Consider the following 72089-nt stretch of genomic DNA (forward strand, 5'->3'; position numbering starts at 1 on the left):
CAGGGTGTTGGTCTCCTGCCTGGCTGCATGTTCTTCGGAACGTAGCTGCCCCAACATGTGGGCTAACTGGTCGGTTTCTGACGTTGATGTGAGGCTTTGTGTTCTGTAACGCTCACCTGGTATCCACGGGGACGTCACTCAGCCTGTTCTGACCTCTTACGACCTCGAACCCTTCCCTGGAGTCTACTCGACTGGAAACTGGGCCTTGTTGTCTTGGAAAGTGTGCTCTACGTTCTGCTTTCAGCGCAGGGGCGCGTTGATTGATGCGGGCTCGTTGCTGTCTAGTTACTTCACTTGCAAGAGTCCGACAGGTAAGTATAATGAGTCTTTTGAACAGTTCTCTAACTTCGTTCCTTTCCTTCCTTAGATGATGGCCGGCGTCCGGGGATGGCGACGTGCTGCTGAGATGAGTAGCGCTGAAGGTTAGTGAGAGTGCGATGCGCGATGCGACCCTTTCGTATTTGTATTGAACTGAGTTCTTTTTCTGTGTCTTTTAGGTGCCGCAACGTTTTCAGCGTGGATGCCGGTTATGAAGAAGAAATGCGGTGAGTAAGCGCGGTACGCGGCGCCTCTAGATGTTTCCACGCTAACCTGGAGTGTCTTTTCCCTCTTGCAGATGGATGAGAAGTTCCGGAGAGAGAGTTCCCCCAGAGCGGCTGGGATTCAGGTAAGCGATTGAAGCTCGTACAGTCTTTAAAAATAAGCAAAGATTTGCTGAATGCTTACTAATGACTTTTTTCTGTTCTTTTCCCTTTTCCTTAGGAAGCGGCGTGCCGGGATGGGAATGACACCGCCGAAGATGCCCGCACAACAGAAGAAGCGATGAATGATCGGCAGAAGCGCCGCAAGGTAAGGCTGTTCCTAACAGTGTTCTTGTTCTTGCAGGAGCTAAGCGCAGAAGAAAGATGCAGGCCTACTGGAGACCGATCCGAACACGGTGAGTGTCACGCTGCAGGTGCAGAAAACACAAAGCATGTTTCTCAGCCTGGGCGTGGCTTAAATAGTCTCTGGGTATCCCAGGTGTCTCTGGGCTGAACCACACCCAAAAGACTAGACTGCACATGCAGTTCTGGGAACCGAAATATGTGGGGGAATCCATCTTGTCCCCATCAATGCACTACAAGTCCAATCCCGAATGTTATCCTATGGGAGGGAGTGAGTCTGGTGCCACAAGCACCAAGTCTGACTCCAAGTGGGTCTTTGGAGGGATGGAGAGGCCCTTGAGGGCCATGTAGGTGATCGTGGCCTGGCTCCAGCCTGACATCTTGGAGGGCTGGGGACATGAGGGGCAGGAATCATGACACTGGTATGAGTTATGTATTTGTAACTTTTCTTGTAATATTGCATTTGTGATGGGTCTCTATTATGGGTGTAGTGTTGTGTCAGTGGAAGGGAGGGAGATGTGTCATAATCTGTGCTCGGGCCGGATTATGGTTATGTGTGTTATGATGGTCTGGTGATGTCACTGACATTCTATGTGGAGTGTTGGTGTGGTGATGTCACTGACATTCTATGTGGAGTGTTGATGGATGTTTGGAGTGCTGGGTTCTACTGGTGTCAGTTGGACCTAATGTGCTGGGCTGGATGGATGTCCCAGTGCTTTCTCTACTTATGAACAAGAGAAATAAACCTACATGTAAACTACTTACCTTCTGGTGTTCCTGATTGGGGAAGGAGGCTTAGTTTACTACAGAATGCTTTTTGGTGTAACTAAAATGTAGACTGCTTTTGTAAATATATGCACCACTAAATAGAATCTGTGGCTCATGCCGACACAGATCAATGTGATATAGCTTAATGAGACATCATGTAAAGTTTGCATGTCTCGGTCAGTGTAGTTATATCGATAAGTTTGCAAAACAGAAATTAGCACAGAGAATCTATCGTATTCTTGGAAAATAGTCCAAAGTCTTAAACCCTTGCAGTACCTTATATTTTGAATGAACACAAGGTCCTATGTGCAATTTGACAGGGAAAGTTTGTTTTTAACATTGTACATTTTACAGGTGAAGATTACATAACCATCCCAAATGTGCTGAGCTGAAGGAAACCTGACTAGGAATAGATTGTAAGCAGTGCACACACATACATGTCCATTTAAAGCTGCACACAAAGGTGTATTTGAAGCAACACACACACACACACACACACTTTGAATGCTATCTACACATGTTCTCTGGAAGCTACACATATCTATTTTGAGAGGATCACACAGATGTGTGTTCAGAGTAGAGTGAAAAATTCCTGCACATAGCTACACCATTCACACCCTCACACTAATATAGGGGAACTAAGTGAAAGGAATATATGTTTTAAATATTTTTTGTTCTAGTTATTTGTTACCCGATACCATGCTTGTAGTCCTGTGGTGTGGGGTATTACCATCTAATGTCAGTTAATTCCTGCACCTAGTGTCCAGATAAGGAGTTAAACTGGAGTCCAGAGACATTGTGAACTTTATTGACTTGCTGTAAGAGACCTACATGGAAGGTTCTGAGGGCAACCCTTTTAAGTTGAACTATTTTTGAAACTGGCTGAACTACACCTATTGGTAAGGCTACCTGAAACCATCTGTGATATATATTTCCTTTTGAGCTACCATTTTTCTTTAAGAAACCTCCCTATCACATTTGACCTAAGAGTGGGGGCAAGCATAAAATGAATTTTGGTTTTGGACTTATGGACATCGACAGCCCTTAGAAGCATCAGTTGAGGGAACAACCGCCTTAGAGTTAGGGCCAAGTAGGCATTACACAAACCCCACAAACTTTGACAATAAAGGTTTTCAAACTGTTACTTTTGAGTCCTTGTCTCTCTTGATGCCATGCCTGTCTCACAACAGTGGCATGTGCAGACTGTAAGGATTGCATGGTATCAAGAATAGACAGGGGGCGTCGCCAGCATGCGAGCCGTAAAGACGTGAGTCCCGGAGATCACCAGCAGCCGCCGACACTATCCTTAGAAAATATCCTGCTTGACGGAACGAAACCCATAAAAAATACACCTACAGGGGGGTGATCAGCTGAGGAACAATTGTGGAAAGTTACGGTTCATGAAACGAGCCCCTGCCGGAGCTGTTCCGTGTCGATCGCCGCAACTGCCTGGCGCAAAAATCCTCATCAAGATGGCCGCCTCCGCGCACACCAACTGAACGGAGGGACTGCCGGCGCCGGAGCACTGGTGCGTGTTGGGGTATTGCCCAACATCGAATAACCGCCACACAAGCAGGCGGTGCGGCAACCCGGCGGCCTCGACCGGAGCCACGATAGCGGATCTCCTGGAATTCGGCGAGGACTGCTGCCCGGACTGATCCTGCCAAGCGCGAAGGGAGAGGACCCACGGGCGGAAGCGACCTGGAGCAGAGGGAGGGCTCCACACCCGCTGTCACCAACGTGAGGGGCGGATTGTCCAGCCAACACCCGGACCCCTGAGTATCCGCTCCTCCGCGCATGAACCGGAGGGCATTGCCTTGGTGCTTTCCCCGGGCTGGAGCCCTTCTCCGCAGAGCGGAGAACTAACGGCCCGCCCCCCCTGCACTCGAGATAGCGGGCGCGCGAGGCAGAGCTGGAAGGCTTGCGGGGTGCCGAGGTTAATCAACTGCCGCATTCAGAGGAGCCAAACCTACCCACCACGCTGCATCAACCTGCTGGTTTACACCAACCATAGCTCACAACGGAGCCAAGTGAACAATATCCAGTGGCAGATCCACAAGCAAGGAGACCACAATATTGACGGACATAGCAGCTAAAACCCGAACCTTGCGTGGAATACCGGCTGGTCTTTCTCCATAACGGTGGCAACGGTGGGGAAGATCCAGACAACGGCACACCGGTAAGGAGAGGGGAGGAGGGGAAACGAGAAAGGCATCAGACAACTGTAGTCCCCTGCCTGCTCCCCCGAGCCTATCCTGTGCACTCTCAGGCGCCACCCAGCCACCAGGCAACCCCACGAACAATACGTGCAGCCACATCTCTCACGGGGGCACTGCTGTGAGCGACCCCCTCCCCAAAAACAACACTCCTTCAGTAAACAGCAGGAGCAGGGACGAACGCAGAAGCGCGCTGGGGTACGCGAAGATCCATACTCACCGCGCTTGACCGTGGGGAGGGGTAACTAAGTGACATCTGGAGCATTGTGGGCCGAAGAATACCTCTATGAACACAACCCGGAGCAGGCGCATACGGGGACCCCTGTGAGGGTGCAGAGGCAAGGGAAAACAAGGTAACAGCCATAAGGTAAATTCGGCTCGTGCAGCCAATCAAAGTATCTACAAAGGTGGGATCCCATATACTACTCCGCCACCCCCCACATTACAGAATGGGGAAAGATAAACCACGGAAATCAAGTGTACAAAGTAGAATGGACCAATATGCCTTCGCCGCCACGTCCCAACCAACGGATCAAACACCGCAGCTAGACCCACCGGAAGAGGGAGATGCCCTCTCACTGAAGGATGTAATCGCAGCTATAGCAAACTCCCGCACCTCCATGAAACAAAGATGGACAGCATGGCGGCGGACGTGTCCTTCCTCCGCCATGATCTGCAAAAACTCACGTCTCGGATGGGGGAAGCGGAGCAACGCATCTCAGGTACGGAGGACACCATTAGTAATATCAACCAGCAACTGTCACAAGCACTACGTCGGTTGAAGACCCTGGAAACTAGAGTGGATGAGGGAGAGGGTAGGTCTCGCCGCAACAACGTAGTATTCTTGGAATCCGGGAGGGGACGGAGGGCCCGAGCATGGAACTGTTCCTGGAACAGTGGCTAGCGGACATCTACGATCCACACTCTTTCTCGAAATTCTTTTCTGTGGAATGTGCCCACAGGATACCCTCGGGTAGGCCTATTCCCGGAAGACCACCCAGAACTGTAATCGCTAAACTCCTTAATTACCGCGACAGAGATGCGCTGCTACAGATGGCTCGTGCGAAAGGAACAGTGACCTATAACGGCTCCCGAATAACCTTTTTTCCCGATTATACGAAGGAGGTGCAACGTGCGAGACAATCATTTGAACCGCTGAAGCGACAGCTCTGCCTCATGAATGTAAAATTTGGCCTGCTATTTCCAGCTCAACTTAAGATTTATCATAATGGGACGACCACACATTTCACCGACCCTCAGGAGGCCTAGCAATGGGCAGAATCCCATATCGAGGGTGACTGGTCAATGCGGCCAAGAAGGCAGGAGGGCAGACCCCGACCCCGCCCGGACCGTTTCCCCCGTGAAAGACCTCCGGTAGGCATACAACCGGCAGCTCCGGAACAAGTAGATGTGCCCGTCGAGCAACAACCAGGATGATGTGAACAATCATTATTAAAAGGACAGAGGCCACCACCTTCTAAGATATAATTAATACCAGAACATGGGAAATGAAATAAACACACTGCATTGAAATACCTCATCTTGCATCTCATACGCGGTGTGTGAAGTACTCAAAAAGCTCTGGTGCGCTTTCTAGGTGCTGCGTGGCAGAAAGACAACCAGGACCTCTGCGGCCCCACACCTTTCGTTATTCTTCCCGAGCATTGGAGGGCCCAACACGCCGCATAGGCGCCTGTGCCAACACCTGAGAGGCACTCTCATCCAGAAACACATATTTACTAACGTAAAGAAAACAACGTAACATTGGCGGCCGCCCAAGGCCACCTCCCAAGAACTGAGACTAATTGCGCACAGGCAGTTTGGAAACTAAACAACTAAACAAGACAACTAAGACTAAGTATAGCAGTAGTAAAAGAGATTGGGGTAATGGTTATTGTTTAAGGTGTTACCTGTCCGGTTGACAAGGTGTTTGGTTGTTGGACTGGGCGACAGATGCTTCAAGTTGGGTGGAGTATAGGGTGGGGGTGGGGGATTCAAAGTTGTTATGTTAAAAACCACACAAAGTTCAAAAGACCCATACCAGAAACTCCCTCTCATATGTCCCGAATGGAAAGAAAGAGCAAGCGAGTCTTCACATTGAAGCACCATCCACAAGATCTGGTTCAATCTCTTCCCGGATTGATGGATCACGATACACTCTTAGATGTACAACATGCTGACACCACACACACACGAGTATCATGGCACAAAGCAACAGCGTAGATAGAAACAGAACCATCCGAGTGATGACATGGAACGTCAACGGGCTCGGAAATAGTATTAAAAGGCGTCTAGTCCTACAGGCACTGAACCGCCACTCACCAGATGTGGCCTTCTTAACAGAGACGCATCTGGCCGGCACAAAATGCACACTATTCAAACGTTCAAACTACCGACAAGCCTTCCATGCCGGGTTCACCATGGGATCACGCGGGGTGATGATCCTGGTACACAAAAGACTGCCCTACAGACCTAACGAGGTCACCCAGAACCAGGGAGGCAGATATGTACATACGAAGGGAACGCTGTGGGAACGCACTATTTCTATGATCGCAGTATATGCGCCGCCCAACCTACTAACACCTCTGACTACCGACATCACGCCTCTGATTGTTGACAATACTGAAGGCCTTACGTTGATTGGGGGAGATTTTAACGAAGTTATGGACACAAAACTAGACAGGACACACATAAGATCCAGGAACCCAAATACACGCACTAAACTTGCCACATTTACCAATGCACTGGAACTACACGATGCATGGAGGTGTCTTCATCCAGACACGAGAGAATACTCGTACCACTCCGGCGCACATGCGTCCCTATCCAGGCTGGATTATTTATTTTTACCAGCATGTAACATAAATGAGGCGTGTGAAGCGCACCTGCTCCCCAGGGGTATCTCGGATCACTCCCCACTTATGCTAATGATTAATACCAACAGGCCACTCCCTCCACCCAGTTGGAGATTGAATAGCTACTACCTGGGGTTCCCCGAAATGTTGGAACATATACAAAAGGTTACTGAAACATACTTTGAAATAAACACGGACTCTGTAGATAACCCGACAACGTTGTGGGAGGCACTAAAAGCAGTATTAAGTGGTGAAATCATAGCCTGGACCGCAGCCCATAGAAAAGAACGCCTTGTAGCGATACGCGAGGCCGAGACGAATGTACAGAACGCAGAATCCGCCCATCTATCTCGAGACCTACCCGAAACACACCGAGCACTACAGATGGCACACAGTCAACTGCAGCACTTAGCCCTAGATAATGCGAAACAAGCGCACGCTACTATGCGAGCCAAAATATACGAAACAGGGGATAAGGCGGGGAAAATACTAGCATGGTTAGAACGTAGAGACATAGGTCTTACTCAAGTTAGGAAATTAACGACGGGAAATACAAACCCCATAGTTACCAACAAGGACATAGCGGAGGAATTTGCCAGCTATTACGCCGAGCTGTACAGTGCACCACCCGCACCGCCACCGACAGACATATTAGAGGAAATTACTCTCCCTACCTTGGATGAGTAACAAACAGCCCTATTAGAACAAGAGATCACAGAGGAGGAAATAACCTGGGCGATGTCAGAACTCCAGCCAGGTAAAACCCCAGGTCCAAATGGCTTTCCTGTTGAAATATGGAAAAAAATTGGAGCAAACATCATCTCCCCACAATTATTGCGCTTATTTCAACACTCGCGCTCGCAGGGCCACCTCCCCCCAGACCTCAGGAAAGCTACAATAATAGTTTTACCAAAAGCAGGCAAGCCCCCTGACAAGTGTAGCTCCTACAGACCCATCTCCCTTATAAACTGTGAATCTAAAATACTTGCAAACGTGTTAGCTAACCGGCTACAACGAATCATACACACGCTTGTACACCCAGATCAGTGTGGGTTTATGCCACAAAGGTCCACCAGGCAGAATATATACAGATTACACACAGCACTAGAGAAAACCCCCACATTACCCTCTGGCCCTACTGTCCATAGACTTTGAAAAGGCATTCGACTCCGTGCACTGGGAGGCGGTTTGTGAAATTCTGCAACGTATGGGCATAGGCCCTTCCTTCATGAGCTGGTTCAAACTACTATACCATCTCCCGGAGGCGGCAACGAGAGTGAACAGGTACACCTCTGAACCCTTTCGGCTAGGTAGGGGCACGAGGCAGGGCTGCCCCCTATCAGCCTTGATTTTTGCAATAGCAATTGAACCGTTAGCAATTTTATTAAGATCTACACAAACATGGAATGGCTTCAAGTGGCCAGAAGGGTGGGAAGAAAAGGTGTCCCTATACGCGGATGACCTGTTAATTTATCTAGCAAATCCGCGAGTCTCCTGTCCCATTGTGTCGCGCCTATTAGAGAGATATGGTGCGTTCAGTGGACTTCGCGTCAACTGGGCAAAATCCATACTATTCCCGGTCAAACACATAGATATGGCAATACCAAAGGTGTGCCCCTATCGAATTGAAAGGGAACAATTTAGATATCTCGGCATACAAGTTACACACAAACTGACGGAATATGTGGAAAAAACTTACACCCAGTGATGACGAGGTTCAAGGAGGATGTCCGCCACTTACACTGCTGGGACGCGCAGCGCTTTTTAAAATGATGGCTCTTCCCCGCTTTCTCTATGTGCTACAGAATGCACCACTCCCGATAACACCCAACGAGTTCCACAAGATAGACCAAACTCTCAGGAAGCTGCTATGGAAAGGGGGGCACCCGAGGATGGCACTTACCACACTACAGAGATCCATATGGGAGGGAGGGATATGGCTCCCTCGATTACAGACCTATTATTGGGCCAGTCAAATGGCAGTGGTGAATGATAAACTACACGGCGACACCACTCTGCCGCATAACAGGTTAGAAGACACTGCTGCGCAGGAAAGACCCATCATGAACCTTCTCTACGGGAAAAAAGACCGACACACTGTCCCGTCCATGTCATTGCATATAACCCTGGTCTGGACAAGTACACATAAGTACCTAAGCTGGGATAAAAAATTAACCTTAGCACAACCACTCTGGAATAATAAAGACCTTCCAGAGGTGAACAAACTCCCTAAATGGCACTTATGGGCCCAACTGGGTATTACGAAAATTGGGGATGTGGTTAATGAGAATGAGATAGTAGCATTTGAGGAACTAGCTGCCACCTTTGAACTTCCACCTACTGAACACTATCATTATATCCAACTGAAACACTCGTTGCAGACGCACCTTCCTGAATTAAGCGATATACCTGAGTACTCCCCGCTAGAGCGTAATGTATTTCCAGAACTGCTAACACAAAAAGTCACATCGACTATGTATAGTGCTATCAACTCCTTCGCTACGAAAGAGATGTCGAGCCTACAAGCCAAGTGGGAGAGGGAGGTAGGAGACATACTCCCAGAGGAATGGGTGACTGCATTGATGTACCCCAGAGAAACAGCCATCTCTACCAGGCTCAAACTAATTCAATTGAAGATGTTACATAGGGTTTACTACCCAAGGGTGGCACTATTTAAGTGGGGAAAGGCTACGAACCCATACTGTTTGAGATGTAAAAGAGAGGAAGGCTCCTATTATCATATTCTGTGGGAATGCGCCATCATTCAACAATACTGGCAACGGAGTTGTGACGAGTTGTCAAGGGTAATGGGGAAGAGGATACTCGCAAATCCAAAACAATTACTGCTGGGGACGGAGGGGGATATTGACCTCACGAGGTACGAAAAAGTGCTTTTATCTACCACCACGGCGATTCTCAAGAAAAATATAGTGCAACTCTGGGGCTCCGAAAGAACACCGAGCTTTGAACAATGGATCACGGATGTGGATATCTGCATAGCCATGGAAAAGAGAGTCTATACTGCCAGGGGGTGCCCAGAGAAAGCGCAGAAAATATGGCAAAGGTGGGAAGACGCACATTAAAAGGTGACTTTCAACATTGTACCGTTATGCTACGCAGTGATTTGCAAATGTATTGGTAAGCGTAAGGTGTAAGAGTTAGAATGATGCGATAAATTAGTAACTCATTGCTAAAAGGACCAGAGAGGGGAGTTACTGGTGGGTGGGCATGGGAAGTTTTGTTTACCCCAATGTACGGGGTTGTACGTTTTATGTTTTCAAAAACCCAATAAAATGTGTTATTAAAAAAAAAAAAAAGAATAGACAGACACAGGTTTGGTCACAGTCCAAGGGTGTTTATCAAACTGTATTGATAGGATGGAAAAATGCCTAATCTAAGCCTAAATCTAAGATGTGAGCAAGCTACGACTATCAAATCAAAATAAGGCAGTCCTAGTGGCAAATAAAAAGGCCTATACCAAGAAAAACCTATTGCTAATCATTACGCTAAATATAAAAGAGTGTGGGATAGGGCTCATAAGAAATAAAGAAGTGTTCACAAATAAAATGTCAGGATGCAGTAGTTCTGGTCTCCTTTCTCCACAATTTGAGCATGGCATAAGGCGGGACTCTGGAGCACAGCACACACTCGAGGTGACAGTTCCGATCTCAGCTATCAGAACCGTTGATGGCCAAGTTTCTTACCCAGAAAAAGTCTCTTTCCTTCGAGGGACTGGTGTATTCAAAATAACAACAAAAGTTCCTCTCACCATGTATGTTGGGTGATGACTTTTTACCTCGGGATCCCCCCTCTTCAGGGCTCAAATCCCAAATAGTTCTTAGCGATATCAGGACCTTCAGAGGTTAGCTTTTCTGTTTCCGATGGCATGATAGATTCAAAATCAACAAACAAAAAAAGTTCCTTTTGCATTGCAGTTGCGGTGCTGATTCTACACCTGCTGGGTCTCCCTCTTCCGGGCCTCAGACCCCTCTCAAATATCCGCCTTCCTCAACAGGTTCACTTTGACTCGTATTCAAAAACAATTTCTCGGTTGCATTCACGTGTTGTTGGGGTGTGAGTTTCTCAACTCTGGATCCTCCTCTCCCGGGCGCAGATCATTCTCAACTGTTTGCCTACCTCGGTCGGGTTCACTAAGGCTTTCAACACACTTTTCTCTGCTTATATCCTCAAATCTTAATGTCTTTTCAAACAGTTCAATGTGGACCACCCTCTGTCGGATTCACTCTTATCAATACACTGTTCCTTTGGGACTTTAGTCTTCGCCGCTTTCCAGCGGCATCCCTCTTTCGGGTTCACACTTGCCAATTTCAGTTCCTTTCTGCTTGCTTATGATGTGGGATTCACTTTCCTTCTTCACGATCATCTACCGGTTAAAGACTTTTGACTGTAAAGAGGATTTTACTAGACCCCTGTATTACCACTTTGGCCCACTTCTTGCCTTTCCAAAGGCCTTCTTGTAATAGTAGTTTCAACAATCGGGTAACCGCCCAGAGTTTCTCGAGTGAGCACCCACATGGTGCCTGGCTCATGTGCAGCTGGCTTTCCCATTTTACATGAACAGTTCTTTGTACAAAGGTGTCGAGGAATGTGAAATTAAAGCAGATACAACCGTATATTACGCATAGGGCGTATATGCCACCCAGAGGATATCTAGGTTTAAAAATGCAGGACGGCAAGCATGCCCTAAATGTGATGAAGAGAATGCGGGTATGGTGCATATGTTTTGGTCATGCCCAGTTATTGAGCGCTTCTGGAGTGAAGTGGCACAAAAACTAGCAGAGAAGGGGGTTAAGATTGTGGTGGATACAGTGTGGGCCTGTTTGTTGGGGGGGTTCCCTACATCACAGAAACTCAAGCATGTGAGCAAACTAAAGGACCTGACATATGTGCTCGCAAAGAGGAGAATTGCTATGGGGTGGAAGACACGCCACAGACCACGAATAGAGGTGTGGTGGAAAGATTTGCAGAAATGGGCAGAGGCAGAAACCAAGGTATGGCAAGAAGCGAGCAGTGCTGGGGAGGAGGAGGAGACAGAGACCCTGATGGCCTGGAAATTATTAATAGCAGAGTTGTTTGGGTCAATACAAGACCCAGCGGAACCCATGGAAAGGGAGACCCTACCACAAGATGCACGAACAGAATGTGAGAAGTAATAGGCTCGGAACGGGAGGTGGGATAAGGGAAACAGTGATCACAATTAAGCAATGTATAATTGGAATGTTATCATATGCACTGCATGTTTGGTTTGTATTGTTTGTTTGAATAAACTAATAAAAAAATGTTTTTAAAAAAAAACAGTTCTTTGTCAATTCTGAAATCAGCTGTTGCTACTTTTGTTCAACACAGTTCGGTTTCTTTATCAGTCCCCCCCTCGACTCACCGGCTGTGCTGAACCGCTTGGCTTTCTTCATATCGGGAGTCAAGGCCGGTACCACGGTAGCAGGCGTCTACCTCTGTTCTGCTTATCAGCGTAGGCATATTCCGTGTACTGTTGACATTTGCAGCAACACACTTAGGCGATTTTTCATGGTATTACAATTCCTTCCATGGAGGTCTCAAAGGCCTTGGTCGGAAAGGGCAAGGATGCTTCTCTCCTTGTCACCCTCTCGGTTCGCACCATGCTTCTCCTCCTCTTGAACTGCCATGCCTGGATAGCTGTCTTGTCCTGCGGTCTGCCTTGCTCATCTGGTGCTCTCGTGCTCCACCTTTTACCCATGTGGGGAAGGGAAAGGGCCATCGGGTGTGTGTGATTCTGGTCAATTAGCTGACTTTGCCTGGCCCTTATGTTGGGACACATCAGGTAAACGGCTTTGGTGTTTATCTGTCATCTTTCATGATGTTCGAAAGTGTTAGAGTTGTAAAAGGGGGGGTAGAGTATTTGAATATCCTACAGGGTAGGATGGGGAACAGGTGTTATAAGAAGGGCGATACCGCGTCTCACCCAGTGGTGTCCAACTTCCTCTCCCCGAGGGCCCCCCCATCCAGGTGATCCTCCCTCACTGGTCCAACCTTAGGAACTCGATCCAATAGAGATGGCCACGTCCTGGCCACCTGGATAACAGACCCCCAGGGATTTGTACGTGAGACACCTTCAGGTTTCTCACAAGACTCATTTGCCCGCATGCAGTGCTATGCATGGTGACTGACTCAATCGTCCTGCCTCTGTAATGCGATCTGCATGATTTGTAATAAAGTATACAGTCGCTCCTTGCATCATGAACATGTCTGTGTGACGTACATGATGGTTGTTGCTCATACAGGTTATCTGGTGCAAACGTGCCTACTTGCAGCTTCTCTCATATGCATGGTGACTGGATATGCAGGGGTGGTGGGTGCAAGTGGCATTGTGGGTAGATGGGCACATTCCATGGGGTTCATGCAGTGATCCTGTTCCAATCTATTGGTTAATGTGTCATGGTGCCCACCTTCCTCACCAACCCATACCAGTACCATTTCAACTGTTCCCAAGAGTTTCTCTTATACTTCCAGTATGGGACGTACCAGGAAGAGGAAGAGCAAGGTGCGATGAATCCGATGGTATCATCACTACTTTCCCGGCAGTGGCCTCCTCCAATGTGGCCAGGGGATGGCAGTTGCTACATGATCTTGACCCTTTGGGTGGTTTTATGAGGGAGGATCACATGGGGGAGACAAACTTTGGGAGAGGGTGGTGGTATCATCTGATGAGACATGGTATTCCCCCATCCCTTTCTGAAAAGACATCTCCAACTCTCCCTGCCCTAATAGCCTATCAAATTGCATCTCCGCTTCCACTCATGAAGGATTGTATGAATCTGTCATTGCATTCCAAAGGCCAACTTTTAGTACCCAACTGGCCTTGTAAAATTGTGAAAGACACTTTTCCCAATCCTACATACTCTTCGTCCAAACCTAGTTTGCCTTTGCAAACACTCATACACTATTTTAAAAAAAGGACTACTATTCCCACAATCCCCACAACATTGGGACAAAGAAGAGGAGTTAAGTAACGCAGAGCACAGGAATCCACGAGCACAGGCAGTGTTCTAATGACATTGAGTGCACATCTGAGCCCGGGACCTTTAAATCACTGAAGCAAGAACCTCAGAGAAGCTGCGGTCAGGAGCAAGTTGCTCCCCTCCTTGCCAGAAGAAGTCTGTGAAGCCAACAGGCTCGGAGTCCTGAGGGAGAAGGCTGCTGGAGGCAGGTGACACATGGTAGGAACACCAGAAGCATGCAGAGCGCTCCTGGGCATTCACCGGCATTGGAAACAGCACTTGGCTGGCCAGAATCCCATGTGAAGCAGACAAGCGCAGTGGAAGCCTCAAGAAGCCGGAATACAGTGGAAGAATGGTTGTGACACAGAAGGCAGCAGGACACCGTCACTGGCAGACCATAGAAACAACAGCAATCGCCATCAAGAACCAGTGAGTCCACGAAGGGACAGAAGGAGCACCAGCTCATGTCGGTGGTTAAGCCAAACTGAAATAAATGTAACTAATAAAACCATGAGAGAAAATGAATGGTTTTTAAAACCGCAGAGAGTAAGATGGAAAGGACAGTTTCCAAAAGGGAGAGACTTTCAAGTTTGTACATGTATGTTACAAGTATACAAATGAGAGACTGAAGAGCCAATATATGAGAAACCAAGTATTGTAGCCAAGAAGGCTACAAGACAGACCCGTCACACCCGAATAGCCCTGGCAGGAGAATATATACCAGGCAGATATACATTTGTGTATTCAAGAGAAGCCCTGACAGGAGAGTACACCAGTCAGTTCCAAGTACATGGTTACAGAAATACCTGTTAGAAGAGTAGTCCAGACAATTAAAAGTGTGTATTTTCAAGAAGCCCTGGCAGGAGAGTGTACCAGGCAATGATAAGAGTGTGAATCCAGAAGGCCTGTCAGGAGAGTATACCAGACAAATATGTAAAGGAGGTCCTGGTAGGGGACCACACTAGGCAAGTAGAAAGTAAATAAAGTACAAGAAATAGCCAGTAGGCTGTGTTGGTCAAAGAGACTGCCGAACCAAAAATCCTGGCAGGAGAATAAACCAGGTATTCTAACCACACTTAAAAGAAAGACAACCAGCTTAAAGATAACTTTTGTTGCTGACCCAAGGGAACGTAGAGTCCTCCGGCTTAGTTGATTTAAAAGACGGAGGAATCGAAAAACCTAACAGAAGAACATATTAGATGTAGTAACTGCATGAAAGTAAAAGGCCAAACAGGGCTGTAAATTGCCTATGGTGGTAGGTGGAGTACAGTGAAAGGAAGTCTTGAGAAGGCTACATCAGGACTCCTTAAAGACTGCAGTACACAAGAAAAGTAGAACACAAGTCAGGAAAGGAAGGGGAACCAAGTACCCTCTGGAATAAAACCTTCTAAAGATCTTCTATTGTTGAAAATAGAAACTCCTTTAAAACTAAGACATTTGAGAAATTGCATGCAGAGGACTTTTTGTTTATGGCCCAAAAAGGGGAACAACAAGAACTGCTATTTATTTTTTTTAAACTTGATTTTATTGGCATTCATAACAAGAAACAATTTCAATATAACAGTAACACTGTGTGCCGTACAGTTGCCCCAAGTGTCCGGATCTCTTCCCTCTTCCCCCTACCCCTCTTGTCCACCCTCTAACCCCCCCCCTTATCCCCATCAACCTTCATTCAAAGGTGTGCATATCGTCTGGAGTTGTCGCCGCTGGGAAGTACTCATATTGTCTGTATATTTCCCTTGTCCGCTCCTCTCTGGGGACTTCCCTCAACCTCCACTTTCACTCTTCCCCCTTCCATTTCATACATCCACTGGCTTAGTCTATTGGTTGTCCTCCTGCAGCCCCCATGTAAGCAGCAGGGCAGACCATTCGGTGAGGAAACCCTCCATTTTATCGTTCACCACTGCAGCTTGTTTTTCCATTACCATCATGCTTTGCACTTTTCCCTCCCACACTGCTTTTGTGGGGAGCGTTTCTTTTTTCCAACATTGGGCAATGACCGGTCTCCCCTCCCTCAACATGGCTTTCCACATCTTTGGAAGTCTATTTTCTTCCCTATCTTTTTGCGGGGGCCCCAGCAGCAGCAGTGGGTCAAGGTCTAGCCTTATCTCTGTCACCTCTTCCATCCAACTGAACACCTTTTTCCAAAACATTTGAACCTTGGGGCAATGCCACCACATGTGGGCCAGTCTCCCCTGGCTTCCGCACCCCCTAGGGCACAGGGGTGATGTTACAAGAAACATCTTTGATCGTCTAACCAGATCCCTGTGACATCCCAATAACACTTTAAAGTTTTGTTCTATTGTGAAGGTGAACAATCCTCCCTGAAAGACCACCTTGTATATGCGGGTCCAAACTTCCTCCAAAATCTCTTCCCCTACTAACTCCACCCAGTATCTCTGGAATGTTTGCCTCCCCTTCAGGGCTGTTTCGTTCATTGCTTTATATAGTTTGGATAGTATACTTTTCCTTGTCACAGCTTGGTCTAGGACTTTTTCCACTGGCGTTAGTCCTCTAGCCCCCCCGTGCCCCATCTTGGATCTGTCAGGACACCCTTAATGCGAAGATATTCAAATATAGAGATTGTGTCCCCCTCCCAGTATATCTCACATCTTGTTCCATGTACAGAAGTTCCCCTCCTCAAATAACTGTCCCACTCTCTCAAGCCCTGCGTCTGACCATTTCTGTGAATTTGTGAATCCCTTGCGCCCCAAATCAAACGGTGGCCACCATATGGAAGACAAGGGGGAAGGCCATGAGGTATAATTCCGTGCCACTCCCGCGTCTCGCCAGATGGACCAAAAAACTCCTAGTGTGGAGTGTGACCGCAGGCGGTCCAGTATTAGTCTGGTGGGGGACCAGAAGTAGTCTATGACCTTCAAATGGTGTGCTATAAGGTTCATCAGGTAGTCCAGTAGGTCCTAAGATCCTTCCTCATGTGTTCAAGCATCCCCCTGACTTGTGCTGCACTATAGTACATGCACATTTCCGGGAACTTAAACCCTCCCCTAAGCCTCGGGAGCGTCAAAATGGCCATCTTCACCCTTGGCGTCTTATTTCCCCATATAAATCTATGCAGCTTCCCTATAACACCTATGAAAAACATCTCCGGGAGCTGGCTCGGGATGGATGTAAACAAGTATAACAATCTAGGGAGGATATTCATTTTTATGGAGGTCATCCGTCCATACCAGGTCAGTATCAGTGGGTGCCACCTCTTTAGATCAGCCGTGAGTTGGGCACGGAAGGGGATATAGTTTGCTGCCACCTTCTCACTTAAATTCCTCGTAACCCATATGCCCAGGTATCAAACGCTCCTCTTATTCACCTTCATACCCTAGTAACTGTTTTCCATGCCTAGGAGGGGGATCTGTGGCAATAGCAGTAAGATTGCGGATTTCCCCACATTAATCTTGAGACTCGAGAGGCTGCCATACTCCTCAATTTGGGCCATTAGCGCTGGGAGAGACATGGACCTCTGTTAGGTAGGCCAGTATGTTGTCGGCGAACAGGGAGATTTTGCATTGAAGCTCTCCCGCCACTACACCTTTGATCTTTTCATTCACCTGATCGCAATCGCCAGTGGTTCCATAACGAAGGCACACAAGAGTGGGGAGAGGGGAAACCCTTGTCTGGTTCCTCTCGAGAGTTCAAAAGCTTTCGTTAGTCCCCCAATTATCCTCACTTTTGCCTTGGGCCTATTGAATAGCGATGAAACCCATTTCAGGAAATGTGCTCCTAACCCCATCCTCTGCAATACCTTCATCAAAAAGGCCACTCGACCCTGTCAAAGGACTTTTCCGAATCCAGCGTCACTAAACATGCATCCAGACCTTCTACTTGGGCCTCATGCATCACGTTGATAATATTCCTATTGTTGTCTGAGCCTTGATTCCCCTGATAAATCCCACCTGATCCCCATGCACTAGCAGTGGCATACCTCTCTCCAGTCTCGTTCCTAGGACCTTCGCCAAAATCTTCACGTTCCTGTTAAGGAGGGAAATAGGCCTATAGGACAAGCATCTGGTAGGATCCTTCCCCTCCTTCAGGATAGCGACAATAATTGGTGCCATCATCGTGTGGGGGAGGGGTTCCCCCTCTAAACATGCATTAAACACCTTCACCAAGCGTGGAGGTAACAGGGGTCTGAATGATTTATAGAACTTTATTGTAAACCCATCTTCTCCCGGGGCGGTCCCAGTCTTCATGCCCGCAATGGCTCGCAAGACTTATTCAACAGTTTTGGGATTCTCCAGTGCTTCTGAGATATCCTCTGGAAGCCCCGTGTCTGGTAGCCTATCCAGAAATGTATCAATTTGGGACTCATCCCCACCCCACTCCGACGAGTAGAGGGTCCTATAATACTCTACAAATTCACTCCCTATGCTCTGGGCGTCTCTTAAGATCCTACCACCCTCTGCCCTAATCAACCCGATGGACCTCCTCTTTTTCTCCTCCCTCAATCTCCAGGCGAGAATCTTATCTGCTCGGTCCCCCTTCTCATGATACTTTTGTTTCAGGAAGAGTAGTTTCTTCTCTGTCTCCTGCAACAATATAGCGTTTAATTGCGTCTTGTAACGTCAGAGCTCTGTCGCCTTGGCGGGTGACATATATTGCCCCTGGGCCACTCCCGGTTGTATCTCATCTATTTTCCTGCAGAGTTTGACTTCCCTATTCTACCGCTCCCTTTTTTTCTCAGCGCCTATCCCCATCAGGATATCGCGTATGGTTGCTTTAAAGCCATCCCACACAGACTGAATCCCCACCTTACCTGTATCATTAAAGAGAAAGTATTCTTTTACTTCCCTGAGTAGGTCCTGTTGCACAGCTTTATCCATCAGCAGGAAATCATTACATTTCCAGTTCTCTCTGTAACTCTTGATGCCTCCCCTTTCAAGCCGAATTACCACGATGTTGTGATCCGACCACGGGATAGGCACTACCCGGGATCGTAATACTTGAAGTTTTAGGGTCACATCCATTAGAATAAAGTCTATGCGGGAGAATGAATCGTGGACAGCAGAGTAGAAAGTGAATGGCATGTCCCCTTCTGGGATCAGGTGGGAGTCATATAAGCCTAGGACCTTGTTCACCCCTTTAAACCGCTCTGAGTCAGTCAGGATAACCCTCCTCATTGGTTGCTCTTCCATCCTCTTACGATCTCTCTGTGGGTCTAAAACCATGTTAAAATCCCGACCCACCACCAATTAGCCTTCAACAAATTGTATCAGTTTGTGTCTGACGTTTTCCCAGAATTCGCATTGATGTACATTCGGGGCGGATACTGAGCCAATTGTTAACTTAACCCCTTGTAATTGCTAAGGGGGAACGGATCTGTTGCCACCCCTAAAGGTCCCAAACAAAGCCTCAACATCATGGGGGCTGCAGCTAGAAAGTAAGACAGTGACCACAGATAGGGCAACGGGAGCAGAACCACAGTGGTGCTGAAAGGATGTCCAAGCTACTGAGAACAAAGGGGAAACAACAGACAATGGAAGACTATACAAAAACACCCCAATTATCCGAAGGGGCCAGGAACAAAGACAGAACACCGCAGGTGGAAGCAACCTTGCAGCGGGATGACCGACAAATACTGGATGCGATTGCAGACCTGAAAATTGCCTGGGAAACCAAATTAGAAGCGGCCATAACCGAAATCAGAGCCACATTGGACCTTAAAATAGGGGTAGTCCAAGAGGAAGTCAACTTACTACGGCAAAATGCAAGGAAAATAGCAGAACGCACTGGTGAGCTGGAGAAGACAATGACGACAAACACAGCGGCCTGTGCGTCACATGACTCGGAGATCCATACATTGCGCCAACAAGTGGGAAACTTGGAAAATAGAGCAGAGGAAGCGGAAGGACGAGCCCGAAGGAATAACATTGCATAGTGGGGCTACCCGAAGGAGAAGAAGGCCCCACCCCACGGAATATATTGAAATCATGTTCCTGCAAGAAATAGAGGGCGGGCGCTCTCCCAGGGATTTGCGGTCGAGAGGGCGCACAGAGCACTGACAAGGAAACCACCACCTGGAGCACCCCCCGAGACCGATAATAGCCAAAATCTTGAACTACCGGGACAGGGAGAAGATCCTGGAGTTCTTCCGCAAAGGAGGTATGATACGCAGGGCATCTGCCCCCATAAAAGCATACCTGGACTACACCCTCATGGTACAGAGGAAGAGAATGAATTACAGCACGGCGAAAAAGAGACTCAGAGTGCAAGGCCTCAAGTACATGCTGATGTACCCAGCGAGGTTGAAAGTATTCCACAAAAACAGAGCTTTATTTTTTTACACCCCTGAGGATGCGATGGAATGATTAGATACGCAGAATTGCCCTTCAGGGAAGGACACGTAGAAGGAAGACTGCATTGAGAAATGAAATTGCGGCTGGCGAGGCAGAGGTGCTGTATGACAATTACACTGGGACTAGAATATAATGCAATGCGCACAGACTGGAATAGCTACATCTGTATAGTATAAGCATAATGCAAGACCGAAATGTAGCTAAAAGCGGGAGATACATGAGCCACACCTTCACACCCCATAAGGAAGGTTAGAAAGGCCACTGATAGAAGGGTGGCCTCCCACAGCGCCCCTAGCACCGGTAACCCAGGTTGGGATGGGAAGTGGGATCGCCTGAGATCCATGGATGGAGCTGGGCAACAGTTGGGGACGGGAAGGGAGGGGGTTGGGGGGAGAGTTGGGGGAGTTGAAGTGTAGTTTGTGGGGAATAGCTTATAGAACGGGAAACGAGCGTGCACACCTGCGCACCTGCGCCTCATGCGGGAGAGGGGATGTGACTGGAGAGGGATTGGATAAGGATGAGACATGGGGGACCTCCGAGTAATCACATGGAATGTAAGGGGGCTCAACAGTTATTTAAAAGAAATAAGATAATGATGTACCTACGAAGGAAAAAGATAGACATTGCCTTGATACAGGTAACCCATCTTACCAAAGAAAAACAGGAGGTGGTTAAGAAGAAGTGGAAAGGAACAGTCATTGGTGCGCCGTATTCGGCGTATGCAAGAGGGGTGATCACTTGGATGGCCCCGCACATCCCATTCAGACTACTACAGACCAAAATAGATGTCGATGGGAGGATGGTTGCAATGCGGGGACTGGTAGAGAATAAAGAGATATGTATTATAAACACATATGCCCCGATTCAGATCACAGTGCCGTATGTCAGGTCCCTATATAATAAAGTGGATTCATGCTTGGGAAGGACGGTGTTATGGAGGGGGGACTTTAACTGCACGCTGGATCCAAGGATAGACAGATCAGATATGAAATGGGATAAACCTGCCCCGGCGGCCAAGGCTTTGAAGACGCTGTTATCAGAGCTCCGGTTGGAGGATGTGTGGAGGGTGCAGCACCACCTAGACAGTCAGTACTTGCATTATTCGGCCCCACAGAAGCTATATACAAGGCTAGATTACATGTTTGCCACACAGGAAATGATGGCGGAGATAACATGCACGGAATACAAGTCGAGGGTCCTATCGGACCACTCGCCTTTGGTCCTAACATGGCAATATTTACCCCCGAGAGCCAGGATCCCCACATGGAGACTAAGAACAGAGGCATTACAAGACACGGAATTTAGAGAAGATCTGAGAGAAGACATTATAGATCACTTTGAGAACAACACAGGAAGCGTGGACTCGGCAGGCACCTTATGGGAAGCATTCAAGGTAGTGATAAGGGGGGCGGCGATAGCTAAATCCAAAGGACTGCAAGGAAGGATACTGGAAGACTTAAATAGAGCGGAAACGGAACTAGAGCAAGCAATGGGCAAAGGGGGGTACTCTGAAGAGTCAAGTAGAACTATAAGCCAACTGCAACAGGAGTGTGTGGGACACTGGGATAGATTGTGCAACTTAAGCTACAAGAAATATACGGAGAGACAAGATGCGGGAGAGGATAAACCGGGAGAATGTTGGCCTGGCTATATAAAAATGAGTCCCCCAGACCGGTGATCAGAACAGTAGTGGGAGAGAATGGGCTCATGGCAGATACCCAGGAAGAAGTGAACAGAGAGTTTCTGGAATTTTACAAGAGATTGTACAGTGACGAGGGGGGGGGGCGATAGTACAGAGATAGCGGAAATACTGGAAGACATTGGCCTGCCTAAAATAAGTGCAGAAGAGAGAGAGGGCCTAGAGGCCCCAATCACAATAGAAGGATTAGAAGAAGTGGTGGTGCTGTTGCCCACCGGCAAGACTCCAGGAACTGATGGGCTCCCAGGCGAGTTCTATAAAAAGTACAAGAATTAAGTGCTCCCCCCGCTGCTAGCAATGTCGAATGAGGCGTTCGAAATAAGAACGCTACCACAATCCCTGGAGGAAGCCATTATTATCCCACTCCCTAAACCTAACAAACTAGGCATTGAGTGCAGATCATATAGGCCATTGTCCATGTTGAACCAAGATAGCAAAATACTTACTGCGGTGCTGGCTAATAGAATGAAGCGGGTCATTGGTGACTTGATTCATCCTGACCAGACCAGGTATGTCCCGTGTAGGAGTATATCAGATAATCTAAGACGGCTCCACCGGGTCATGGAGCACGCGAGAGGAGACTCGGGTGAGATGGCCATTGTATCACTTGACGCGGTCAAAGCGTTTGACTCCGTCAGGTGGCCCTAGTTGATGGCATCCTTGCGTAACTACGGGATGGGACCAAGATACCTTAGATGGGTAAAATGGTTATAGAGCATGCCTCTAGCTAGAGTCAAGACGGGGGCTTGTATCTCAGAGAAATGGCAACTTAGCAGAGGCACAAGGCAGGGATGTCCATTTTCAACAATGCTGTATATACTAGCACTAGAACCCCTGGCAATATATTTAAGGCAACAATATGGAGCAATTGGGATCCACATACATGGGGAACCGCATCTAATTTCTCTATATGCGGACGATATGCCATTGTACTTGCAATATCCTGAGGAAAACCTCCAATACATATTGGAAATTATGGTGAGATTCGCAACATTATCGGGCACAGCCGTTAACCCCAAGAAATCATGTATATTCTCACTGGGGAGGTATATAGGAGTTCCAGGGAAGCAATTGCCAGTGTTGCAAATACCATGGGAAACTGAAACATTCAGGTATTTGGGCGTAAATGTTTATCACACGGTGGAGAAGGAGCACAGGCATAACACTGAGAGTGTGGTAACAAGTATAGAAAATAGCATGAAATTCTGGATTAAACTACCCTTGGCCATGATGGGAACAGGAGCGTTATTGAAAATGGTTGTACTACCCAGATTATTACATTATTTCGGGAACATACCGTATATGATACCAAAACGTTTCTTTGCCAAACTTCAGAGCATATGTAGGGGGTTCCTCTGGCACGATACTACGAATAGAATAGCCCTGTGGAAACTGCAGAACATGTATGACAGAGGGGGCATAAAACGGCCGAATTTTGAGGCCTATTACCTGGCTAGCCAATTGAAATACGTGGCCAAATGGCCGAGGACATTACGTCAGAGTCCAGACTGCTGAGTCGGGAGTGTGTGTCATGATCACAGAAAAAGGTTCTAGTAAAGCCCCTAAAAAGAACTGGACAGCAGCTTATCACTTCTGGATGGCGGGTAGGCAACACAGTGTGGTGGGTGGTCATTGTTAATCACTTCCTGACTCACAACATGGCTGCCCTGGTTGTTCCCCTGCTTGTACGGTGCAGTCTAGTTGTTTTCAATCCAGGAGTATTTAAGCCCCTCCCCGCTGGTGCTCGGCGCTTCACGTCTCATCCGTCAGTTGACGCTTACCGTTGCCCAGTCAACCTAGTAACACTCGAATAGTTATTAGAATAGCTCTATTCCTAGTTTCAGTTTACAGTCCTATTACAACCTCCTGTGTATGGAAGTTTTCCTTGTTAGTGCCCGTGTCGTGCAGAATTCTTGTCCTGTCAAGGCAAGTGCTCGCGTCGGAGCTTTTCGCTCCTGTCAGACAACACTTGTTCGAGTGTTTTGGTTTCCACACACCGTTGTTAAAGCATAGCGTTCCAGTCATCTCACAGCAAGTATAGCCAAAGCCTCTGTATACATTGTTGCAGTTATTTCTTTCAGTTGAAATTGCGAGCATTTGTGTGTGGCGTTAGTTATGCTTTTGCTTGGCGGTGAAGGCAGAAACTTTCTTCCCTTAGATTCATTGGCGCTAGTTCTATGAAGCGTTTTTCCCTCATTTTCATGTGGTGTAATTTCACTTCCCAATTAATACACACACGGCAGTTCAGTTTGGAATGCTAGACAGTTTTAGTATCGAAGCGCTTACTTAACAGTAATTTTTTCCTGTCACGTTTTGGTTTTAACATTGGTGCTTGCGCAATAAGAAGTGCTTACTTCAGCCTCAATTATTGTTTCCTCTTGTCACATTCATACACTAGTTTGTCAGGGGGTTGTAGCCTGTATTCCATTTTAGTTCTGTCATCTCCAGTCCCTTGTCTCAGTCACATAGGATATTCCCATATCGTAGTAACTAGTAACTCTTCCGAACCTAGAGCCCCTGCACAGATGCAGGATGGAGAGCTCATTCAATAACAGCATTAGGTAAGAAAAGTTTAGCAGCGAGTGTTGCAAACAATTAGTGATTGGACTTCTTGCCCCAGTTCAAAGTTGTTCACTTTACACTAAAGTAATTTCCTGTGTGTTATCGGTTATCACATCACAGAAGAAGTGTAGATTGGCTGAGCACCGCTAACTAAGAAAAAACATAGAAGTAGTTCCTGTGTGTGTCCCCGCAGAGTTAAGGTAAGCGTTACAGTGTGGCCCGTACATCCTTAAAGAGATGATATGGCTCCCCAAGTCGGAAGTGAGAGGGTGCTCAGCGATGTTGGAGCTGGGATGGCCGATGTGGCGAAAGGCATGTCAGGTTATGGAAAACCCAGCCCCGTGTTCCCCGCAAGTACCACTAGTGGCACTCACTGCAGGGGATGAACAATTGAGGAGGATGATTTGAGGGCGATGGGAATCAGTGGGGATTGTAACAGTGGGAGACATATGGCAAGAGGGGAAGATAAAAGAATTTGGGGTACTGGTGGAAGAGGCAGGTTTATAAGTGGGGCAATACATCACTTATGTCAGAATGGTACGGCAAATTAATAAGACATGGCCCGAAACAATATTAGATGGACAACCCGACGAAGCCATAGAAATGATGTATGACATGGCAGACGGAGGGCATGAAATTCCGAGAATTTATGAGCTCCTGATGTCCAGAATTGGGAAAGAAGTGACCCAATTAAGATTAGACTAGGAAGAGGAGGTTGGGGAGGCCAAGAGTGATAGCCTATGGGAAAGAGCCCAAGGGTACCACAAAAGGGTGTCCAGAAATTTGAGGCTTCAGCAGATACAGCTGTATGTAACTCAAGAGCATATTTAACTCCCCAACGCATAGCTAAATTTGAGAAAGCGGAATGACAAACATGCCCCAAATGTGGAGAAGTAAATGCAGGAATGACACACATGTTTTGGGCATGTCCGGAAATTGGGAAGTTCTGGGAAGAGACAGCCCTTCGGCTAATGGAAAAGGGGATTAAGATAAATGTAGAATCAGTATGGGCGTGCATGGTGGGGGGGTTCCCTAGGCCACGACAACTGAGGCATATAAGCAAGCTGAAGGGCCTGGCATATATGCTTGCCAAACGAAGAATAGCCATGGGATGGAAAGCAAGCCACAGACCCAAAGTTGAGGTATGTTGGAGAAATGCAGAAATGGACGGAAGCTGAAACGGCAGTATGGCAAGAAGCGAGCGATAGAGGGGGGAAGGAGGAAGCGGGATCCATGATGGCCTGGAGACACATGGTAGCCACATTATACGAGCCCACTCAGAATGACCCCAGCGAGCATGACTCAGCTGAGAAGCAGATTACAGGAATACCTAGAAACGGAGGAGCAGTGGAAGGCGAGGTGGAGTAAGCTCGAGTTGGGGGGGAGGGTTAATAGTATACAGCAGAACCTAAATGCTAAGTTTCAGATGTCGTAAACTGATAATGTATAATGCTGGTTTGTTGAATGTTTGTAATTTGTTGTAAAAACCAATAAAAATTGTTTTTTAAAAAAAACGTAACCCCTTGTAGCTGGCCCTTCGCAAACACATATTTCCTGTGTGGATCTGTTAATATCGCATCTATTGTAAAGCTCACCCGGGTTAATATTAAGATCGCCAACCCACGCCTCTTTTTTACGTCGGAGGCCATGATCACCTCCCCCACCTCCCGGGATCGCAGCCTTGGTTCGCACCCCCTCTTCCAGTGTGTTTCTTGTAAACACAACCAGTCCAGGTTGGACCTCTTGAACTCATGCATCACCATAGATCTTTTCATATGAGTTCAGTCCCCGGACATTAAGGGAGCCTATCCTCATGTCATCCTGGCCAGACATTTCCTTCCACCTTAGTCAATATACTACTTCCCCATCCTCCGGGACACTTCCAAGATTCGGACCCTCTTAACTGGGTCCTTGCACCACACCAACGAACTAGATCTTGCACACCCTGAACATAAACCCCCTTTTGCCCTCCTTCTTCCCTCCCCCCGCCCCACTTGGCATCCAACCCCACTCAGAATCATGTTCCCTGACGAGATTGGTCCTCCCCCCTTCGTGGACCAGCTCAATTAAACTCCCTATTTCGAGCCTCCCTCTGTTCCCACTCTCCCCAGCATACAATTCAACCATACAGTCACCCCCTCAGTCTCCTAAACCATGAAACTCAATAGTGATAGGCACTGGCAGCTCCCACTGCTGAGGATGGGCCCACCGTAGGTGATCCCACTTTCATGAATTTCCTGGAGCCAGGGACTTTGCGTCTATTGGGACCCTTTATTCGCCATCGATGGACTTCCTGGCCCTTTCCGCCATCGTCCAGTTTCCTCCTATCACCTTCCATCAGCTCCTCCGTAAGCCTCTTTATGTCATCCTCGGTCACCAATTTGTATTTATATCCCTCGACTTCAAAGGATATGGCGAAGGGGAACCCCCATCGGTACCGCACGCCCTTCTCGCAGAGCCACTTTTTTTAGGGGGGTGCACATTCGCCTTTTCGCCAGTGTTAGTGTCGACAGGTCCTGGTAGAGGGCCACCTTCACACTTCCCAGGGGCACCGCACACTGCCCCCTTGCCTTTTCAAGTATTTTTTGTTTATCTGGATAATTATGGAAACATGCAAGCACTGATCGCTGGCCCCTCCCAGTTGCACCCGCTCTGTGTACTCTCTCGAGTTTGGGCTCATCCATATTCTCATCGCTGAACAGCGTCTTAATCACTTCGTGAATGGTTCTCTGAAGGTCTGCTTCCATTTCACCCTCTTCCTTGGGGATTCCAAAGAAACGCAGGTTATTTCTCTTCTCCCGATTTTCAAAGTCATCCATCTTCAGGGCTACCTCCACTTCCCTTTTCTTTTTTTAATACCATATTTTATTGGTTTTAAACATACATATAATACATCAACAATTTCCCCCCCACCCTCCATCCCCTCAACACCCGGGTTGGTTCATCACTCCGTTCATGTCTTGCCGCTCAGTACTTTATTTTCCGGTTGTACATTCCTCACAGTGTTCTGTGTAATGGTCGTGCTCATCCCCCTCCCTCTTTACTAGCAGATCTTAAGTCACACGCTCTTCCCACTTTCCCCAGATCTTGGTAGCTTTTGCAGGGCACCCTCGTGCTGTGTAGATTCTGTGCTCTTTCGCCGCACAGATGTCCATTTCGTTAGACCACTGGGCCTAGACCACTGGGCCACTATCGGACTTTCCGGGGCTCCCCATTTCTGTGCTATGTCACGCTTTATCAGGCCCATTGCCGTGGAGAGAAAGACACCCTCCCATTTGTTTGAGGTATTTTCATTGGGGGCCCCCAGTAGCATTGTTGCAGGTTGTAGCACTATTGTGCGTCCCAGAATTCTTGTTAATATTTGGCAGCATTGCGTCCAGAAGGCCTTAATTCTAGGGCAGTCCCAGAGGAGATGAATGAAAGTGCCCTCCTCCCCCCGGCATTTCAGGCAGTTGGGATCCTCTGCCCTTCCCCAGCCTACCAGGGCCCTTCGGGGGTAGTACACCCTGTGGAGTATCTTAAGCTGTACCAGTCTAAGTTTAGAGTCTATTGCAATTTCACGTGGGTGCATGAGTATTTGGATCCAGTCTTCTGGTTCAATGGGCCCCACGTCTAGTTCCCATCTGTTCCTCAGGCTGACCAGTTCCGGGGTGGCAAATGCGTTAATCGCTTTATACAGAATAGTTGTGACCTTAGCGGGAATATGCTGTGTCAGTAAATTGCGTTCCAGGGGGGTGTAATCTGGGGCTTCATTAAGCTCTTGCCTATATACGTTGATGGCATGTGCTAGTTGTATGTAGTGGTAATGTTCCGCGGTCGGGATTCCGAATCTTTGCTGCAGGGTTTCAAACGGGAGGATGGAGCCATCCGCGACAATGTCTCCTATTGTGGTTATCCCAGCCTCCACCCACCGGGTCCATGCAGTCAGCTTCTGTACCTCCTTCAACATATAGTTATGCCATAGTGGCTGTGCCGTAGTGATCCTATTCCCCCAGCATATGTGGGTGTGTGCTTGCCTCCAGATAAGCGCAATATGGGTGGAGATCGTTTGTAAGGGGGGCCTGGTTAGGGTCTGGTATGGAGTTTCCAGCGGTGGGGTGTCCTGGATGATGGGTTCTTCCGCTCTAATGTGTGGTAGTTTGCGATCCCCATGAAGGAGGTCATTAACTACATTTAGTTGGCAGGCCCAGTAGTAGGATCTAAGGTGTGGAAGTCCTATACCCCCCTCCCAGATGGATCGCTGCAACGTGGTCAGCGCAATTCGGGGCTGCCCACCCTTCCATATCAGTTTCCTGAGGAGGCGCTCCCCTTGATTAAATTCCGAATTTGGTATGGCCAGTGGGGCATTTTGCAGTTCATAAAGAAAGTGTGGAAGTGCCATCATTTTAAAGAGGGCAGCTCTACCCATAAGTGTAAGGGGAAGAAGCATCCAGTGCTGTACATCCCCGGCGAAGTGGTCGATTAGTGGATGTAGGTTGTGTGCCACATATTCCAAGAGAGTCCCAGAGACCCATATGCCCAGGTAGCGAAAGCCCTCCCTTTCCACCCTATATGGCGCGTCTCGGGGAACTGCCAGGTCGCCACCCTTGACTGGGAAGAGGACCGATTTACCCCAGTTAACTCTGAGTCCACTGAAGTCCCCAAAGGTCGTCAGCATTCGGGTTATGATTGGGCATGCATGGTCTGGGTTGCTGAGATAGAGTAACAGGTCATCTGCATATAGGGAGACCCTGTCCTCTCGTCCATCTGGCCAGTGGAATCCAAATCCATGTAGTATCCTGTCTGAGCCATCGGGCGAGTGGCTCGATTGCTAGGGCAAACAGGAGGGGGGACAGAGGACAGCCTTGCCGGGTGCCTCTGCCCAGTGGGAAGGTCTCGGAAGTCCAGCCATTTACCCTGACCGCGGCCAGTGGAGCCTCATATAACACTTGGACCCAGCTAAGAAAGGTCTCACCAATGCCCATGCATCTCATTATTGCCCAGAGGCTTTCCCACACCACCGAGTCGAACGCCTTCTCGAAATCAATTGCGAGAAGAGCAAGTGTTGTGTCGAGACTCGGGGCCTTTTCCAGTAGTAGGTGCAACCGGCGTAGATTCATTCTGGTCGATCTTTGCGGCATGAAGCCGCATTGGTCGTGATGAACCAGTGAGGATATGACTAGTTGAAACCTGTTGGCCAATACTTTGGCCAAAATGTTTGCTTCGCTGTTAATAAGCGATATCGGCCTGTACGATGTGCACCGATCAGGGGGTTTGCCTTGTTTAGGAATCACTACAATGTTGGCCGTTCGTAGGTCTAACGGAAGGGTGCCCTGTTCTTTGGCTGCCAGGAATAGATCCCGGAGGGGGGTAGCCATTTTATTGCTGCCCAGTTTCCTCCATGTCTCGGCCGGAAAGCCATTAGGGCCTGGTGTTTTCCCGGATTGTAACTGGGACATGGCCTCCACGATTTCAGCTTCATCCAATTCCCCATCTAGATGTGCTCTTTGCTGCTCTGAAAGTTGCGTGAGCACGATCTCATCCAATAGGGATGGGTCTGTCGGTAACGTTGGGGCGGCATAGAGCGTAGCATAAAAGTTAGCGAAAGCTTCCGCTATATCCGGGTCTGTTTGGGCTAGTCTATTGGGGTTATCTGTGATCTGCCTGATGTGTCTGTGCCCTTCCTCACGACGTTCCAGCCAGGCCTATAGTTTGCCAGCTTTGTCGCCGTGTTCATAAATTCTGGTCCTTGACTCCCTGTGCACCTGTCTGGCGTTATCCAGCGCTGTGTTATGAAGGGTTGCTCTAGCCTTCACAAGGGAGCGGTGGGCATCAGGGGTGGGGTTGGAAATATACTTAGTTTCCCATTCCCTTACCGCTTCCTCTGCCTCCGTCACTTTCCTATAATGTTCTTTCCTTCTATTGCACGTCCAGGCTGTGATTTCCCCTCTAAGTACCGTCTTGTGTGCCTCCCATAATATCACTGGGTCCTCTACGGAGCCCATGTTTATTTCAAAAAATTAATTGGATTTTTCGGTAATGTGTTCCACAAATTCTGGGAGGCCTAGGTAATAATTGTTTAGTCTCCAGGTCCTGGGCAGCACGGGTCTATCTGTTTGGAGCATTACTTCCAGAGGAGAGTGGTCAGATATGCCGCTGGGAAGGAGTTCTGCCGTCTTTACTCTATATGCTTCGGGGGTCGGGAGGAAAAAATAATCAAGCCTGGACAAGGATGCATGGGCTCCCGAGTGGAAGGAGAAACCCTGGTCTGCGGGGTGGAGTTCTCTCCATATGTCACTTAAGCCTAGTGCTGTTGCAAAGGTCGCTAGCCGCGTGGGCTTGTTTGGGTTCCGATTCCGGATGTGGGTCCGGTCTCGTGTATTACACATGACATCGTTGAAGTCCCCCCACAGAATCCATAGGTCCGGTTGTTGTTGCGCCATCAGGGCCGTGACATCCCTCAGAAGACCATCCCCTAACTCTGGTGGGGAATATATTGCCAGAATTGCCACCGTCTCCCCCCACAGTGTGCCCCTGAGCATCACAAAACGGCCACTGGGGTCCAGTCCCACTGCCGATGATACAAAGGGGAGCCGCTTGTGTAAGAGAATCAAGACACTCCGGGATCCCATCGTGTACCCCGCATGATAAGCTAATCGATAGTTGGTCCTACGAAAGAACCGTCAAGTTGAGCCTGCTAAGTGTGTCTCTGTAAGAAGAGCCATGTCAGGGGAGCGCCTATTAAGGAATTGCATGATAAGCCGGCGTTTAATACTTGAGCCCATGCCATTTACATTCCAGGTGAGGATCCTTAGGGATCTATGGCGTTCCTTGGATACCATTGGGGCATGCTTCTCTCCACCTGTGGTACCCTTATGTTGTTGTGCAGGCATTTCTGTCTGGGAGTTTGGGGTACCGTGTCAGGTGGATGCATGATATGTATGGCTGTGGAAGTAGAGTGGTTGCGCCTGGTGGGGGCGTGGGTATTGAGCATGTTGTGCTTCGCGGAGTCTTGGTGAACATTAGTGTGGTGTAACCTCCCGGAAAATTTAGAACATAAAACAACTCCCCATCCCCCCTCCCCATACTGCTCCCCAACATTAAGTATCTGTCGCCCAAACTCTACTGGCGCCTAAAAACTATGTCACCAGATCAACTCAACGTAAACTGTTATTACTTCCCCACCGACTTACTACTCCTTTCTGGGTCAAACGTCTGGAGTCGGGGGCATGGCGACCGCCGTTGGGCTAATAAGCTGATTACAACTGCATATGCTTCGTTGTTGTATCTTCTTCGAGACTTACTGCACTTAACGTGTGACGGGTGTCTCGAATTGGAGGTCCTGGCCTCCGTCAATATTCTGAAAAGCTGGTTAGGCGGGCTCCTGATTATTGTACTTCTTGCTTCCGAACCGGATGCAGTGTCTCCTAATCCGAGTTTCTGAGGTCCCTTGCCCAGCAGATGGCCGGTGCTGTATCCGTTCTTCCCCGGCGCCGGGGGTTTCCCCAGAGGAATTGTCTTTGTTAGTCATTCCATTAGGCTTATTCGAGGTCCTCATCCCCTTCCGGTTCCTCCTGATTCACTGGTGCAGGCTGGTGGGTGGGTCTGTCCCGACGTTGACGGGGTCCCGGTCCTCTCCCGCGTGTCCGGTCATTCCTGGCCCAGTCCCCAGTGATGTGGGTTTCGGCCCAGGTCCATGCTTCCTGTGGGTCCGTGAAGTGGATCGTTTTACCTTCATGTTGAATCCTCAACTGTGCTGGGAAGAGGAGCCCATATTTTACATTCAAGGAGTGGAGCTTTTTTTTCAAGGGCTCGAAGGCCTGCCTGGCCCTCTGGACCTCGCGGGTGTAGTCCGGAAAAAAGGCAATTCTGGCCCCATTATATGTGATGGTGCCTTTTGTTCGGGCCATCTGCAGGATGGCGTTCCTATCCCGGTAATTGAGGAGTCTGGCAATGACTGTTCTTGGAGGAGCGCCCGGGATTGGGCGCCCCGCTGGTATTCGAAGGGCACGCTCCACAGAGAAGAAATTTGACAGGTATTTGGGTGCGAAGAGGTCTGCCAGCCACTGTTCCAGGAGGAGCTCAGTGCAGGGTCCCTCCGTCCGCTGCGGCAGGCCGAGAATGCGAATGTTATTGCGGCGGGACCTGCCCTCTCCCTCCTCCACACGTGCCTCCAGGGTTTTAAGTCTGGACAGTACCTGCGATAGTTGCCGATTCACTCCATCCAAGTCACCCTCCACTTCTCCTGTCCTGGTCGAGAGTTTTTGGAGGTCATGCCGAAGGAATGACACCTCTGCAGAGATGCCATCCATTTTTTTTCCATCGAGGTACGGGAGTTGGCTATCACCGCCATCACGTCCTTCAACGTTAAGGAGTCTTCACTGGTGGCGTGATTCGCCTCCGGGTTTGCGCTGACCGACACTGTGGGGGCACCAGTGGCATATTGGTCCATTGTGCTTTGTGTGGTTGTTTTTCTTCCCCCCCTGTCCTTGCCCATGATTTCTATCACGCCGGTTGGTGGAGTGACGCTTTGTATTTAGGATGTACTCCTCTCCCACAGAGGGTTAGATTCACTGGACTGTCCGTAGGTTTTGTGCTTTGTGGGGCTTCTAGACCCCTGGCGCTCGCTGGGCTATCTACTCGGGGCCTTCCAGTGTCGTGCGGCAGATACCCCACTGTTTTCTCTAGATCCCGCTTAATAGGCCGCCCTCCGGGTCTTACTGTGCGTGATTGGGAGGGTACCCGGGAGGATAGCTCAGCGGCAGCGTGCGCGTCTTGGAAGCAAGACGACACAAAGCAACAACAGGTTCGATCCCCGGGACCGCGCTTAAAAATCTCTGGGTGTTTAAGCGCGTTATAAATACGCAACTAAGACAAAAAAAAACACAATTACGCAACTAAGAAAAAAAAAAAACAATCTCTGTAACAGCGCCTCGATGCCTGCGGGCTGTGTGAGCGCTTTATAAATGTTAAATAAAAAAATAAATAAATAAATTGGGTTCAGGAGAGTGCGGGAGGGTTCCTATTGTTGCAGTCTGGGCTGCTTGTTTCCCCTTTACAGTCTCTTGTCAGCATAATCCAAGGCCGTTGCAGGGTGAGGAGTAGCGGGCTGGGGCGGGTCTCCACGCCGGGTGCCTGCGTGTGCCGCCCGGTTGAAAGATGTCAAAGTGGGTGTATGTCCTTATGCACCTCGGTGGGTCGCCACTGTATTTATTTATGTTATTGGCACTCCAGCACTGGGGGCGCTCCTGTTGTTATTTTATGTGGCGTCTATAGGTTCGTGGTTCGGGGGGGAAGGACAGGGGTTGCCCAGGGGGGCCTGCAGCTCCCCGCGGCTGCCGGTTGCAGGAGTTCTTCTCACCGCTTAGTATAGCCGGGTCTGTGGCGCCAGGGCCCATGGGGAAAGGTGTGCGCGGGCTGTACTGCCACCGCACCTTCCCGGGCAGCGGTTTCTTCGTTCCTGTCCCCTGCCCGCCCCAGCGGACTCGATCAGGTGGGTCCTGCACCTCCCCCTCTCCCTCGCCGGCGTCTGCGGTCTCCAGGCGGTTGCTGTGTCCCTTTATCCGGGGGGGTTGGTCCTCCGATCAGGTGCCCCCTTTCCAACGCAACCCCCAGCGCCCAGAATCCTTCAAGGGTACGCCGGATCTTTAGTACCTCCTGCGGTCCAGTTCTCTAGCAGCCCATACTCTGGGCACTGCTCGGGACGCAGCGTCGCGTTTCACTCGACTCCTCACCGTTGCTGGAGGCAGTCAGGGTCGGCGCACCCCTCCGGGCACAGCTCGCTTGGTTTTCGGGCGGCGCCAGCACTTCACCACGGAGTCAGTGACTTTGAGGGATCATCCTTCTTTGTCGGATACGGGTGGCGCGCGGCGGCCATTTTTCCAATTTCTTCCCGCCGCGGTCTCAACGGCTCTCCGTCCCAAAGGCGCTTTCAGGGATGATTCTGTGGCTCTCGGCTCTCAGGGTCTGTTCCTTGAAGCTTCCTCTTTTCCTGCAGTTTAAACAAGCGATTTGCCCAGCATTGCAAATGCAGGATATTGCAGGATTAATTACGGCGGTCGGTGGAGCTGCGGGAGATCACGTCCACATCGCTCGGCTATTGGCCACGCCCCCTCCACTTCCCTTTTCTTGAGTTCCGCCAGCCTCATATCCATTTGTGTTTCCAATGTTCGAGGGAGGTCTGATTAATCTCCACTGCCAGGAGTCTCCCGTACATACTGTCAATTCGAACATTGATTCTGTCTACTTTGCCACTGATATCTGCCCTCATTCCTCGAATCTCTTCCAGAAGTGAGGCGATATCCCTCTTAGATGACATATCGTCGCTTCCCTCTTCCGCCATGGTGGCATTAGAATTTTCGCCTCCCTGCCCTGGTTCTTGGTATTCAAAGCGACCTAGTTTTGTCTTCCAGTCCATGTGTGGTGTGAGGTGCCACTGGCAGCAGGTGGGTCGTTACTCGGGTCAGTTCCCCCCTCAGTCCGTTTGTCTCCTTTACCCAATTCTGCTCCCCGTATATGGGGGTCCTCTTCCATTGACTCCTTGCATCTTTCTTACACGCTCCCGCGGGCCGGGCCTCATGGGCGCCCGTGATGGGGGTGGATGATTGGACGGCAGACCAATGCCCCTCCTCCCCCCTATCAAGCGGGGCAACTTATGTCTGTCTCTGCCTTTAGCTCTCTCTGCACTCCCCTACTTGCCTTCATCTCTCAGTGGCTTGGGTTTCGCCAAGGTGGGCACACACCCCAAGTGAAGCCCTGGGGGCCCTGACCTTAGCCTTTGACACTTAATGCCATTTGGGTTCCCCGGTTCAGGAGGGGGGGGTTTGGATTCCTCACCGGCCCTCCCTCGTTCCTGTGTTCTGTCCTTTATCCGGCTAGTTCAGTAATTGCCATCACTCGACGATGGCCCACACCTCTGCACTTCCTTCCAAGGTAAACCTGGGCACACATTGTCCCCCGATTTGTCTCCCGACTTGCTGCAGATGATACCCCCTGATTGGTATCCACGCTCCTGTGCTCCCTCCTTACCTTCTGGGTTCTTCCCTTTGGTCACAACTGCGGGGGGCAGGCACCCTTGGGCCCTTCCCTCCCTACTCAGGGGGGAGACTTTCACTGACATCCACTTGGCACATGTGGCCACCGAGGCCTCTCCTACGGTGCGCTGGGAGGCTTCACCCCCCGGACTGTGTGCTGGATCTTGTAGACCTAGCGAGGTGCAGTGACAAATCCCGGTGGCATTAGTTAATAGGGCCTTGGACCACTCTTTGCTGGAGCCTCGCTTCCCGTGGGCTGCCTCCTCCTCCACCTTCACGTTCTTTCCCCAGTGACTTCGATGCCTCTGCTACTTCCAGCAAGTATGGTAGGTTTACAGACTCCTTCTGTTCAGCCTCTACTCTCTGCGTGTTGTTGCACCGGAGGAGATTAATAACGTGGCCGGTCCTCTAAGCTGGTGCCACTTTTCGGGACCTCTGCGGTCTTCTTGCGCACAGCTCCAGAGTGTGCACCGGGTCGCATGCAGCAATTGACTGCATTCGGTGTCTCCCCTCCCCCAGGCGGTCCGGCTCCCTCGCTCATGCCGGCCGCCCAGCTGGCAGGTAGGGGGGGGCTCACGCCTCGTGCCCAGCTCGCACCACAAGGATGTGAGGGGGGACGGGGGCACAGACTCACCTCCCCACCTCTCCTGATCCACCCCTCTCTCCTCGGAACGCTGTCAGCTCTTCGGCGTGCTTCCTCCTCTGCACGCTTGCTACGGTTTCGGCTCTGATGCCAGAGCTGCTTTCTCAACGGAAACGGGGCTGATTTTCCCTGTTTTTTCTACCACTGAGTGCCGCTGGGTGTCACCTTCTACACTGCACGGGCCTTGGGACATGAGGGGGGCAAAAACGGGGGGGCTTTTCCCAAATTGCCGGACCCTCGGGCACGAGCGTCGCACTCAGGCTGATTACATCAGCGCGCCCCCTGGTGGCCCCCAAGGACTGTTATTTATAACCCAAGAAAGCTACAAAGAATCCAGGGGAAGGGAAGAACCCTCTAGAGCAAGGAGATATGTCCTTAAAAAACATATTTTTTGTCAAAATGATACATCTTTTGTTTCTTTTGAACATTTACAAAACACTCAAGGCTAAAGACAATACCCTTTTCACTTTAGAATTCCTTTGTTGTGATGGTCAGAATAGTACTTTGGACAGAGGATGGTTTTGTTTTAGACATTGTGACACTGACAGATCCTTAGTTTTTGAGTTTAGGTAGGGAAGCCTCGCTAGTGCAGGGACAGTGAGGCCTGTTCCCAACCTTTTTTGTGTTCTAATAAAAGTCTTTTGCCAAAACCGTATCTAAAATGTGTCTGAGTTTCATTCCTGACTCCCCACAAAGGACTATCTGAATAGAGTTCCCCTTCCTAATACCAAGACTAGGGTGGATTCTCTTAGCTCTTGGGAGACTGATCCATTAAGTACTGGGATGAGGAAGAGTTAGAACAACCCAAATATAGTTCCCCTTCCTAATAAAGCGATGAGGATGGACTCTCTTGGTTATTGGGAGACTGATTAATTTAGTACTATTACCTGGAGGCGCTGAGTACTAAGGAGTACTGCACAGAATGAAAGTGAGCAGTCTAGTCAATATCGACTTGATCAGTGTATACATACTGAGGAAGGACTCAGACTAATGTCAAGCCCTCCCTGGAGGAACCAGGAGTCCAGAGAAGGAAGCACTGGAGAAAAGGCAAATCGGGCCACCACGAAGGGAGCACACCACCACAAGACGGGTCCGCCATCAAGTGTGAGAAACCAGAAGGTGTCTCACCCGCTATTCTCCGCAGATGTCTCTCTCAGATGGCCAGTGCATGGCCATTGCCTTTGGATCCAGACTCTGGGGGTGGACTAGTGTGGGAGGATCACCTGTTCGAGGGGTCTTCGGGGAGTGGGACGTTGGATGGCGAGATGCGGTATCCCTCCCCCTGCAACAACTTTACCCCATCCTATCAGGTAAAATATGTGTGAACCTTACCCCCCCCACCCCTGTTCCCTTCTCCAGCACTTTCACACAGACAGCCCACTCTGGGAGAAAAAAGACTCACTTCCGAGCAGTTTACCTGACATGTCCCACTTCTATGGTCAGGCAAAGTCAGGCAATTGCTGACAATCACTCACACCTGACTTCCATTAAACTTCCCACACGGATAAAAGGCGGAGCACAAGAGCAGACCCAGAGGGAGGCAAAGCACATGAAGGGACAGCAGTTTCAAGTCAGCAACCGAACGAGGGGAGAAAGACGGCAGACCCAGAAGGGTTCGTATGAAGGGAAATACCCTTGACCTTTTCGGCAAGACGTTGTTACTTTAAAGAAACCTTCATGGCAGAAAGCGTAAGGCCACGAAACCAGACTGAAGGGCCCTCCTGTGTAACTAACGAAGGAGGGAGGAGCAGCAGCAGCCGCTGTGGTATCGTCCTTGGCTCCAAGAACAAAGAAGCGCCAAAGAGATCAACTTAGCCAGTGAGTTGGGGACACCGGTGCTGACACCTTGACACTGTGTTGAAGTCAAGGTTGCAAGCGGCAACATTGCATAACAAGCCCTGGGACGGACATTGTTGAACGCATGTGATAAAAGACGCGAGTAAAGCTAAACTGCTGATGAATGTTTGAACTTAAAAAGGCAAGATATGATACTATTGACAGAGTGGTCCGGCACAGTGAATGTGCTCAATCGAAGGTCTCTGTAAGGTATCCCGCTGAGAGAAATGAAAGTCGATGGTTGATAAAAACAATTGTGTGAAGTGAATGGAAGCGGTCCTGCAATGGTTTGAGCAAAACCCATCGCACATACGAAAGTCTTCGATTTTTGGTAAAAAGCGGATCCGAGCCCGAACGAGGGATGTCCATGATCTGAGACCGAAAGAGGGAGGCCAAATGTAAACATTGAGATATCAAGAGGATCCAAGCCCGAACGAGGGAGATCTGTGGTCGGAACCTGAACAAGGAAGACCAAGTGTGAACACTGTGATAATATGAGGTCTCAGCCTGAAGAGGGAGACCCACAATGAATATTGAAAGTGAGAACTTGTGCATGTAAAAATCCTTATAGGAATGGAGACAGATCCACTGCAGTAGGAGACGGTTATTGGAAAAGAGACTTGTTGTGATGTATGCTTGTCCTCGTGGTGAGAGCAGTTGGAATGTGGAGTGCGTGAGTGGGGTATGAGTGTTCTGAAGGAGCCGTTAGGAGAGTTGGAGGAGATCTGTACAGCCTGGATGGGGCGCTGGTGTTTCTCTCACACAGCTTACCGATTAACCATGGTAATAAAGGTGTAAGAACTTATCTTCTATGAGAGGACATTCTTCTTTACCACACTGGTGACGAGGATGGGATTGCCACTGAGGAGGGGGCTGCAGAACATGTGAGGACACCGCCCTCCCTATTGCCGTCCTGTCCAGAAATACCAACGTGCGAGTGCAGGCAGGCGCCTTATTTGAAGTGGCGTGTCATGCCCCGCACCAGTCTGACACCGTGTTAGCCCCGGATGAGGGGTTTGGTGTCACGGATATGCAAGGGGCGAGCAAGGAGGCGCTGTAGCGGGCCCCGATTGGGTCTGGGGCCAGCGCCTGGAGCAGAGCGAGAAGAGGCCGTGGTGGGCCCTTGTTGGGGTCTGGAGCCAACCTCAGGAGCCGACTACCAACAAGCACTGGAGACTCTGCTCTGTTGTGAGGAACTGGAACGGCGCTGTAGCAGGCAATATTGTGCCTGTGGCCGGCGTCGGGAGTTGGAGAACAAGGGACGGTGTTGAGGACCATTCCTTGTATGGGCAACTGAGTGGCGCGCCATTGCGGATTGATTGTGCCTAGTGCCGGCGCCAGGACGGACGAGTAAAGCGTTCTGCCGAGTTTCTGCGTTTGGCGCTGGCCTAGGGCTGGTGCATTGGTTGCCAAGGGTGCCCCGAACTTTGTGGGCACTGTATTCCTGCTGGAGGGACTTCCAGTGTAGCTGGGGCAACAGTGGTAACTGGGTGCGCCTGTATGCCTGTCGTATTTTCCGCCATGGATGACGAAGATTGGCGGCACATGCAGGAGGAGTGTCCCCATGGTTGGGTCAGTGACCAGCGAATTGCCCTTTCGGTGTCCGCGATTGCTACTGTGATGAACAGGACGCAGGAAGGGTTAATGGAGCGCAGCGTGGCGTGCTGCGTGGAAAACTGAGCCGTGGAACGCAACAACAACGCGGAAGGGCGAGTGAAAAGACTTGCCGTTGGTTCCTTTTTGTGTTGCACTTCGGATGCACCTAGAGGTGGTGCACACCCATCAGGGAGTAAGATTGCGTCTGGTTCCTGTCGATCCGATGGCGGGGAAATGTCCGGCACGAAGCACTGCTTGGAAAGGGAAATGCTGGTGTGGTCCTTAAAAGGGAAGTTGCCGGAGTGCCCCTCGCAGACCTCGCAGAACTATTGTAAGAGACCGTGCCTGCGTTTGTGTGCAGTCTGCGGTGAAGGAATAGGATGGGACAGGACATTCTGCCAGCTTTGTAGATATCTGTTGGGGACCCTGCAAAAGTTTGATCCTGAACTTTGTGATTTTTATTTCAGGATGAACAATCTCGTCCTGTCAGAGGACTAATTTGTGTGAAATCGGGTGAGGCCAGTATGTTTGCAGTGTATATGTTCTGTGGCCTCAGTGTGCATGGCGTTGGGCCTTTTGGTATGAGTGGTGCGTATGTTTATGTTGTGGCCTGTGTGTGTGGGTAGAGGAATGTATTGTTTCGTTGTACGGTGCAACGTTGTTTATAATAGCATGCTATTAATTTCCTTTGCAGGTTATGGGGAAAACGATATTGTTGTTGTAACTGTATTTTTTTTCTTGCAGGTTGTTTTTCTTTTTGTTTTTATGGGAAATGTACAACTTAAATTGAATGCCCATTTGTGGGGCGGACTTGAGGGTGGTGGTGGACTCTCAGTAACCTTCTATGTTGTTCAAGAAGGTTTGGACAGTGCCTTGTGGGGACGGACTTGAGGGTGGGTATGACCCTCGCTTCCCTGAAGTGAGTATTAATGTTGCCTTGTGTGGGCGGACATGAGGGAAGGGGTTTCCTCATTTGCCAGGACTGTATGCTGATTTGCCGGTGTGGTTCAGTCCTGCATTAAAACATGCTTTGTGCCCTTATGAAATTTTAGTGTGGGGTATGTGTGTGTGAGTGTTGGTGGGCGCATTTGCGCGCACAGTTCTATATTGTGCGTATTTGATCACCTTGATGTGTAGGCACTCAGTAGTTAGTGATGAGTGTCCTGTTCCCGAGGAGGCTCACTAGGGTTCCAGCCGGGTCCTTTGTGTTCTTTAAGGGGTAATAGTGGCAGTGACCAGGGGTCACGTGTGACTAGGGGTCACGTGTAGTTGTGGAGGCAGTGACTAGGGGTCACATGTGATGTGGTGGCAGTGACTTGAGGTCACATGTGGTGTGGTGGTCACATGCAGGTGTGGTGTAGTTGTGGTGGCAGTGACTAGGGTTCACGTGTAGTTGTACTGACAGTGACCTGGGGTCACATGCAGGTGTGGTGTAGTTGTGGTGGCAGTGACTAGGGGTCACATGTAGTTGTGGTGGCAGTGACTTGGGGTCAAGTGTGGTGTGGTGCTGTGGCTTGGGGTCATGTGTAGTTGTGGTGGCAGTGACTAGAGGTCATGTGTGGTGTGGTGGCTGTGACTAGTGGTCACGTTGTTCTAGTGGTGGCTGTGGTTAAATGCCACATGTGGTTAGGTAGGTTATGATTGTGATCTAGGGTCACGTGTTGTATGTTGATGGTTTGACCAGTTGTAAGTTTGGTAATGGTATGGTTGTCCCTAGGTGGTTGAACAAGGTATCTTATCAGGTTGCTGTGTTTGTTGTTGCCCTGGTCAGGGCTGGTTTGTGCTTGGGCGTGGCAGGCTCGAGGCTCCGGGGGGCAGCTCGGGGCATAAGGATGTTAGTGCACAGTGGGTTCTGGATGTTAGTTCAAGTTGTCGTTTGACTGGATAGTGGACGTGGCAGGTCCAGTTCTGAGGGGCAGCTCAGGACCGGTGGATGTTCGTTTTATTATTTTTGTCCCCTTTGGTAGATACCTAGTTATTATTAGTTTGTTAGTGGGCATTTGGTACAGTCATGTAGATACTCCTTTGTACCTGTATTGACCTCACTTGAGGATATTTCTGTTGTCTTATGCGCAAGTTTGTTGATCGGTAGTGTTTTGATTTAGTTTTGTTGGGTTGCCTTGTGTGGAGTAGCTCTGTTCTTAGGGGTCGTTTATTTGCGTGGCAGGTCTTGGAGGCGTACTTGTCGATTCCGTGGTGGCCACACGTTGTGGGCAGGTGCGTTGTTGGTTGTGTAGATTATCATATTAGGGTTGTATATTTCCTAACGGGGGGAGGAGAGTGTAGTAAGTGGTAGTTGGAGGATTAGTAAGTGGTAGTTGGAGGTTTAGTACCCACTTGTTAAGGAATATATTTTTGCGGTTCTTACGGGGGGAGAAGTGTTGTGATGTATGCTTGTCCTCGTGGTGAGAGCAGTTGGAATGTTGAGTGCGTGAGTGGGGTATGAGTGTTCTGAAGGAGCCGTTAGGAGAGTCGGAGGAGATCTGTACAGCCTGGATGGGGCGCCGGTGTTTCTCTCACACAGCTTACCGATTAACCATGGTAATAAAGGTGTAAGAACTTACCTTCTATGAGAGGACATTCTTCTATACCACAAGACTTTGGCAGAAGGCCCTGATGCCTGTGCTTTGAACTGTATCCTCGAACGTGCCGCCTTGCCCCGTGCAGAAAAAAAGTGGAGAAGGGAAGCCAACTGCTCAACCGTCCTGACATATTATTTCTTGAACACTTTTCTTTTTGCATACACCATTGTCCCACACCTTTTTGTATTTAGAAGTAAGGATTGGCAATAGGTTTATTAGTATATGCCCTTTTATTTGACAGAGACTTGACTAGGACTGCGTTATTATTATTTGATGGTCGTAGCTTGCTCCCATCCTTAGATTTAGGTTTAGATAAGCGTTCAACCAACCGTTTGAAGTTCAATAAACACCCTTGAACTGTGATCACTTGTGTCTGTCTTCACTGTTTGATACTATGACTTCGTCACACAAAGGACCGATCCACAAAGGAGGAGGAAGCAGCTCCTGGAGCACTGTTGTAACAATGAAAGTGCAGAGCAGGAAGCATGGGCGCCGGAAGGATATTTCCCTCGCATAGTCGCTGCAAGCAGAAGCAGACCACTGACCGTCACGGAAACACCCAGGCAGGCCAGAAGCATCACAATGCCCTTAGAGTATCACAGACCATAGAGACAGGTACATAAGTGTGAGGGGAGGTGAAAGGGGGCCAAACGCAATTGTGTAGAACATGGGAACCAGAAGGGAAACAAGAGTCACAGGTCTGGGACCCCAACCATGAGAATATAAAAAGTTGTGAGATCCAAGCCACTCATCATAGTCTTAGTACCTGGCAGAGTAGTAAACCAGGTGGACTGAACAGTGACAGTAGATAATGTGAGTCTGGGACCCCCACACACAAAGGCAATCAAAGCCTCTTGATTAATCATCACAGTCACAATACCTTGCATTGGAGTATACCAGCTAGACAGTATGTGTGAGTCTGGCACCCGCACCCATAAGAGCATCTTTGTTGATCCTCATAACCTGGTCGGAGAGTATACCAGGTGGATTGTCAACGCCTTCAGATTAATTATTTTAATCACAGTACCTGGCATGGAAGTATGCCAGGTGAATTGTGTATGCAAGTCTGGGACCCGCACCCACTGATGTATCCTCATCAATCTTGATAGTCACAGTGCCTGACAGCAAAGGGAGCCAAGTTGACTGTGAAACTAAGCAAAAAAAGGGAAAGGAAGCACTACCCATGATACAGTTTTGGAAGCATTGTAAGAGTAAAACCTGGCCAAGTGGAATACCAGGTTGGTGGTAAGGAAGTCTGAAACCAGAGGAAGGGAGTCATACACCCTGGTGTGTTGCAAACAGTTTAGAAACAGCCAAGAGAAGGGAATCAATCTCTTGGCACCATCGTTTTTCTTTTGAGTGGATTGCCTAACCACTCCAGCACAAAATAATCCTACTAGTTCAGTAACTGAAGTTGCAAAAGACTGGAGACTTTCAAAAACGTGCTCATGAGAGCCATGCAACCACTCCAATACAAACTATCTCTTGATAACAAAGTTAATTCATTCACGCACCGGGTTTCCCAGCCACCAGAAACTCACTGGTCACTCTGACAGGTCCCGTTGCAACCCGGAGCACACAGTCTCTTATTTTCAATGCCTGGCCTCTGCCTTCTGCCCCTCAGGCACTCCTGTGTGGGCCTCTCCACACAGGGGAACGAGCTACACAGACATAAGGGAAAGGGATAGCCTTTCCTCACAGCTTCCCTCTCTTCATTCCCTCGGCTCCAGGTAGTCCCAGCTCCTCGACCACGCTTGCATGGACCCTTTTTCTCCACGGTCCCCAGCGTCTTGGTATCTCGCTCCAGGAAGGTTCGCTGCAACTTGCCTCGATCTCCTTGCTGCTTTTCCTGTCGCCCCTGATGTCTGTTTTGCTGTTTTGTTGAGCTCCTTTTATACACCTACAGCCCCTTGACAGGCTGCAGGTGTGAACAGTCAATGAGCCCTGCCTGACCACAATTAAGGAGACTTGCCTGACCCTGACCAGAATGGTAAAAGAGCACAGTCTTCATTGCTCTTAGCTTCTTCTTCCTCTTCTTCCCAGTACTGTCAAATATCAATGGTGGAGAAATTGTCAGGTATTGTCAGGTTGGAGTGACATATTCTTTACATACAGTATCATATACTCACATTGGGTCAGGGGAGACACATATTTAGTATAGAAAGGTTTTAGGAAGTTATTATGGGTTATATTTTTTATACAGCCAATTTTGCCCTTAACCTTCATTGCAGTCTATGGAGATTGCCCCAAGCCAAGATGGAGGTTCTCAGTCTAAATTCTGATTGGCTGGAGATTGTTTATAGGGAGGACAATGAACATTCTAAACTGCCTTTCATCGTCCTTGCCCAGCTGAGAGGTTGTGTGCCTTGTTGCTCCTGCTTGACTTTGTCAAGGGTGACAAGTTTCTAGCAGTTGAGCGGAAGATCTGAAAGCGTAACAGGAGTCATGGTTGGAGTTTGGTGGAGACACAGGACAGGAGTCAGAAACTTCCATTTATTCTGAGAAAAGAAGTTTTCAAGTCTTATTCAAGATAAGTGACTTTCCAGATTTGTTGAACTTGTAAAAAGGTTATATTTTTCTAAGGGATTGTAATCAAATCTGTATCTAAAAAGATTGAAGCGCGTACGTTTGTTTTTATCGCTACATGTCAAATCAAACTAGCGCGAGAGTTTTTTGTCTGTTGCTTTTCGCCCGCGCGTGTGTCTCTGCGCGTGAGAGTGAAGCACGAGCGTGTACTTTGGACTCTCGTTTACTGTTCGTTTACGCAAGGGTTTTTTCCGCGTGATAATATAAGCGCGTGTGTATGTTGCTCGTGTACGTATTTATTCGTGAGTTGGACATTAGCGCGAGTGCGTATTACCCGCGAATTGAGTCGTCAACGCGTGTGCGTGTTTCCCGCGACTTGGAGGAAAGCGCGTGTAATTTTTATCGCGTCTTGGATTTCAGCGCGAGTGCGTTTACCCGCGAATTGAGTCATCAGCGCGTGTGCGTGTTTCCCGCGACTTGAAGGAAAGCGCGTGTAATTTTTATCGCGTCTTGGATTTCAGCGTGAGTGCGTTTTTTACCCGCGAATTGAATCGTCAGCGCGTGTGCGTGTTTCCCGCGACTTGGAGGAAGGCGTGTGAAATTTATATCGCGTCTTAGACTTTAGCGCGAGTGCGTTTTTAGGCGTGTGCGTATTTCCCGCGAATTGGAGAAAAAGCGCGTGATTTTTTCTTCCCGCGGTTTCTGGCTTTCCACGTGAAGATTCCAGCGCAAGTTAAATTCGTTCCTGAGAAAAAGACTCTCTACAAAGAAAATATTAAAAACAAATACAAGAACTTAAAAGAACTTCATAAATCTTACTTGAAGACCTTGTTCAAGAATCTTTGATTTGAGCAGACTAACTACAAAGTTAATTTACATTCATGGACCTACTGAGAAGGCTGAATTATCTAAAGATTCTGGTCCACAAGTAAGGAAGTCTTGTCTGCTTTTCACTTCTCTGGGCATTCTGAAGAGAAGAACCAGGTATGTTTTTTAAACTATTTTGATTAAGGATTTAGAGTTTAAGGTTAGTATAGTAACCCATGAGTAATGAGGTATATTGCATGTTTATGTTTTAACTACAGGTGAAGAACCAGCGAGTTGATAGCTTCCAGCCTGGTGTTTGTTTCTTTGTCCCTTCCCCCATTCCCCTGAAAGTGAGGTAAACTGAGCAGTTATATTTATGTCAGCTCAGAGTGCCACATTTTGGGTGGATTGTCGGGGGTTCAGCAGCTTCTGCAGACACCAGGTTCTCAGCATGACAGTATGAAAGGCCAATAATAAAAAAAAGTGTCTGCCCGAGCTGTTATGAACCCCGACGAGACAACCATGGAGGCATTGGGAGTAATGGTTAGGGAAATGAGAGAAGAGTTACGGGTGGCTCATCAAGAGTATTCAAGTCTTTGTCAAAGAATGGATGAGTTAAATTTAAAGGTAACACAAATACAAGAAAGAGAAGGTGAAGTTTCGGAAGGTGCAGGAAACCCACCTTAGTTGGTAAGAGTAGGAGAAGAACAAGAACCTAGGCTTCCCAGGGGGGCAGAGAGGGGTTTAGGAACTTTAGTTATGCCTGTTCCTTTGGCAGCCCCAGAACGTTTCTTAGGAGATTCTAGAAAGTTTCAAATCTTTCAGACTCAGTGTGAATTGCATTTTCTAAGTCGTCCAGAGTTGTTTTCCACAGATGCTTCAAAGGTAACATTCATCTTATCATATTTATCAGGAGAAGCTTCTGCGTGGGGAAGTCTTTTGGTTAGTCAAAAGAATTTGGCTTTGAATAATTATTCCCTTTTCCAGACAGAATTTAAGAAAATGTTTGATAAGAGACAGTTATCTTTAGAGGTTGATGGAGAATTACTGGAACTGCACCAGGGAGGAAAGGAGTTGATTTCTTATATCACTCAATTTAGAACTTTAATTTTAGAAAGTAAATGGCCAGAGGAGAAGAGGGCTTCCTTATTTTATAGGGGCTTAAAGGATGTGTTAAAAGATGCTCTGGCTGGAGTTTTGAAGCGACCAAATACTTTAGATGCCTTAATTGATTTGGTGGTACAGTTGGATTTTCGTTTAACAGAAAGACGTTCTGAGCGTAGACGTACTCAGGGAGAGGTTAGGTTTCCGGTAGGAATGGAGAGGCCTAAAGTTGAGGTGGTGAACAGAGAAGTGAAGTCAAAGATAATTGACCAGCAGAGCTGGGTGAGAGGTCCATTGTCCAAGGAAGAGAAGGCAAGAAGAAGGGAGAATAATTTGTGCTTATACTGTGGTAGGAGTGGTCATTTTCTTGAAACCTGTCCTTTTACCCCCAAGAAGATCTCCAAATCTTCAGGCAGAGTACAACAAGTGGCAAACACAATACAGACAGCGGTTCCTCACATAACGGTGAACGTATCCTTGATGTTTGAAAAGGTATTTTTAGGTTCTGGGCCAATTATTATTGATTCAGGAGCTACGGGTAATTTTATGGATAGAGGATTGGCTAAAACTCTAGGTGTTCCTATTGTTGCTAAGAAAGAAATGGAGCAGGTCAGAGCAGTTGATGGGACATCTCTTTCTTCAGGTCCAATCACTCATAATACAGAGTTACTTGAGATGGAGATGACTGGAGGTCATAAAGAAAATATCTCTTTTGAGTTAATTGACGCTCCAATCTTGAAAATTATTTTGGGTATGCCCTGGCTTACACTTCATAATCCCAGAATTGATTGGAGTGCAAGAATTGAATCCTTAGAATCAACCTTTTGTCAGGAACTTTGGCTTTCAGGAAAATCTTTTGAAGAGAAAGAAAAAGTTGTGAATTCCGTTTCATTCTCGCTTGCAGAAAGAGGGGCAATAGGTTTTGACATTGGAGCAGTTGTGGGTGAACTTCCAACTTGTTATCAGGATTTTTGGGATGTTTTTGATGAAAAGGAAGCTGGTGAGTTGCCTCCTCATAGGCCTTTTGACTGCAAGATAGAGTTGGAGCCTGGAGCTATTTTACCAAGCAGTAGGGTTTATGCCTTAACTGAAAAAGAGAATGATTATTTGAAAGAATATTTAAAGGAAAATTTGGCTAAGGGATTTATTCGGCACTCTCAATCGCCGGCAGCCTCGCCATTGTTCTTTGTGCCTAAAGCTGATGGTTCTCTCAGAACTTGTATAGATTACAGGGCAGTAAATAGAATGACAGTAAAAAATCGGTATCCTCTCCCTCTCATTTCAGAAATGTTAAATCAAATCCAAGGTGCAACCATATTTTCTAAGTTGGATTTACGTGGAGCTTATCATCTTGTAAGGGTCCAAGAGGGGGATGAGTGGAAAACGGCATTTAAAACCAGATTTGGCTTGTACGAGTACCAAGTGATGCCTTTCGGTCTTTGCAATGCCCCAGCGGCTTTTCAATTTTTTATCGATGAGGTTCTTCGGGAATTTCTTGATGTTTTTGTTGTCGTCTATATTGACGATATTTTGATTTTTTCACAGAATTTGGAGAAACACAAAGTTCACGTTCGACAGGTCTTGAGGAAATTGAGAGAGAATAATCTTTTCGCTAAATTGGAGAAGAGTCTGTTCCATACGGATTCGGTAGAATTTTTAGGATTTGTGATTACTCCTTGTGGTCTGGAAATGAATCCAAAAAAGGTGGAAGCCGTTCGTGATTGGCCTACTCCAACTAAGGTGAAGGAGATCCAGAGCTTTTTGGGATTTGCCAATTTTTACCGAAGATTCATTGAAGGCTTTTCCAGTTTAGTAGCTCCAATTACTCGACTTTTAAGAAAAGGAGTTCCATTTGTTTGGGAAGCTAAGGCTGATGAGGCTTTTCATATTTTGAAGGAGAAATTCATTACCTCTCCTATTTTGATTCGTCCTGATACTTCCAAACCATTTTTTGTGGAGGCTGATGCTTCCAATGTGGCGGCAATGGGAGCAGTGCTGTCTCAGAGGCATAATGTTACAGGACAATTGCATCCAGTGGCTTACTTTTCTAAGAGATTTTCACCTGCAGAGGAAAATTACACCATTTCAGACCGAGAGCTTCTTGCTATCAAAGCAGCATTTGAAGAATGGCGACATTTTTTAAAAGGAGCACGTCACACTGTGACTGTATTAACTGACCACCGAAATTTACTCTTTTTGAAGACAGCAAAAACTCTGACACCTCGACAACTTAGGTGGTCATTATTTTTTGCGGATTATGACTTTATAGTTACTTTTAAGCCAGGTAATCAAAATAAAAAGGCAGATGCTCTGTCACGGCAGTTTCCAGAAAGTGAGGTTAAGTCGGTTTGTGAGCCTCTTCCATTGATCGCTCCAGAACGTTTTGTTCTTGCTGGGGTTGAAAAGGAAAACGAAATCTTCAAGAAAGTAAGGGAATCCATTTCTGAGACACAACTTGAAGATTGGGTTCGTTTGGATCCAGCTCGCAAAATTAAAGATGGTTTACCTTATTTAGATGACAGACTCTACTTACCATCAATTGAACTTAGAGAAAAAATGTTGAAGGAGTGTCACAAATCAGTCTTGGCAGGACATCCAGGGTATCGGAAGACTCTTGAGTTGATCAGAAGACATTTTTGGTGGGAACAAATTCGACAAGATACCCTCAATTTTGTTAGGACCTGTGAAATTTGTGCTAGATCTAAGAATCCCATCGGTAAGCCTTCTGGGTTATTGGAGCTGTTACCAGTTCCACCGCGGCCTTGGTACTCAGTGTCTTTAGATTTCATCACGGATCTTCCACAAGATAAAGGTTGTACTTCGGTATTGGTTGTAGTTGATTTACTCACCAAAGAAGCACATTTCATTCCAATGAAGGGAGAGGTTACCGCTGATGGTTTAGCTCATAGTTTCTTGCAAGAAGTGGTAAGATTACATGGAATTCCCAGTCAGGTCATCTCAGATAGAGGTTCCCAATTTATTTCTAAGTTTTGGAGAGCTTTTTGTAGGAGATTGGGAGTGGAGGTATGTTTATCATCAGTTTACCATCCAGAAACCAATGGGCAGGTAGAAAGGATAAATCAGGAGTTGGAAAAATATTTGAAGTGTTATCTGCAGACAGGTGAAGAGTGGGTAGATTTGTTGTGGGTTGCAGAATTCGCATATAACAACTGTAGTAAGGATGCCACCTCTATGTCTCCGTTTTATTTGGGACGAGGTTTTCATCCTCGTTTTCTTAGTATTGAGATTAATAATGATTCTAGAAACCCAGAAGTCGAAAGGAGACTAGAAGTTATGAAAAGAAATTTGGAAAAGGCAAAAGGGGTGTTGGTGGAGAGTAAACAAAAATACAAAGAGTTTGCTGACCGTAAAAGGAAGATTAGTCCTCAATATAGTGAGGGAGATTTGGTGTGGTTATCAACCAAGTTTTTGAGAATTAAAGGAAGAAATAAGTTTTGTCCTCGTTTCGTAGGACCGTTTGTTGTTGAAAAGGTGATTAATCCAGTGGCTGTTCGTCTTAAATTACCCAGTCATTTGAAAACTCATCCAACTTTCCATGTTAGTTTATTAAAACCTGTGGTTAAAGGAACTAGATTAACACCTACTCCTTCGGCAGTTGTGATTGAGGAAGATGCTTCCGAAGAATTTCTGGTTAAAAGAATTCTGGACTCTAGAAGAGTAAGAGGAAAGCTACAGTATCTCATTGATTGGGAGGGCTTTGGTCCTGAAGAGCGCACTTGGGAGAAAGCTAGTGATGTACATGCTCCTCGTTTGGTAGAAAGATTCCATAAAAAATTTCCATTGAAGAGTGGCCCAGGGACTGGGCATTAGGAGGGGGGGTACTGTCAGGTATTGTCAGGTTGGAGTGACATATTCTTTACATACAGTATCATATACTCACTTACATTGGGTCAGGGGAGACACATATTTAGTATAGAAAGGTATTAGGAAGTTATTATGGGTTATATTTTTTATACAGCCAATTTTGCCCTTAACCTTCATTGCAGTCTATGGAGATTGCCCCAAGCCAAGATGGAGGTTCTCAGTCTAAATTCTGATTGGCTGGAGATTGTTTATAGGGAGGACAATGAACATTCTAAACTGCCTTTCATCGTCCTTGCCCAGCTGAGAGGTCGTGTGCCTTGTTGCTCCTGCTTAACTTTGTCAAGGGTGACAAGTTTCTAGCAGTTGAGCGGAAGATCTGAAAGTATAACAGGAGTCATGGTTGGAGTTTGGTGGAGACACAGGACAGGAGTCAGAAACTTCCATTTATTCTGAGAAAAGAAGTTTTCAAGTCTTATTCAAGATAAGTGACTTTCCAGATTTGTTGAACTTGTAAAAAGGTTATATTTTTCTAAGGGATTGTAATCAAATCTGTATCTAAAAAGATTGAAGGGAAGATCCACCAGGGGGCGCAGAGATGGACTGACGCATCTCCGCTCGTCTCCTCGACAGGGCACAGATCGCGGGACCTGAGCCCCCCCCCGACGCCCCAGGAGTGAGAAACCGACACCACCCAAGCCTGTAGAAAGGTGTCGGGCACCCCCAGCCCAAATTTGAGCTTCGTGGGTGGAACCAGTCCGAACTTCTGAGCACTTACTTCCCTGCGGGACGGAAGCCCCTCCTCCCCGCGGCGCCGCGGCTCCACGGAAATCTACGACGAGCCCGGGCCTGAGCGCGCCCCTTGCCAGTGGATTCCTCCCCCCGCCCGGGTCTTTCTGGTGAAGGTGACCCGCGGCTCGCTCCTTGGAGAAGAGGACAGGCGCATAGCACGACGGGCGGCCAAGACAGGGCCCGCACCGAGAGGAGCAGGGATTCACCCGCAGGAGCAGGCGGACCCCGGTGAGCCCCTTCGGGGCACAAGAGGTGAGCCCCCCACACCCCCGAACGTAACAATGGAAAGGATCAACGCGGGTGGAAACGGGCGGACCTCCGCTAAACCCTTGGCCCGGAGAGCACTAGACACGGGAGGCTATCACCTACGTAATAAGGCCTGGCCTGAATAGTTCCCCCACCATCCACAGAGGGAAGCTCTTTGGCCCCCAGTCCCTCGCGGAACGGAGTCGCCGCTTTAACCTCCGAGGCTGCCTCTAGCACCGCGATTCGCATCCCGGGCCTACTGGGGCTAAGGCCTATGAACTGGAGGGAATCCTTGCAGAAGTTTCATCGCACGCCCCCCCGTAATGGCGGCCCAGGTGCAACAGGAACCGATGGACGCAAACTCAGTCACCAGAGGTATGGCGGCCCTATTGGAAGAAATTAAGGGCTTCGGAGCGGACATTACATTACGATTAGACACCCTAGACAAAAAGGTGGATAACTTGGACGATAGGGTCCAGGCACTGGAATCCAACACAACCTCAGCCGACGTTGAAACCCAATTTGACAAGTATGGAAACGGAGGACCAGAACTGTGTGCGACCCCCGACAGGTCCGAAAGGGAACAAAGCACCGAAGGAAAGGCGCAGAGTCCGAGGCCAAAGAAAGTACAGGAGAGTGGCCCCAACGTCTCCAGCTCCCTTGAACGGTGGAAACGAGCCGCTGGTGCCTCACGAAGCAAGTGACACTTGACTAGGTGAACAGAAGGGGATGTAGTAGTCTGTGAATTGTATTGTAACCGGGGATAGAGGGGGGCTCGAATCATAAGTTAAAAGAAGTATATGAGCCCGGAGGGGGGAGACACCGGTGGCCTGGTTTGGATTGTCCTGACAATGTCACGAATCAACCAGGCGATCAGGGGGGAGGCGGGAGGGGGGTGGGACGAGGGGGGGTTGGGGTGTTGGGGTTACTGCTGTTGCGCGCTAAGTTTTTGGGTTACTCGTGCGCCCCGGGGGCTCCTCCGAGCCTGTTGTGGGCGGCAAAGACATTGTGGGAACTGCGACGCTTGCGATTCAGGGAAGGGAGTTATGAGCCTTGACATCTTTTTTCATGGATGATCCACTCCTATCCTTAACAGTGGGGTCACTAAATGTCCGTGGGCTCAACTCGCCTACAAAGAGGTCGTTGATCCTAAGGGAGTTTGCGAAGTTACGTCTTCATTTCCTTTTTGTACAAGAGACTCATTGGGTTCGAGGTAAAGAGCCTAAGCTCAAGGCCAAAACCATAGAGCATTTGTTCACGGCCTCTTCACAAACGAAGAAGCGGGGAGTTGCCCTGTTGGTAGCCCCTGGGGCCCACTTTAGGTTTAAAGCCTCGAAAGCAGACCCAGAGGGTCGGTATCTCATGGTGAAAGGGGAGGTGCGGGGCCGCTTGTTCACCCTGGTCTGCATATACGCCCCGAATGAAGCACAAGACACCTTCTGGGAGGGTATGAGAGGAACAATATTGGCATTCTCCGAGGGCACCCTATTGGTGGGGGGGGACTTTAATATGGTGCTTTGCCCCGAGCGGGACAGGAAGTCTGCAAATCCCTGCCCCAACATCCGTCACCATAGGAAGTTGGCGAAGGCCTTTCAGGAAGTGAATGGGGTGCTGGGGTTGTGCGATACACATGTCACTGTACAGGGCCGGAACCCCGACTACACTTTCTACTCCAAGCCTCACGATGCTTTTTCACGCATAGATTACATCCTGGTGGACTCATCGTTGCAGGGAGAGGTCACAAGCTCAGGGGTAGAGACTGTCCCTTGGACAGACCACGATATGGTGACGATAAAGATTGGCCTCCCCCCCGCCCCGGTAGCTGAAACCCGATGGAAGTGCAATGACCTCCTCTTACAAGATAGGGAGATACGCCAAACCATCTTGGTAGCCATAGAAGATTACTTCGCCCTGAACGACAATGGAGAGGTAGGCACCATGGGAGTATGGGAGGCATTTAAAGCAACCATTAGAGGCACACTCATAAGTATTGGGTCCAGAAGGAAGAGGGTGAGGGAGCACGAGGAGAAACAGCTGAAAGGCAAGATAGCGGCCATCCAACCAGGGGGAAAACTGAAAACGCAGATGTTCCCTGGGCAATGGGAGGAATTGCAGGGGTTGCGAGCTAAGCTAGCCGACCTTCAAGTGGGACAAACGGAAAGGAAGCTTTCTTTTTTGAAACAAAAATATATGGAAAAGGGGGAAAAGGCGGACGAGATATTGGCCTGGAGACTTCGGGAACTCAGGAATAGTAGGAGGGTCAATTCGGTTCGCACCACGGAAGGGAACCTTACCGTGAGGGACGCCAAGATCGCAGAGCAATTTAGGTTATACTATGAAAAATTGTACAGTTCAGAATATACTGGGAATGGGAAAGACATCGACCAATTCCTGGACTCTCTCCCCATACCGGGCCTTCTCCCTGAGAAAGCCGAGGCACTAGAACACCCCATCTCCCCAGAGGAGATAATCGACACTATATCCTCTTTAAAGAGCGGCACCGCCCCGGGAGATGATGGCTTCACAGTCAAGTTTTATAAGACCTACAGATCAGCACTCGCTCCATTAATGGCCAAGATGTTCAATGCCGCGCTAGACCGACCAAGGCACCCTCCCCTCCACAATGATGTCAGCTATGATTGTAGTTCTGCCTAAGGAGGGTAAGGATCCCGCGCAATGTCAATCTTACCGCCCCATATCTCTTCTTAACACGGATGTTAAGATACTGGCCAAGCTCCTAGCGAATAGGCTGGCAAAACTCCTCCCCACCCTAGTGCACGGAGACCAGGTGGGCTTCATCCCGGGGCGCCAGGGGTCCGATAACATAAGGAAAACCCTCGACCTCATGCACGAGACATCCAGGCAGGGAGTGGAAGGGTACCTCCTTTCACTCGACTCAGAAAAGGCATTCGACCGGGTCGAGTGGCCCTACATGGGCAAGGTCCTCCGGAAGATGGGCTTGGGGGACAATTTTTGTGGGTGGGTAGCAGCACTCTACAACAGCCCCACAGCGAGAGTGTTAGTTAACGGAGGCACCTCGGAGCCCTTTTCCCTCACCAGGGGCACCCGGCAGGGATGCCCCTTGTCACCCTTATTGTATGCCTTGGCAATGGAACCTCTAGCTATAGCGGTCAGGAACGACCCAGAAATCACGGGTATACGATGTGGGGAGTGCGACTTCAAACTCTCTCTATTTGCAGACGACATCCTGGGCTACCTAACCAATATCCAGATATCCCTACCCCGATTGTTCGACCTTATACACACCTTTGGCTCTCTCTCCGGGTTGAGGATAAACACTTCCAAATCAAGCATCATGCCCATCGGCCAGAGCGACCTGGATGTCGGAAGCAACTCCGATATTCTAGGGGTCAGAATCGAAAGAGAATCCACTAGGTATCTGGGCACTACCATCCCCAGAGACCTGTCACAGCTATTCCAGTGCAACTTCCCAGGGATCCTTACCCCTATCAGCAGCGACCTTACTAGATGGGCTCCCCTCACGCTTTCCTGGCTGGGTCGCATGGTCACAATCAAGATGAATGTCCTGCCCCGCCTCCTCTACCTCTTCACAGCACTTCCTGTTGTGATACCCGAGACTTTCTTTGAAACACTGCAGTCCCGTGTCCTTCATTTTATTTGGAATGGTAAGAGACCTAGAATCAAATCCTCCACCTTAACCCTCCCAAAGACACATGGTGGTTTTGGCCTCCCCGACTTCCGACTCTATTATAAGGCAGCCCAGCTTAGGGTGATGTTGGAACACATGCGAGATGACATGGGCACATACTGGACGTACATAGAAGACATCCATGCCCACCCGAAAAAGGTTAGAGATTATTTTTGGGCCTCTCCTAAGGTTCTCCCACTCCAGCTAAAAATGCACCCCACCTTGGCAGCCCTGTGGGCGCTATGGAAACCTAGCAGGGCCAACAAGCCCCTAACCACCTGGCCTTCCCCGCTATCCTCACTCTGGGGGCCCCCTATCGACCTAGACACAAGAGGCTTCCGCGACACACAGGCCTGGTCCGACTTGGGCTTGGAAAGAGTCTCCCAGCTGACACGAGAGGAGGGCTTCATAGAATATGGCAGCTTGCTTGAGGCCCTGGTAGATAAGCCCCCCACGATTTTTGAATACTTACAATTGAAGGGGATTTTGTCCCAACCCCGGTGGTCCGAACAGCTGAGCCGCCCCCTCACCCCATTTGAATCCATCCTGGCCAAGAGTACATCACGTAAGGGTGCGCTGTCCAAATTTTATATGGTCTTGATAACGTCCGACCTAGAGGGCAGACAACCCTTTAAACGCATATGGGAGGAGAGACTGGGGATGCCCTTGGATGACCATACCTGGAGGGCCGTTTTTAAAGGTATTTTCGCGGGCTCTCTATACACGGCTGCCATGGAACACAGCTTCAAAATTCTTCATTCCTGGCATCGCCCTCCATCCCTGCTGTCCAAAATGTTCCGAGACGTATCTCCTTTCTGCCCCGGGGGTTGCCACCAAAGGGGAACCTGGTTTCACATGTGGTGGGGATGTCCTATTATACAGGTTTACTGGTCGGAACTACTTAGCTGGATCAAAGATATTGAGGGGTTCGGTCCATCCTTGCACCCACTAGAAGTCTTGCTGGGTATCCCCTTGCCGGAGACGGAAACAAATCTTTACCCCAAAGTCATTGGTGCCATGCTGCGAGCTGGAAGGCTGGCGCTTGCCCAAAAATGGAAGAGCGGCCAGGCCCCCTCCAAGGAAGAATGGCTTCATAAGCTTAGGATGATATTCTCGTACGAAAAGCTTACAGCAATAGCGAATGATACCATGACAGATTTTGTACAAGAATGGATGGCAGTCCTTCTGCACGATGATTGTGTCTCCATGCGCTTATAGAAGGGGCATTGTACAGGCTCATAACAGAGTGCGCCTGATCCGTTGACTCTTAGTAACACTCATCCCACCGCACTCTGCTGAGTTAACCACTGCGGCTAACACCGCCTGTTTTTCACTTCCAAGCTGTATACATGTTTGAGGGTTGAATGGTTGAGTTGCACGAACTGGACCCACTCTGTGCCCACCAACAACTGGAGAACCTGGGAGGAGTGTTGTGTCTCCGCTCTACTGTTGGTCACGCAGACCTGTGTAATTGTATATAATTGGCGGGCCCTCACTCGCCCCTCTTAGACCTGGCCTAGCTTCCGCTTACCTACCTTTCATATGAACCCCACTGTTCCCAGTGCTACTCTTAATAACTGAATGGCTCGCATTTGTACTTCCCGAAATTTCATATACTTGTAACACCACTAAACTTTGCTTGTTAATTGTTTGGGGGGGTGGGGTGGGAGGGGGTGATTCGGGAAAAGAAGTTAAGAAAAATGTAATTGAAAATGTTACCGACAATGTGTTTTTTTTTTTTTTTTTTTGATGTTATTTGCTGATCGGGTCGGATGTTCGGCCCGACCTTATTTCTGCCTATTGTCAATAAAAACTAAATTTGGAAATAAAAAGATTGAAGCGCGTACGTTTGTTTTTATCGCTACATGTCAAATCAAACTAGCACGAGAGTTTTTTGTCTGTTACTTTTCACCCGCGCGTGTGTCTCTGCGCGTGAGAGTGAAGCGCGAGCATGTACTTTGGACTTGCGTTTACTGTTCGTTTACGCAAGGGTTTTTTCCACGTGATAATATAAGCGCGTGTGTATGTTGCGCGTGTACGTATTTATTCGTGAGTTGGACATTAGCGCGAGTGCGTTTTACCCGCGAATTGAGTCGTCAACGCGTGTGCGTGTTTCCCGCGACTTGGAGGAAAGCGCGTGTAATTTTTATCGCGTCTTGGATTTCAGTGCGAGTGCGTTTACCCGCAAATTGAGTCGTCAGCGCGTGTGCGTGTTTCCCGCGACTTGGAGGAAAGCGCGTGTAATTTTTATCACGTCTTGGATTTCAGCGCAAGTGCGTTTTTTACCCGCGAATTGAATCGTCAGCGCGTGTGCGTGTTTCCCGCGACTTGGAGGAAGGCGTGTGAAATTTATATTGCGCCTTGGACTTTAGCGCGAGTGCGTTTTTACGCGTGTGCGTATTTCTCGCGAATTGGAGAAAAAGCGTGTGATTTTTTCTTCCCGCAGTTTCTGGCTTTCCACGTGAAGATTCCAGCGCAAGTTAAATTCGTTCCTGAGAAAAAGACTCTCTACAAAGAAAATATTAAAAACAAATACAAGAACTTAAAAGAACTTCATAAATCTTACTTGAAGACCTTGTTCAAGAATCTTTGATTTGAGCAGACTAACTACAAAGTTAATTTACATTCATGGACCTACCGAGAAGGCTGAATTATCTATAAGATTCTGGTCCACAAGTAAGGAAGTCTTGTCTGCTTTTCACTTCTCTGGGCATTCTGAAGAGAAGAACCAGGTATGGTTTTTAAACTATTTTGATTAAGGTTTAAGGATTTAGAGTTTAAGGTTAGTATAGTAACCCATGAGTAATGAGGTATATTGCATGTTTATGTTTTAACTACAGGTGAAGAACCAGCGAGTTGATAGCTTCCAGCCTGGTGTTTGTTTCTTTGTCCCTTCCCCCTTTCCCCTGAAAGTGAGGTAAATTGAGCAGTTATAGTTATGTCAGCTCAGAGTGCCACATTTTGGGTGGATTGTCGGGGTTTCAGCAGCTTCTGCAGACACCAGGTTCTCAGCATGACAGAAATTAGGAGAACTGGTTTCTTACGTCCTATGAAAGTTGGGCAAAGGTTGGGTAGGCTGTCAATAGGTAAAGGGGATACCATGTCTTGCCCAAGTGCACCCCACTCCTATTTCCCAAGGACCTCCACCCAGGTGATCCTCCCTCGGTTCTCCACCCCCATGGTCGGGATGCAATAGCGATGGCCTTTCCCTGGCTTCTTGCGTAGAGGATCCAAGGGGTTCAGGAGTGAGAATACCCTCAGGTTTCTCACATGCTCCAGGACTGAGCATACATGTATCAGAACCGGCACTGCTGGCACTCCCTCAATGTTCAACTGGTTTGCAGTGCCTGCGGGCGGTTCGTGGATCTGTATGTCAATCTCCCGTGCTCCATCCAAAACAGCCACATATTCTGGGTCTCCAGCTTGTGTGCGCAGTTGGAAGACGGACACTCTGGGGACATGTGGCTGATCGGTAACAACACCACCTTCCACTAGTCATGCATCCACACAGGCAAATGCCCAACTCAACACGTGCATGCTATCACTGGCTCCAGACTAAGCCAACTAACACCCATCAAACACCACACACCAAGGAACACCCAATGCACAGTGACACAATTCATATCTTTCCTCATGCAGGTGATTCTGGTTAACCATTGCGCCCCTACTTAATGACACCCTGCGAGAGGCCCACCAGTATGCAACAGGAAAGGTTCAATACAGCACACAGGGCTAGCAGGGGCATCACTGAGCGGTCACAATTCTGATGCCTAGATTACCCAGGGGCTGTACTCATGTACAGGCCACACATCATGCGTGACATCATACATGCCTGTTGCATACTGCATAAAATTGAGTTGCATAAAGGTGTACATGCAGACCTAGTACCTGATCTCAGGCCAGAGCCACAAGCCAGGCCATTGACCTGGGGGTGGGAGGGTTAGTGCAACAGCAGAGCAAGTGAGGGAGTGACTAGTGAACATCTTCTTCACATGAGCACGCATGCTGCCAGAAAGGAACAGTGACCACCAACGAGACAGTGTCTATGATGAAGGCAAGAACCAAAAAAAGCAATGGATAAATACATACTACCATTCCGCCATACCAGTAGTGCACATCCCCACAATCCAATAAGGGAAGGCCATGGAGGAAGCGGGGATCCACATCAACTTCATTGCACACAACAGCTCCCAAACCACCATGTACTCCTCAGCGCAACCAGATACACCATCAGAGTCCACACATACAAACAAACCACCACATACACAGCCCACATGACATGACTCACATGACCAATTCTCTGCATGCCGTACCCACAACAATGACCACTTTTGCATGACACAACATGACACAACCACAGCACAGTCCAACAGAGTGTAAACACTCCCCAGCGCCATATACATCACAATGGGGGACCAAAACAAACACATAGGCTGACTTGACATGCTGTCCGTAAATCTGAGAATACGCCATGCCACGGTGGAACATTCACCTGTCATCTAGAAGCAGGCAATGGCAAGAAATAACTACACAACACTCCCTCACAAGATGCTTGCGCAGAAGGGGCAGAGGTACACTGGGGCACAACAGTGAGCGCACATGGGAAAAATGCATTAACATAATCCGTGGATGTGGTGTCATTACTCACGTCCAGAACTCCACCCACAATGACATCACATGCATGCATATACAACTATTGGCCTACACTACATGATCACAGAATGGACAGGACACCACTTTAATCGGAACATGAGTTTCAAAGTGCCTCAATGGAGTGAGCAAATCGACATCCCACCACCCAAAATTGCACAATAAACAACAGCAACACTGTGTGACTGGACTTTGGGATGCACACATGATGGCCCATGGCCTGGTTGAGTGACAACAAGCACACAACGAGATTCACGGGTCCTTCCAAGTTTAAAGTCGGAAGGCATAAACAGCATCATCAAAGCAATGGGGTGGAGGGACACGGGTGACCCGTGTGTGGTTTCCAAATGCCACCAAGGAACAGCAAAGGGATGCAGTGAGGGAAAATACCCTGGAACTGCAGGCTATAACAAGCTGAACGTTACTCAGTAACGCAAGCAACAACAAAGAACACACAACACATTATGGCACTACATCGCTGGCATCGAGGACACTGACAGTGAGGGCTGGTGGTAAACTACAAATTACAATGCATTATGCATACCTGCACTGCCTGGCATGAGAAGCCAGGGGAAAGGATACTACTCTGAACAATGTTGACACACCAGAATGGTCCACACACACTGTGACAACTATTTCACTTTGAACAAATACCCATGTACAGCACAACACCAACTCACTGCGGACAACACCCCCCCCCCCACATATGTGAGCACCAGACATCCCTCCACCCAATGTGACAGCCCATAACCAACACAGCACAAGTGTGAACATTAGTGCACCTTGCTTATCTGGAATAGGACACCGCCCCAGGCGACCTGTCGTGAAACACTGCAACACACCACCCAGTAGATTGCAACAGGACACCTGCATGGGCCCCATGGGATGGCACATCACCTTACAAACCTACTTGCACCCACCATCCCTCCATAGACACTCTGCATGTATGGGAGAGAAGAAGCAAATAGCCACATTTGCGCAAGACAGCAGCATGAGCAACAAGCACCATCTACAGCACCAGGGGCGACTGTAAACATTTTGCAAATCATGCAAATTACCTCACAGAGGTAGCACGAATGTGTCAGTCACCATGCATAGCACAGTATGCGGGCAAATGAGGCCACACATATCACTGTGCATAATCAACAAAGACCCCCAAAGCGGCAGGTGAATGGCTGTCACTTCTCTGAAGAATCAATTTTCTAGCACAAGAGTACTGCAGTGGTGACAGACAGCAACAATGTATCCAGGAACAAGGAGAAAAAAGGCACAGTCAGAAGGCAAAATGGGATTTGAGACCCCATCGCTCCCCACAGTTTGCAGCAAGACACATACATGAAGACATACCTGTAAAGAAGTGTGCTTAGATCGAATATAGACCTGAGATGAACCCCTGCATTACCTGCAAGTGAAACAGAGATGCAAAGGAAGACGAGTGAGTTTTCCTGAACCATCAGGCAAACCCAAGGTGCTCCGAGTCAGACCTTTTAAAGGTACTAATGATTTGGAATACCAAACAATTGAAATAATATGAAGGTAGCCAGCACACAGTAGTCCTGAAAAGGAATACCGATTGGGCGATTTTTGTAATCCACAGTGCCAGAATCCAAGAGGCAATAGAAGAGTGAAACAAAAGCAGACAAGGAGCAATACTCCTGATAAGGGATGCCAATCGGGAGATATTTATAACCCACATTTCCAGCAGCCAAGAGTAGGCATAAGAGTAGTAAAAAGGCTGCAGGCACATAACTCTCCCCATATGAGACTTCAAAGTGGGGAAACCTTTAACCTGCATTGTCAACAGCCAAAAAGCTATTTAAGAACTGGACACAATTGTAGTAGAGGGAGTTTTTATCCTGGCAGGTGAGTATACCAGGAAAGAAGAAGGTGACTTGAAACATTGTGATTGTGTTAACAAGAAGTGTTGGAAATAAGTTGTTGATTTAATTTCCATTGGTGAACTGTTGAATTACTCAAAGTAATTGCTGAACTATGCTGACAAATGTGTTTCCTTTGAAGAAGAAGTATGATGTGCTGATGATTACTTGGCCTTTTTGAAAAGAAGAAGTACTTTACTTTATGAACTTGTGTTATGAGGAAGAATCCTTCACATTGTCAAGCAGAAGGCTGTGGAAAATAACAGTTGTTTTGATTTGTAACCAAGAATTTGTGAAGGAGACATTTTCATTGCCAAGGAAATTAATACAGTGAATGGAAAATACTTTTTGTGCTACTTTGAACAAAATGGTTTTGAATCCAAACTTCACTCAATATATTCCTGAATTGGTCCAGGGAAAGGGAGTCCAACCCTTGGCACAAGTAGTATTTTCTAAAACCTTTAGTTTACGTTGTTGTGTTATTTTGTAGAACTAACAATTGCCAAACATTTGTTATATAATTTTGTTGTGCGTATTAATGTGAGGGTCAGATATTTTTGGACACTAGGTCATTTTTCTTTATTTTTAGTTTGCTAGACAGGGCCATACTTTTTAGGTTATGGAAAGATAGGCGTTTATCTTAACCCTTTTCATTTAATAAAAATGACAACTTTTGAGGAAACTATACCTCTGTGTCCGTCTGACCTTTCTGACCCCTCACAGTACCCACCTGTAGTCCAAATGTATCCTGAAGCTTAACAGCCTAATATCCACAGTACACCCCTTCCAGACCCTCTCAGTGCAATATTCTATCAGGACAGAACACAGCGCCCATATTCATAGTCATGCGGCAAAGGACTCATGGCCCCCACAAAATTCTAATGTGCCATTGAATATTTGACTCCCTCTCCACTAATCAGTTGAGGTATGCCGCAATAAACAGTGTGTCCTTCACTGTAGCAAAACAGACTTCCGACCCACAAGGTTACCTTATACAAGACCCCATTCTCCATAGCAGGCAAAACCAAAGTCAGGATGTAGGCCAGCTATGGCAGATGAGCACAGGAATGTATGTCACCCAACAACCTCATACCTACTGTGAGAAACCAGAGGGTGTCTCACGTACTAGTCCCCGGGGATCTCTCTCTCATGTGGCCAGGGCACGGCCATCGCCTTTGGATCCAGACCCTGGGGTGGACCAGTGGGAGAGGATCACCTGGGTGGGGGATCTTCGGGGAGTAGGGATGAGGCAACCGATGGTGATACATGGTATTCTCCCTTTTCCCGTACCCATACCCCATCCTATTTTATAGAATTAGCCCACGTTAAAAAAAAAACCTTCTCCCCCTTTCTACACAAACACTGGGCTGAGGAAGAGGACGACTGAGAGTAAAGAGGCTAACACTTACATATCTCCTTGGACATGTCCTGTTAATCAGGTCAGGCAACGTCAGGCACTTGACCTTAATCACATACATCTGATACCCATTAGCTCCCCCAACACGGATATAAAGCGGAACATAGAGACACACTGAGCAGTGGTGTATTTAGGATTTCTGCTGCAATAGGCCCAAATAAGTGCATGCGCCCACCCCTTCTTTACTCCCCATCTGCCAGACTCTGCACCTTCACCAGATTTCACCCCTTCAACAAACTGTCCGCGTTGTCCAAACTATTCCCATTCACCTCCATTTTGTCCCCCATATTAACTCCATAACTTTATAAAGGCATTTTTAGGGTTGCAGGGATTATAAAGTTATTGCTTCGTCTCTATTAATTCAAGCCTGTCATCTTCTATGATATGTTAGTTGAAGGTGTGTTTTCGCATCTGTGCTGCCCAAGATGTGGAGAAGGCAGTGCGTTCTGCAGTTGAGTGCACTAGAGGTAATTGTTACGGCTAATTGTCTACATTCGGTTAAGTCCGAAAACAATCTTTTAGAGGAAGTGATAAGAACATACACTGTCTGAATCCAAGGGGAGTAGGAGTGAGAATACCCTCAGGTTTCTCACAGAAGCAACAGCATTTCTCATAGCTGCACAATGCAGGCACTGTTTATAACAAATTGAGTGCTACATACTGTGTACATCATTGCTGTTTGCACAATTCTTCAAAATACCCAACACTTCAAGAGTAAAATTAAGCAATGGATTGGGCGTTCCTGCACAATATTACCTTTGTGGGTGTGGTTTAGGCTATGGGTCTTGCCAGCTTGTGTTTAAGGTCATTTAAAATGTTTGTTAACTCCGTTGAGTTGGTTGGACTGTACAATACATAGGAACATTTTGAGATCTGTGGGTATAGATATTGATGTCCTGCTGTCGTTTGAAGTACTGCTGCACAGTAAAAGTCTTACCTTGTATTTAAAATATAATTAATTTACATATTACTTATATGCATCACAGTTATGCATTGGGTGGCATACTTTGGAGTTAGTTCTCCTTGTAGTACACAGTTCAGCAGAATGTCATCAGATACATGATAAGCCCAGCAGAGATGCTATTTGCCTGCTTAGCACTGATCAGCTTCTGTAAAGATGGCTGAATGTATATCTTTTTGGGACACCTTTACAGCCTTGCAACAGTGTGTGCCTTTGGCACACAGTTTTAGTTCTCACCCTTCTATGGCTTTGGGCATCCTTTCACAGGTTTCTTGATGCACTTGGTCATTCAGATTTACTCTTTGCCATTTTTACTTCTCAATGATCTATTTCATGCTTGCACCCGTTGTGCGGCCACAGACCTCTGACATGTGGTGCCAGGGAGGGAAATGAGTGCTTGCTTCTGAACATCATGTTAGTGCCGCCTGTGGGAACTCTGTGCTTGACTTAAGCATAGGCATGCGTTTAATAATTTTTAAATGATGCATCATTTTGAATCTTTACTTTTCTGAAGGGAAACCCCTCATTTTTGCAGCGGTTTAAAAAATACATGTTGTGTATTTGAATATAAAAGTGATTGCTTAACACAGTGCATGTGTGTGCTGATTAGAAGGAACTCAAAAGATAATGTTAAGTGGCACCAACAAAACCAACAAGGTTTTGGTTTTGCATATTAAAGAGCATTTTGGGAAGATAAGAATGACCAAAGCGCTTTATATCTGTCAGATACATCTGGGAGAGTTGTTTGACTGAATCACTAAATACGAAAAGCACACCTGGTTTGGTACATGTTTCTTTTTTAAAGAAAAGTCACCCTAACAATAAAGCTTTTGCAAATATCAAGCATATATACAAGTTTGGCCTTCAAAAACTTTAGCTGTCAAAGTTGAATGACTGCTAACAGCTCAGAATTCCTTGCACTGTTGTGGATCAGACAGACTGGGAGAAACAAAATTGACTTTATATTTAAAAAATGACAACCAGTAAATTAAAATAAACTGTAATAATCTGCCGGCCTAGACGGGCTTGTTGAAAATACATCTATGACTCTGAGCAAGGTGAGACACGAGAAGGAGCAGATGTTCCGGGGCAAGGCGAACCCACTGGAGCAGAATGATGGATCGAGGGACCAGAGCGAAGGGTAGGGAAACCCTGAAGGTCCCTACTACAGGAGGTTGGTGTCTCCGGAAAACCGTGAAGGATATGCAGAGAAAGCCAAATCCAAGACAAGAAGAATACTGCATTGTGTTTTAAGGATGCCATCGACCCTCCCGGGTGAACTACAGAGTTGGAGAGGAGAGGCCAAGACTGTGGTATCAACCTTGACTCGTGAATCAAAGCCGCAGAGACATGAAAGGTATGCACAGAACCGTTGAGTTAGCGAAAGACATGAAAGGTCGTTATCTCACAATTGAAGGTTGGGCACCTGCTGATGAGACACGAAAGAAATCAAACCAGTAGTAAACTTAAAAGCGTACTGATAACTCTGAAGCCAGTGATACAGATTAGCGCAGTGGTCCGGCGAAAGGAAATAGCCCACTCGAAAGGCTCCATGAAATGTTTGATGTCTTGTTATAAAGCGACAAAGTCAACGAACACTGAAATGCGCAATAGTCAAGATTAATCCTGAAGAAAGGGGAAGTTAAAAGGTGAATGCTTTAAGAGAAAGATTTCTTATAACTTTTCTGATTGTGTTATGGAACTACCAAGACCAAGAGACACTGGGGCAAATAACATAAGGGAGAGCTGAAGTGAAAGTCGAAGGGGTCCAGCGGAGCTCTAAGGTCTATGAAAAAAACCTTGCACACTTGAAAGTCTTCGACATCAGTGAAAGGTCCGAACCCGACTGAGGTATACTAGGAATTTGAAACAATTTAGAGGTATGGAACCCATAATGAATCTGAATGAAGCTTGGGGAAGGGAAACCCTGCAAGTGATGTGCTTGTGAGGCCCGAGCCTGACTGAGGGAGACCTACGTGAACTGTTGATGCCTTGAGAGGTCCAAGCCCAACAGAGGGAGACCTACTTGAACCTTTGTTGAACTGTGAATGAACATTTGGTGAACTGAAAACAAGTGACTTTAACATGGAAGGCCAAGTGGGCCGCGACCCACGTTTTGAAGTGCCTTTTTTGATAACCTGAGCCAGAGTGTGTCATCCTGTTTACGGGGGCCACCTTACTCCAGCCTGTCCAAGTTGGGGTGGGGGGCTGACTCAGCCACTTTGATCCTTTATGTTATAATACTGACCTTCCTTTGCATACACATTCCCCTTTACACAATTTTTGTATAGCAGAATTTGTTTTAGTATAAGCCATTTTGATTTGACATAGACTGACGAGGAGTGGGTTTTCTTTATTATTTGATGGTAGAGACTACTCCCATCGTAGCTATGGGGCAAGGTAGGAGTTTTCCAAACCCCAAGATTGTAATAAAGGTTTCGAAACATGTAGCTCTTGTGTCAATGTCATACTTGTGATACCATTCCTCCCTTACAACTACTAAATAGAAAATAACAGAATTACAGTTAACATTAATATATTTCAATTAAATAAATTGTAACACATAATAATTTACCAAATTTAATGGTACTTTAGCCCATTTCATAGACAATTATGAAACTGTAAAAAGAAATTGGTAATTTAAAAAAAAAAACATTTTACAAAAGAGTGAAAGTTAGACAAACAAAAATGTAGTCTACAAATGTTAGAAATAATAACATTAAGTTAACAACACAAAAAATATTATCAATGCATTTATAAAAATATTATATTACAATCAAAATGTATGGTCATCTTAACTCACCCACAAACGTATTAGCATCAAATATTATATAATAAGCCCAATTATATGGATACAAGCAAGCCATTTTCGAAAACTGAAGAAAGTGTCAAAAGTTAATTAAATGTACACAATTAATAAATCTTAAAAGAAATGATAACATATCTGTGTAATACAAAATACTATATAATAAAGCATTATTATTATTATTATAAATTATAATATATAAATATCATGTATATACAACACTTCTATTAAAAAATAAAAGACACAGTACATATTTTAAATAAAAAAATAACTTTAGCAAACAAATAAAAACCACCATATATAAACATTTCAATGTTATAATTTGCATTATAAAAGATAAACAAATTACATTTTACAATTAGAAATATATAATGCACTAAACAGTAAACACAGTAAAAAAATACAACATACAGTACACATACAAGTCAACTATAAACTACACAACAAAATCAATTAAATACAATAAATAGTTTTAGTAACATGTATTTCAACAAATAACATTGATATATGCACAACATATAGAATATACCAAATTATTAACATTCAAGTTACAATAGTCATACTTTACAGAAAGAAAAACACAAAGCTCTAATTTCAGCTACAATTATTTAATAAATAATACAAAATGTAATTAGTAACAAGCACCCAAATGTAATACACATTAAAAACATAAATCCATTAAAAAATGTACATTTTTACATTTTTAGCACACAAACTGATTTTCATAAAACAAATAACATCTTCTCTGTAAAACATTTTACAACACAAACACATTTTTACAAAAATAAAACAGAGTTAAGGTTACCATGATATTTGATTCTAATACAATCATTTTTATAATTGTATTGATATTTTTCATGTTGTTATCTTACATTATTATTTCTAATGTTTCTAGACTTTATGTTTTTGTTGGTTTATCCTAAACCCTTTTGTAAAATGTTTTCAATTATAGATATATAAATTGAATAGATATACAGCAAAGACCTGATTTTCCGGCACCATTTGGAATTCAATGGTACAAAATAATCAGAAAATCTGGTTATCTGAATATTGTATGTATGAGCCAGTTTTCTCTATAATCCGGCTCCAAAAGTTTCTTTTTTCGTCATTTTCTTAAGCAGAACAGTTACTATTACTGGCAATTGGGGTGCCGGTTAATAGAACATTACACTTTATATTGTTCGGGATAACAAAGCTTTTACTCTGATACTGACACAATAGCTGCAGGGTAGTTAAGGTTATATTGAACTATAGATAGAAAAATGCAAACATACTTTCCTCTGTAACTAAATTTAGGACACAACAGGTCTAGCCTTATCCAAACACTCATGCTGAATTTGATAACGTTTCAACATTTTCATGCTACAAAATCACTGCTGAAAATACTTACAGAAGTATATGCCAGGAGCTTTCTGTGAAGTCTGAAAATGCATTATTTCGCTCACGATACCTCAAACCGATCGGCTTTGATTTTCAATATTTTAGTGCACCACTTGGCTTTGGGGTGAATCAGTGGATGGTGCAAAAATTTCAAAATTCTCATTAGCCAACTTGAGATATTTCGTTTTTAATACCAAATATGTGTTGAATTCCAAACGTGCATATTAGATACAGAGTGACAAAACATACTGAAAGTGCATAAAAACATCTTTAGCCCAAAACACACACTCACACACACACACACACACCCCCCCCCCCAAACATACATATGTATCACTTATATGTACACATATCAGTTATACTGTATTTCTAACAAGGCCAGAAATTAATATGTACCATTTATTCTGAGGAACATCTTTTTCAATCACTAATTGTATGATCAATCACTTCACAATACAAGCGCATAGGGAAACAAGATATTTTTGACAGTATCATTTCCGTGGCAATTCGGGGTGTACGTGCCAATTTTGTGACCGTTCTGCAGTATTCATACCCGTTTACTAATCATATCAAAAGTGGTTTCAGCAACAGGAACTTCATCAGTTAGATTAGCACCACAGCCTCTCCTGTTAGGTATGTCCCCCTCTCCCTTTTCTGCTCATATTTTGATACCTGTTTCTCAGTTCTGGGAGCACTGTGACAGGCTAATGTTCTACCAGCCTGTCACACAAGAATGTAAGGGAATAATCAATAATCCAAAGTGGAGCAGTCATTATAGGCATGTTTGAGAAAGACAGCATCAAGGCAACATTTGTATTAGCATTATCAGGTAAAAGCCAACACAAATGTGGTCTTACAGTTGCAGTACTAGCTTTATTCAGCACCTATTGTGCACATATCCATCATGATCGTGTTCTTACAGTTTTAGTTCCGCCATATTGGGCCAAGAGCCATCATTAGAGTGTCCTTAAAAGTGCAGAAATGGCTTTATTGGTTATATAGCCAACAAGAGCGTGTTACTGGAGTTGTAGCACTGGCCCTATTGGGCAGATAGCCTTCATTAGTGTGTTCCTGTAGTTGCAGTACCACCATTATTTGGCAAAGCCAACACAAGTGTGTTCTTACAGTTGCAGTACTGGCATAAAAGGGCATGGTCAACAAGAACATGTACTTATTGTGGTACTGACTTTCTTGGGCACATGAACATGTTCTTACATTTGCAGTACTAGCCTTATTGGGCACTTGCCATCATGAGATTGTTCTCAAAGTTGCAATACTGGCATTAATGGGCACATCTAATGTGTATGGTCTTAAAATGTCCGAAATTACTTTATTGGGCAAAGGCACCATAAGAGTACACGCATTATTGTGCACACCGCCATTATGAGTTGATCTAACATCTGAAATATAGCCTGATTACTTACCTATAAGCTTCTTTACACTAACTCAGAAGGCCTCATTACGAGGTCGGCGGTGTGGAAAAAATTGGCAGGAATGTGATCGTAATTCTGTTACCACTGCATCGCCGAACTAGGAGATTGGCGGTGGGGTGGAGGATTTACCCTACCATCAATTTCCATCCGATTTACGCAGCAGAACTGCCACCTGCAGTAGTTCCACCAAAAACCCTGTGGAGTTCTATGGACTCAAAAAATATGGTTTTAAACCACCATGCCGGCACTTGTAATCCCGTGTTAAACCCACAGGACCATGTGATGGTAACGGTAATTGATTTTGATGGTAGTTCAGCGGAAATACTTTTACTGAGTGGCATGAGACGGGGTATCTAAACTGCTAATGCCAGTTCCAAATTTTCCCACTTGCACCTGTATCGATCTGTACCCAAAAAGCGGGAAGAGGGTTGTGCAGCCTGCCCTACATTGCCCTCTCATCAAACCTTGCAGGGAGCCCAGCAAAACTTGCAGGAACACAGGGATTAGTACGTAAAGATATACATTTCAAATATGTATCTTGAAGAAACTAAATAAAAATCTGAAAAGGGGAAAAGTGTCTGAAGAAAAGTAAGCCTATTATCCATTTTGTTTCCAAAGGGAAGTTTGAAGAATCAATGTTTGGAGCAAGGCCTCATGTATGTAAGGACAGTGATGAGGAATATCGATGATGGGGTAATGAGAAGCATTTTTTTAAGCAAGAAAACAATGATACTTTTTTTAGGCTAACCATGTATTTTTGTCTGTTAGCTTTCAAGGCTGTATGGCAGTACTTGCACATGTTGTCCCAACCAGCATGACAATGTCGTCTAACAGTCACAATGGTAATGCTAGCATAAATTGTGGGCACACGCATCAGGCAAGAGCATTGGTGAATGTGCCTGTGTTTTAGGTGACATGACATCTATTGGATGTTTGTTAATGTTTTATACTTCAGAATCAATCATAAATTGTATGGCTTTGTACTCAATTTTTACCAAAAGGTGGCCTATGAAAAGCAACATTTTTTTTTTTTGTAAATTTGGTTTTATTAAGTTTTGCAAGTGTAAGTCATGGTACAACATTCTGAAAACTAGTACAAATCTTATAACAGTATAACTAAGCAGAAATAATAGAAGACTCCATGTATTCCGTGTCTGTCCAGCAGACACGATCTTCATACATAATGTTCGGATGTAAACATGACTCCTCCCCCCACCCCTGTTGCCCACCCCCTTCCCTCCCCAAGGTCAGACAGCGTTTTGTACAGCTCTTGCAGCGTTCATCATGTGAAAAGCAGAGTTTAACATGTGTTGTCGGGACCTTCCTCAATCGTGAGAGAATATAGTAGTGGCAGCGGGCTCTGTTTTATTCAAGTCTCGTTTCGGTCTCCCGTTCTCGGGGTGATCAGCTTGTGGTTGAGGAGTCCATTGGGTAAGTATATGCTCTTGTACTCCATCCAGAGAGCTTCGATCTGCGACGATCTTCCGTGTAGTGACGCTGTGATATGTTCCATTATGCATATATTGGTGGCAACGTTGATCCATTCGTTTTTCGTAGGAGTCGTGGGGGCTTTCCATTTCATCACCAGCGTTGCTCTTGCTGCTAGAAGCAGATGCGGTGCTATGTCCTTTATTTTGATCCAGTCCTCTTCATCCTTCTCAAGGCCGAAAAGTATGAGGTAGGGATTAGCTGTTCTGACAATGCCGTCGACCTCCTTGATCCAGCCCAACACCTCAGACCAGAAGAATTTTATTTGGGGGCACCCCCACCACATGTGCCAATAGTCCGCTTTCTCTCCGCATCCCCGCCAACACTCTGGCTTGACTGTCTGGAACATTTTGGATAACCTGACTGGGTCGTATTGCCATCTGTGGAGCAGTTTGATTGCATGGAGCTTGTATTGGTTTGAGATGGATATTTGTGTGGCGGCTTGGCATATGGTGTCCCATAGATCCGATGTAATCTGTTCGCCAAAATCCTTTTCCCATCTACTTTTCAGTGCATCCGTGTTCACTCCTTCCCCTCCAGTCTGTGCCTTATACATGTCCGAAATCAGGCCTTTCGTTTCAGTTCTTGAGTCGAGTATTTTCTCAAAGGGAGTGAGATCTCTCATTAATTTGGGCTTCCACAGAGGTCTCGTCAGAACACCTTTAATTTGTATATATTGAAAGGTGGATAGTGGGCCTATTCCGAGGGCTTCCGTTAATTCTGGGAGAGGGATAAAGGAGTCCTTTCTTTGTAGTTGCCCCACTCTTTCCAGTCCTGCCTCATACCATGCTTGGAATCGTCCTACATTCGGAATGTGGTCGTTGATTCCAGGAGACCATAAATGGCTTAAGGGGGCTGGCCAGGTGGTAATGTTTTGCATGTTCTTCCCATATGTCCAAATGTCCCAGATGGTGTTCAGTATAGGGTGATCTTTGAGTTTTCTCCGAATACTCTCTTTTGGAGCCCAGAGCCATTCCGATACAGTGGCTGGTGAGAAATAATGGTTATCCATATTAACCCAATGGATGTCTGTCCGATTGCGTAGATGTGGAATTAGTACTCTAAGTTGGGATGCTTCGTAGTATTTGTGAAGGTTAGGGAATCCGACCCCTCCCTTGTCTTTGGGGAGTGTTAAGATCTTATACGGG

Source organism: Ambystoma mexicanum, chromosome 13 (genome assembly GCF_040938575.1).
Source record: "Ambystoma mexicanum isolate Mex_15411 chromosome 13, UKY_AmexF1_1, whole genome shotgun sequence".
Classification (NCBI taxonomy): domain Eukaryota; kingdom Metazoa; phylum Chordata; class Amphibia; order Caudata; family Ambystomatidae; genus Ambystoma; species Ambystoma mexicanum.